The sequence below is a fragment of the Rhinatrema bivittatum genome, chromosome 4, assembly GCF_901001135.1.
Source record: "Rhinatrema bivittatum chromosome 4, aRhiBiv1.1, whole genome shotgun sequence".
Taxonomy (NCBI): Eukaryota; Metazoa; Chordata; class Amphibia; order Gymnophiona; family Rhinatrematidae; genus Rhinatrema; species Rhinatrema bivittatum.
Window position 1 is genome coordinate 67,491,944 of NC_042618.1, and position 72,089 is coordinate 67,564,032.

Here is a 72,089-nt window from a genome sequence, read left to right on the forward strand (position 1 = left end):
TAGTGATTAGGGGCAGGTTGGAGATAGGTCGGAAATTGGTGAGATCAGAGGGGTCGAGGGAGGGCTTTTTCAGTATGGGTTAAACAATGGCATGTTTAAGGTTTTTTGGAATAGTGCCAAGTTCAATGGACTTGTTTATGATGTTGATATGGGTTTTAGCGATGATCCCGGGGATGGAGAGGAGATGTTTTGTAGAATGGTGTCTGTAGGGTGTGTAGAGGGTCTGATTTTTTTTAGGATGGATTCGATTTCTAGGGATGAGGTGGTGTCAAATGATGAGAGATTAGAAGTAGATTGGGGTTGTGTTGTATCGTTGTATGTTGCTTGAGGGGGAAACGCGGCCATGATGTTGCTGATTTTATTATGGAAGAATAAGGCAAGTCTTCACATTTTTGTCTGGTTTGTCTATGTCTGGTATTGGATGGTGTGGCACGGTTTTAGTTAAGTTGTTAACTAGTTGGAATAGGGCTCTAGGGTTGAATTGTAGGTGGTGTATGCGTTGTGAGTGGAAGTCTCTTTTTGGTTTATATCGATAGCAAACTCGGTAGGAGTGCATGTAGGATTTGAATTTATTTAGTTGGGTGGTGGAGGGGTCTTTGAGCCATGCTCTTTCTAGCTTTTTTTAGATTTGATTTCATGTTTTTTAGTTCTGGCGTATACCAGGGTTGTTTGTGTCTTTGGGACATGTCAATTGTGCGTTCCTGTATGGGGCAGATCTTGTTGGCTATCGTGTTGGTGATGTTGGTTCCATGATGTGAGTGCCGAGTCAACATCTGTTAAGTCAAGCGAATTGATATCGTCAGACATGGCTGCTATTAATTTCTTCTTGTTTGCAGTTGCGTCTAAAGTGAATGACTTTTTTTACCTTGGGAGGGAAGATGTGTTTTAATTACAGAGCATGTTGCGTCGATGCGATAGTGGTCGGACCAGGGGATGGGTGTGCATGAGGGTGTGTTGGTATGGATTTGTGAGTTGGTGAAGAGGAGATCGAGGGTGTGGCCTGCTTTGTGAGTGGGATGGGTGATGGTTTGTGTGAAACCAAGTGCATCTAATGCAGTTAGTAGGGAGTCACAGGCGGGTGAGGTGGGGATGTTATCGACGTGGAGATTGAAGTCTCCAAGGATATAGCAGGAACTTGTATGTTAATGTTTTTGGATATGTGTTCGATCAGTGGGGAGGGAGTTAGTTTCGAGGAGACCTGGTGGGGCATACACTAGGCAAATTTGGAGGTTGTGAGAGTGAAAAAAAGCTGATTTCTAGTCTAGGGAGTGGCAGGAATAGGCTTTCTGGTTAGTTTGAAAACTCTTTTTGGCTGCTAGGAGGAGGCCGCCTCCTCGTTTCTTAAGCCGTGTATGGAGAATATGTCATATTTTGGAGAGGGAGTTGGTTCAGTAGTGTTGTGTCTGTATCTTTTAGCCATGTTTCTGTGATGGCTAGGATGTCGGGTTGTCGTCCAGTAGAATGTCATTGATGAGGTGGGTTTTTTTGATGATGATTGCGCATTGATTAGGAGTATGGTGAAGGGTGGTGAGGCCTAGTATTTGGGTGAGTGGTGTGGCCATGATGGGGATGAGGTTTCTATGGTGTGTTTCTTTGTGTTTTGGTGTGAGGGGGTCTTGGTGGGAGGGGGTAGTGTTTGATGGATGTAATAGGGTAGGGTGGGGGGGTGTGCATGGTAGGTGGTGTGTTGAGTGTGGATGGGGTGGTTGGACAATTATAGAGAGGTTGGAGTGTGCAATGGGTGGGGAAAGGGGAGGAGGAGTGGAGAGGAGCAGAGAGGAGTGGAGTAGTAGAGAGGGGGTAGAGAGGGGGCGTCTAGAAGGATAAGTGAACTTGTTGTCACTGGGTAGGCCTCGGGGTTCACATTGGTTCTCTAAGGCAGCGGTCCGTAGTGTAGATTGATGTATGCCTCCAGGTATCCAATGGGTCAGGCCGCTGATTGCGGTGGAGGTGGTGAGCATCAATTGTCTGGCTGTATGCAAGTGTGCCTGTTTAACAGAAGGAATTTCTAACAGGCCAGCATTAGGCAATCTTAAGGAATGTGAAGGAGTATATAAACATATATTTGTTCTGAGCCAAACCATTTCAGGGCTGGAAACACCCCTGGCATCTCTGCAGTTGACAGCAGAGTAGGTTTCCATGGGCTGTGTGCTGTCACTGATTGCTTGGCCCACGGTCTGGTAGTTCTGATCATCAAGAATTCAATATCAAACCAAAGACAATGCATGCAGAAAAAGATTCAGAAAGAAGGAATCTCAAACATATGTGGCCTCCTGTTCCAGTGGCTGGTTATGCTAGTTATATTAGTATGTGATGCAATATTATATGATTTGTAGCATACAGACTATTTTCTAGTAAGAACAAATCACTCTCTTCATACTATTCGTTTAAGTATAGTATTTCCTCCTTATGCAATGAATTTTCTAGTGTAAGACTAAACTTATGATAGTATTACATTTGTAATTTAACCATAGAACTAGATAATTTCTATTGTGATTCAGTTTTGATGTTATTTGATGAGCTAGTGAATGCTTGTGGGAGTATCATTCACATTAATTAGGAATCTAGAGGGACACACAACTATGCACTACACCTGATAAATACCAAGGTTAGTGGTTAGGACACACTTTTAAGTTCCTTTGTTAGGGCTCATCATCAAAGAACTGGTTGATGTGTCACCTTTCCCATTGAAGGTGCCACAGAGGGAAAATGATATAATTCAGAACTCTGGTTCAGAACTTTGGCTCATTTAGCCAGTCCCAGAATCCTCAGCTGACTGATTCACACTGACACTGTTGAAATACAGTGAATTTCTGACCCTCTCAGACTCAAGAATGTAGAAGATCTGGGAAACTTGTATGCTCTGCAAAGCCTATAATTAAAGGCCAGGTGGGCATCAATGGCAATGGCAATGGCAATGGCAATGGCAATGGCAATATTTAACTCATAATACAAGGAAGCTTGGTTCTCACGACAAGCTTGTGTCTCACAGATGCCTATCTCAACTGCCTGGAAGGTCGGGAGTTACACAGGGTCCCAGGGCCAACTCCATTCTCTCTCTCTCTCTGGTCCACTGCCCTGGGAGGTTTAGTTCTTACCGGGTGGGGGGGGGGGGGGGGGGGGAGTGGGAGGAATATTCCTCCAAGGCCCAAGGTTTGGGAGTGACTTCATTTCTATCCTGAGCAGGTCTTCCGACACTTTTAATGAGATGAATGTGAGTGACAAAATACTCTGGACACTGTTATGGGTTCCAAACATAATTTACAGTAGCAATTTTTTAAAAAGCAAGTTACGGCACATTACACACCAGTTTCTTGGCACAAAACAGTTCGAAATCACAGTTCTCCAGCTTTCCCTTAACTGTGAAAGTGTCTCTCAGTAGTTGAGCCCAGAGAAAGAAGTCACCTTCCAGGGCACGGAAAAGCCAGATTTCTTAGTTAATGGGGCAAAAAGGAAAAGAAAATTCCCCTTCCCAAAAAATACTAGCAGACAAAACACAGGGTTTCAGTCTCTGCTAAACTCCAACTTGCACCTCTTCTCCCCAGAGTGAAGACTTCGGACGGGGGCCTCCAAGTATAACAAAACATTTCTACTCCCAGTTCTCTTTCTCTGGATGACCACACAGGATCTTTCAGATGAAAGGTCCAGGCAGCAGGGAACATAACAGCTCTTCTGGTTTTCCCCAATTCAGCGCAGCAAAGGGACAGCAAAAAACTTTCTCCCCCCCACAAAAATCACAAAGCAAGTCTTGGCAAGAAGGCAAACACTGGAACTATCTTAGAGCAGGGAGTTGCTACAATCCATCTGCGCAATGGAGAGCGGCAAAATCTCCTTTATTCCTGGCTTTCCCAAGAAAAAAAGACTCCCTGAAAGTCCTCTAACCCAGGCCAAGTACCAGGGATCTCACAAAACAAAAACAAAAAAACCACCTCTCAAAACAAGTCCAAATATCCCTTAAATACCCTGGGACAACCTCACTGGACAGACTGTGTACCAGCCCTAGCAATTGCACCCCTTCCTACACAGTGCAGATTTCAAGCCGTAGGCCTACTGCACCAACATAGAGAGAAAATCAGATCAAGAAAACAACTCCTCCTCTGATTGCCAGCTCAAATGCCATATCTAGCTATGATGCAAGCTGCTTTGATACCAGCAGGTGAGCTACCATTCCAGCAATCTCAGTGGAGATACTGTCTCTTTGAAATGGTACAACCCTTCCAACTCCTACGTAATACCTACTCCTAGCTCAAGTTTAAGAACTAGGGCCATATAATAGGTTATCCCAAAGGGTCCTCCCACATGTATGATTTGCAGTGTTTCTCAATCACTGGTACTGGGTAGCATTTTTTGCTGGTCCGCAGTGTGACAAAGCCATTGAAGAGGAAACAGGCCTGCATTGCAGAGACTCATCTGCATGCCGCCACACGATACTGGCTCCCCATCCAGTCGCCTGCAACCATAAGTGGGACTTCTCTCCTGCCCCCAAACTACCAGGCCAAATATCATGGTACTGGCTTCACTCTGTGCCCTCGCAATGGTGCGCACTACTGCTGTTTTTAGGTGCGAAACAGAGTGCAAACACGCGAGCTTTTCACTACTGCCAGCATTGAACAGCTGATAGTGCTAACAGATTAAACATAAATATTGGCCTTAGCTGAACCCTAGACTGTCCCCGCTCCAGCTCTGTAAAGAAACAAAAGAAATCCAAACGGATTGTTGGCGGTGCAGCCAGAGACTGCTGCAAGCACCAGGCCACTAAAAGGAGTAGATCTACCCCCATTGCCAACAATGTAATTATCTTTACCCCTGACTATTCTGTCATCTGGAAATGAGAAGACTTGATTTGATTTTTTTTCCTCCCTAGCTCTAGGGAAGCACAGTTCTTTTGTCATAATTTTTTGTAATTAAAATGCTAAGGGGAGGCTGGGTTGAGAGTGGGGGACACTCCTGAAGGGGGATGTGTACTGCCCCTCCCCCACTTACTTTAACCATTGAGAAGACCTCCCCCCCCGTCCTCCCACCCCCATCCCGGTGCTCTTCAGCTACAAGAGGGAACTCCTCCCAACTCTTCCAACCAACTGGTCCACATATATTACCCTCCAAATGCTTTTTCCAGCTAATTAAGGTTAATGCATCCTTTCTTACAGTGTTGGAAGAAAAAAGGAACTGACAACGTGTTCTTTTTGACTTGGGTTTAGGACAACCACAATGGCTGACGTCCAGGTGAGTTCTCACAATTTTATAATAAGAGAAAGAATGGAGTTTGTGTCATCAAAGTTGTTGAAATTTAATAATAGCAATGTATGTAACTGGATGGGCAGGGGGATACCTGATAAAAAGCCTACCAGAGTTCAGATTGATCCAGGTTCCCTTTCAAACCACCATCTGTCACCTCCTCTTCCCTCTATCCTAGTGTAAACCCCACCAGCCCATTCCCCTCCCCGTCCTTGACTGCATTTAGCTCTTGACATCCTCTTGACACAGATCCTTTATTGCATACTATGTAAATATTCACTGTAAATGCGTTTTACTATGTAAATATTCCTGTCCCTTTTCTCTTTTTTCCTCCTATCCCAGTTGGTAATTTCCTTGTTCATTGTAACTATTATTTTCTGCACCAGTTCAATTACCCTAGTTCTATGTTTATTACACGACCTTGTTAAATGTAAACCGACTTGATGCAACCTTTGGTCGTGAAAGCCGGTATAGAAATTAATAAATAAAATAAAATAAATACCTTCTGTCTGGGTTCTAAGCAAAATCTCCTGTTTCTGGGGCAGATAGTTTAAGGTTTGTGGCAAAGATTAGCAAATTCTGCAGCAATTATGTGCTTAAAATTTCACGTCTCACGATGCAAAAATATATGTTTTTTATTGAAAACCTTTCACATTACTTTTAAACAATATTGAAACTAAATACAAAATGTACCAAATACAACTCAACTATTTATCAAGTGAAAGCATATAAATTACAAACTTTTAACTGTGAAATGTCTGTTTTGTTTTGAATTGAAATGCTGTGCAACCTTCTTTTTTATGTTTTTTTTTTTTTAGAAAGATCCTATCTTTCCGAGTATATGAAATTATTTATTCTGAAAATGCCCTCAGTAATAGCAGTTTGCCATGGTGCTAGTTACAAAGAAAAGTACATATGCATATGCTGGATACGTGGTAACAGACACAAAAAGGGGCTGAATTAGAACAAGTTTGAAACTTGTGAGCAGTAGTGCCAGTTGTAGACTTCCATAAAATATCCCTCTTCCTCCTGTTCCCTTCAGAACGGGGGCGTGGGTTGGATTAGGGAAAGGAGTGCCTTTTCTCTTTTTTTTGCTCTGTCTGCTCCAGCCTCAGCATCACCCCCTTCTCATCCAGTTCCCTGCAGGTTGCTTGTGAGGGGAGGGGTTGAGACTGAAGAAAGGACTCTGTAGCTTCCTTCAAATGGTTGAATTAGGAGGTGGGGGTACAGCTGCCAACTGCTTGGTTTTGGACTAGACAGCCTGGTTTTTACTTATGCTGTGCAGTGTCAGTTCAGAAGTGTTGACAGGACACTTAAAGTCCAGGAAGTGCAGGCAGTTCCTCCTCTCCCCCACAGTTCTTCCTGATCATAGGGCGGGAGATAGGGTCTGCACCAATCATAAAAGAGCTTTGCTGTGCCCCCAACCCCTACCTCCTTTCTCTGATTGGACCCATGGGGAGAGGAGGTGGGGCACAGTTCAGTCCTCAGCTCCCTCTGGCTTCCGGAGATCTCCACTATCAATTACTCTTTGGGTCCCGCCTCCTCCCTTACTATGTGCTGGACAGAGAGCCAAGAGAGCCGCTAAAATGAGGTACCCTGCAAGAGGAGAGAAGGGGGAAAGAGTCAGAAGTAGTAGGGTACAGGAGGAGAAAGGAAAAAAACAGTAAGGAGAGGGGAGAACTACTAAAGGGGAAAAGGAAAGAGAAGGGGATAGACACAGAGGACATGGAGTGAAGGAGGAGGCACAGGGAAGGAGGGAGAAACAGGGAAGGCAAAGAGAGATATACACATGGGGGCATGATGGGAGGAGACAGACACAGAGTGGGCATGGAGGGAAGAATGGGAAGGACAAGAGAAGGGGAGAGACACAGAGGAGGGAAGGGAGAGATACACTCAAGGGTGACATGGGAAGGGAGAGGCACAAAGGGACTATGAAGGGAAGGAAGGGAATGGGAACAGGGGAGGGAAGAAGAGGCACAGGGGAGGGAGAAGGAAAGAAAGAACAAGACATGGGAGGGAGAAGGAAGAGAGCTAGTAGGGCAGAAGGGGCACAGGGAAAAAGAAGGGCACAGGGAGGGAAAGAAAAAAGAGGGCATAAAGAGACAGGATGGGAGGATAGAGGAAGGAAGGAAGCACAGGACAGAGGGCACAGGGGAGGGAAGGAGGGGGCATATTGAGGGACAGCTGGCACAAGAGAGACAAATGAGAGGCTGGAAAGGGTTAAAGGAAAGGGGGAAGAGCTAGACTGTGGTAAAGGATAAAATGGAAAGATTGCTAGGTGAGAGAGACTGGAGAAGGAAAGCTGAGATAGGGTGACTGAAGAATAAGATAAGAGATACAGGGGTAAAAGGTAAAAAATAGAAGAGATGGAATAGAATGGGAAGAGCAAAGTTATGGATGGAGAGGAAGACAGGAAAGGAGAGAAGTGCCATGGAGGGGAAACAATCGGGTCTATCCTGTAAAGTGCGGCCGCGTTTACCCTGCTCCTAAGCCGCTTTTTACTCACTTTCCGGCCGCGTTAGCCCTTCCTGCGATCCCGAATCCCCTTTAACCTACTCCTACCGCGTCCTAAATTCCCCGGGCAACCCCTTCCGCACGCGGCATGTATATTGCATGCAAACGAGCGAATTAGCTATTCCCTAGCATCCCGTAACCCGCGCCCCGACTATCGCTAGTTTTCCCTGCCGTTTTGTCGCGCGTTTAACCTGCAAACTTACCGCCTACCCTGACCCCTGCGGTAGAGGCAGGGGTAAGGGTAGGTGGCAAGCTTTCCCCCAGCCCCCGCTCACCTGCCCCGGCCGCGATCATGGGTGCCGGTCTCCGTGGCAGCCCCAGTCCTCTCCCCTGCTCTCGAAGCCGAAAAAACGTTGCAGCCCCCCTCCGATGTCCGGACTGGGGCTGCCACGGAGACTGCAACGGCGAAGCAAAAAAAACGGCGAAGCAACGGCGAAGCAAAAAAAAAGCCAAAAGCAATTTTGGTTTTTTTTTTTCCAAAAGCGACAATTTTGGTTTTTTTCCAAAAGCGACTTACTTTTGGGATCTGTCAAGATCCCAAAAATAAGTCGCTTTTGGACGCCTGCACAACTTACTTTTGCAGCCGTCAGCAAGAACACGATCATAGCTCCTCCCGACGAAGACGAAGATGGCCGCCTGCACGGGGGAAAGCGTGCAATTGGCCGCTGAAGAAGTGACGTCACGACGTTTGGCCATATTCAAAGAATATAGCTGGTTAAATAGCAAAGCCCAATTAAAACAAAACCTAGCGGGCCTATGAGCCCAATTCCCCACCCAGATGAAATGCCCTCCCTCCTCAAGGCCCCTCCCCCCCAAAAAATATATAAAATACATAGTGGGCCTATAAGCCCAAAAAGCCTCCCCCCAAATTTGCAAATTATAATTTTAAGGAAGCCTCCTCCAGAAGCTCACCCTTCTTTCCACCCCACAAACCGAATCCAAAATCTCCCACTCCACTCTGAACCCCCCAAATTCCTTACCATTCCTTGAAACAAAGTACAATCGTAAGATACCAGCATTGTTGTCAGCATTGTTTGTGACAGTCAAACTACTGTCAAAGCATTGCTGGATGTGCAGGGAGCTGGATGATTATACCAAGCTCCCTGCAGTGGTAAGGGGTGGGAGGTTTTGGCTTGGGTTATGGGGGATGGGGAAAGGAGCAGAGTGGGCTTCTAGACATTTATTTTATGTATTTGTCAGCATAAATACGAAAACTCATATCATCTTCAAAAGCTGACCAATGGTCTTAGAAAGATGTTGAATAATGTGAGCAACAGCAAAGCTCCCTGGGGGATCCTAGATGTAGTGCAGAAGCAAAGGAGGAAAAATGACCCACTGGGTCGAGAAGGAGGTGAACCAGTGAAACATTCATATACGATGTGCAAACGGCTATCGGTATATAAAAACCTATAATAAATAAAAAAAAATAAAAATAAAAATCCCAAAGCTTTTCCAAAAGCAACTTTTAGGCAATAAGACTGAAAACTGCTGAGAACTCCATTAAAATCAGTGATGAGTACTTACTTTCCCCTACCTGGTTAAAATGTTGCTTTACCCAGGGAAATGGCCTGTTATAAAATTGCCCACCGCAAATGGTAGTTAATTTATATATGTCCTGCTTGCGCGTACATTTACCCAGATTGAGTAGCGGCACTCCCAGGGACAGGTTTCTAAAAGGGTTTGTACTTTCATGTAAATTGTTACATTTTCAAAAGTATATATGCAAATTTTCCCCAAAAGTTTCTATTACAAATTAACAGGTATGACTGTGTGTGGGTAGTTTGGTGGAGTAATCCTCAAACAGAACATATGTGCACAAGTTCACTTTGAAAACTGGAGTAATTTAGTACATAAGAATATATGAAATAGCATGCTAGGTCAGACCAAAGTCCATCAAACCAAGCATCCTGTAGTATTTCTTAACTTTTTTTAGGCATGCATTACAAAAATTACCCCTAAATGATTTTTAGAAGAATCGAAACTGAAAAATATGTGAGGGGACACCCACAAAAATTGTGCTTCTTTTTAATTTTAGTAGTCTAAGATATTCTGAGTGGGAGAGATCCCAGGTTTATTACTGGTTGAATTTAATCTACAGTGCTTTACATGTTTGAGTGTATTATACCACTGGATAACCACAGAATGTAATTGTTGTGAATAAGATTTGGTGTGTTGATCCCCTTGAGTGTGGGGTTAGGTAATTAGTGAAAGATCTGACCCAGGAAGATATAAATCTGTGAGGATTTGGCGGGAAGTTTTCCTTTCCTAGGTTGTAATCTAAATGAGAAGCACCTCCAGAATGTAGTGATCTAGAGTAGCCAGCCTGTGGGCTGCTGGGCCCAGGGATCACCCCAATATGGAGTGGGGCCCAGAAGAGGCTTTTTCCCTCAAAGGAAAAGGCCTGAGACTGAGAGTGTGGAGAAGAGGTATTTCCTTCTCTTGAGGGAATAGGCAGAAGGAAAGAGGAAGGCGTTGTCTCTGAAATGTGGAGAGCTGCACACAGGACAAGAGTGGAGGATAACATGGAGACCTGCATATTGCTGGGTGGAAAAGACGAAGAAAGTCAAGTGCAATACTGAGGGGCCAAGGAGTCTTGAGTAGATCCTGGATGTCTTCCATTGTTGTGAGTCTGAGTTTGAAGGGAAGAGGAATCAGAGGAGAGTATTGCACTTGACCCATGTGTTTGGGGTTGGATATGACCTCCTAGTGTTTCTGCTGGTCCTGCCTCTATGAGGAAAGGCTAAAGAGGTTAGGACTCTTCAGCTTGGAGAAGAGATATCTGAGAGGAGATATAGTGGAGGCCTATAAAATAATAAGAACATAAGAACATAAGAAATTGCCATGCTGGGTCAGACCAAGGGTCCATCAAGCCCAGCATCCCGGATCCAACAGAGGCCAAACCAGGCCACAAGAACCTGCCAATTATCCAAACACTAAGAAGATCCCATGCTACTGATGCAATTAATATTAGTGGCTATTCCCTAAGTAAACTTGATTAATAGCCATTAATCAGAGAAAGACCGATACTTCACGCATATCCAGCATAGCTCTCTGCTTCAACGGCAGGGGAGAAAGACCGATACTTCACGCATATCCAGCATAGCTCTCTGCTTCAACAGCAGGGGAGAAAGACCGATACTTCACGCATATCCAGCATAGCTCTCTACTTTGATGGCAGGGGGAATGAAGAAAAGTGGATTTATATACAGACAACCAACAAGGACTACCCCTAACTAATTAAGCTAGATATTTCACTTAGATGCAGTTCCAACACTGCTCTCTACATTAATGGTGGGGATGGAAGGGAAATAGAACCAAAAGGTTACTAAGAGCCAAGAGAAACAGATAAGTATGAGAAAAAAAAAACCCCAAATGTGCGAAGCTTGCTGGGCAGACAGGATGGGCCATCTGGTCTTCTTCTGCCATCATTTCTATGTTTCTATAATGGACTTCTCCTCCAAGAACCTCTCCTCCAAGAACTTATCCAAACCTTTTTTGAACCCAGCTTCACTAACTGCACTAACCACATCCTCTGGCAACAAATTACAGAGCTTTATTGTGAGTGGAGTGAAAAAGAATTTTCTCCGATTAGTCTTAAATGTGCTACTTGCTAACTTCATGGAATGACCCCTAGTCCTTCTATTATTCGAAAGTGTAAATAACCAATTCACATCTACTCATTCAAGACCTCTCATGATCTTAAAGACCTCTATCATATCCTCCTCAGCTGTCTCTTCTCCAAGCTGAACAGCCCTAACCTCATCAGCCTTTCCTCATAGGGGAGCTGTTCCATCCCCTTTATCATTTTGGTTGGAGTGGAGTGGAACAAGTAAACGTTAATCGGTTGTTTACTCTTTCAAAATGGTCAAAGTCTAGGGGTCACAAATTGAAGTTACTAGGTGATACACTTAAAACTAAGAGAAAATATTTTTTAACTCAACGCATAATTAAGCTATGGAATTTGTTGCCAGAAGATGTGATGAAAGCTATTAGTGTAGCTGCATTTAAAAAAGGTTTGGACAAGTTACTAGAGTAAAAGTCTATCAACTATATTAAGGTAAAGTTGCAGAAATCTACTTCTTATCCCTGGGATAAGCAGCATGGCATCTATCTACCTTCTTGGGATCCTGTCAGGTAGTTGTTGCGGTCCTGGGCCGTGCCCCTGTCCCTCCTGCTAACTCGGGGACGGTCCGGGTTGCTGCGGCATTCCTTCGGCCTGTGCAGGCCTGCACGGCTTCTCTCCATGGCTCTCCCTGCGCAAAGGAGATGCCGCCGATGCTCCGGAGCTGGCCCTGCCCCTTAGGCGCATGCGCATGCAGGGGCTCTTCTCTTAAAGGGGCCAGAGCCAGAAAAGCCAGCACTGCCCCAGGATGACTCAGATGTCTTCAGGGTATTTAAACCCTGCATCTGCATTCAGTCCTTGCCTTGCAACGAGGTTTACTAGCTTAGAGTCTCTAGTTGCAGTTCTGACTTCGGCTTGTTCCTGGCTTCTGACTTCGGCTTGTTCCTGGCTTCTGACCTCAGCTTCTTCCTGGCTTCTGACTCCAGCTTGATCCTTGGCTTCGGGCTCCGGTCCGACCCTCTGTGTCCTGCGCTTCCATCCAGGAGGCCTCACCTAAGTCTAAGCGGCTCGGGTCCTCATGGGCTCCTCCCGGGGGGATCTCGGGCTTCCAGTGGTGAAGATCCATCAGGTCTCCTGCCTCAGGCCGCCTACCGGTTGCAACCTCAACTGTGGGCCTTCCCACAGTGCATCACCATCTGTTACAGCTGGCTCAAGGGTCCACGAACACAATAGTTTGCAAGGCCATGAACCCGGCGGACCTTGCTAGCCTCCAGGCCATTCTTGGCATCGCCCAGTGACCACAACAACAACATTGTCTGGATGTCCTGACGGCCCCCTTGGAAATACTGGCAACCCGAATGGACGCCACACCTCTATTACCACAGCCGGTGCCTGCTCAGATGCCTAGCCTGGAACCGGTGACAACCACGCAGCTACCAACCCTGTCCCGGTATTCGGGGGACGCTAAACAGTGCCGTGGTTTTCTCAATCAATGCTTTGTTCATTTCACTCTGCTCCCCTTGCAATTTCCATCTGACTTAGTCAAGACCAGCTACATCATCTTCCTGTTGGAAGGCCGGCTCTTGTCTGGGCTTCGCCATTGTGGGAACGTAAAGACCCCATCTTGGGGGACCTGGAACAATTTGTGGCTACCTTTAGACAAATTTTTGATGAACCTGCTCGCAAGTCCACGGCAGCTACAGAACTACTATGCTTACATCAGGGTACTCGGTCGCTTGTCAAGTATGCGGTCGAATTCCGCACCCTGGCCACTGAGCTAGACTAGAGAAAGGACAGACTCCACGGGATTTTCTTGGAAGATCTGTCTCCTCATCTCCGGGACGAACTAGCGGCAAGAGAGCTTCCCGACGATTTGGATTCTATGATTGACCTGACAGGAAGGATAGACCGTCGACTACAGCTACATAGCCACGAGGGGAGACCTAATCGGAGATTGACTAATGTGACTCCTGCTTCTCCATGCCCGATGGCATCTTCCCTGAAACCCTCCGGCAGCCAAGTGCCAGAACCCATGCAGCTGGGACGAGGTCCTCTCTCCCAGGAGGAGAGAAGTCGCCGACGTTCCTTGGGCCTTTGTACTGCGGCAACAAAGGACATTTCCTGGCTCAATGTGGTGAATGGCCGGGAAACGCCAGGGCCTAGGGCTCATCGGGGAGCTGACCCTAGGAGAAGTGAATATGCTCCTCAATGCACCATACCAGTGACCCTAGAATATCCTGGTGGTTCATTCGCTATCCTGGCCTTGCTGGACTCTGGAGCCAGAGGGAACTTTATTCTCTACGACCTGGTCCAGCAGTTGCAGTTAGGCATTCAGCCACTTCACTTTGAGTTTCCTCCATCCACGGAACCCTTCTTCCGGGAAGCATTTCCACCAGCACCAAGCCATTAACGCTCCGCATGGGTCTCCTCCATACAGAGGAGATATCATTCCTTATTCTGGAGAGATCAATTCACCCGGTTGTTTTGGGCCTACCCTGACTTCAAAAGCATTCTCCGGTGATCAACTGGGAGACTCTTCAAATTGCATCCTGGAGCATCTCCTGTTTCAACTCCTGCCTAGCCACTGTCTCTTGATCCGGTGTTCCGCTTTTTACCACACCCCTCGCTATACCTGAACCTTACCAGGACTACTCGGTCATATTTTCCAAAGAAAAAGCTGAACTTCTCCAGGAACACCGACTCTTCGATTGCTCCATTGACCTGAAGCCTGGTACCACACCCCCGCGGGGGCGTGTGTACCCTTTGTCCCTCCCGGAGACCAAGGCTATGTCTAGCTACATACAAGAAAACCTGGATCGAGGCTTCATCCGACCTTCCAAATCCCCGGCCAGAGCCGGCATCTTTTTTGTGGATAAGAAAGATGGATCTCTCAGGCCTTGTATCAACTATTGTGGTCTGAACGCCATAACCAAATGTGTCAGGTACCCGTTACCGCTGATTCCAGAACTCCTAGACCGCCTGCAAGGAGCTCAAATCTTCTCCAAATTGAATCTCCGGGTGTTGCGATCCTGCCCGCGAGGAGCGCGGGCAGGCTCTTACCTTCTCACAGCCAGTCGGGCTGCTGACGCTGCTGCTTCTCTTTTCCTGAATCAGCTGGGGCCGTCCCCACAGCTGTTGCCATGCGGCCGGCTCCTCTGCTCCTGTTTCTGCCTTCCCCCGACGTGCTGCTGCGATCCCGGGACCTTCTGCCAGCAGGGAGGCTGTCCCTTCCAGTGCCTGCTTCAGCCCGGGTCCTCACCCGGCAGGGAACCGTCCCTGCCGGTGCCTGCAGCTTCTCCAGCTCCCTGCAGCCAGTACTTCTCTCTTCAGCCTTGCAGCCTGGAGCAGTGCCTGCAGCCTGCTACAGCCCCCTGCTTCCCTGCAACCAGCCTTACCTCTCTGCCTGCAGTCTGCTACAGCTACCGGCTTGTCCTGCAGTCAGCCTTCTCCAGCTCTCTTCCTGCTCTCCTGCTTTCATCTTCGTAGCTGGAAGCCGTTCCTGCAGCCTGCCACCTCTCCAGCTCCAGGGCAGGCCTGCTTCGCTGCTTGCCTGCTTCCATGGGTCCTCCACGTGGCTGAGGACGCCACCAGCTTCCAGCACTCATCTTTCCAGCTTCCTAGGGCACGAGCGCGCGCCTCTCATCTGTTCTTCAAGGGCCAGCCAGGTGTGGCCCCTGCTGGCTCCTCCCTGGGCGTTGTCCACCTCAGCTCTACAAAGGGATTCAACGTTCAGTCTGTCTTTGCCTTCGCAAGGAGTTGGTCACTCCTGAGACCCTCGTTCCAGGAGCTGCCTTGAGTTCCAGCCTTCTGCAAGGTCTAAGTTTTCTATGTTTCCTGTCGGAGCTTCTTGTCCAGATGTTTCCAGTTGTTCCAGTCCTGATGTTCGCTTGTTCCTGTTCCTGCCTTGAGGTCTGATTCCTATCCGGTATCCATGATCCAGTCCAGATATTACAAGCCTTGCACCTTGTTCCTGAAACTCGCCTGAAAGCTAAGTACCTTGCCTTTGAACCTCTTGAAAGCTAGCACCTTGATCCTGTGTCCTCCAATGTCCTGGTACCTCGCGGCAAGCCACGCCGTGGTCCGTGACCAGCCCTCAGGGCGGGCTGATTAGGGCCATCTGTGATGCAAGCCATGTACCTCGTTTCTAAGTCTCTGAGAAGTCCTTGTTCCTGACCCTGTTTCCTGCCTTGGCTGCCGGTGTGCAGCAAATCCTGCTTTGGATGCCGGTGTGCAGCAAACCTGCTTCTTCCCTGTTGCCTTGATGTCGGTGCCAGATCCAGTTCCTGATCCAGTCCCATATGTTCTGCCCTTCGTCTTCATCTGGCTCCTGAGCCTTCTGGCCTGTTGGGCCCTGGAGTGGCCAACAGGTGGGACTTGTCCCTGTTCTTTGGAGCTTCCCTTCCTGCCAGCCGACGGGGCTTCGGATGTCAGTATCCCAGCATCGGAGTTCGCTTCGCCTGGATCTCTCCTGCATTCTCCTGTTCTCAGCGTGGTCCGTGACCTGCCCTCCAAGGCAGTGTTGGGGACGCGTGGGACAGGGTGGCCCTTGACTCAGTCCCAGGAGTGGTCTGAGCGGGGTGCCCTGAGGGACAATGCCCAGGTCTTCCTTCAGCCCTTGTTCCTGAGTCTACATCTGCACCTTCAGTACCTTGCTTCTGAATCTACCTCTGCATCTTCACTACCTCGCTTCTGAATCTACCTCTGCACCTTCAGTACCTTGCTTCTGAGTCTACGACAGCATGCCCAGTATCTTGTCTCTGAGTCTTCGTCTGCACTTCCAGTATCTTGCTTCTGAGTCTACGTCAGCACGTCCAGTACCTTGCTTCTGAGTCTACGTCTGCACTCCCAGTACCTTGCTTCTGAGTCTACGTCTGCACTCCCAGTACACTGCTTCTGAGTCTACGTCTGCACTTCCAGTACCCTGTTCCTGAGTCTCGTCTGAATCTATGTTCCAGTCTTCGCTGTCCTGGCCTTTGTCCGGCCTGCCGCTTCGTGCCGTACCCTGCGGCAGGTCCGAAAGGGCTGGGAACGGTCGGAGGACTGTTCACAAGACCAACATTGCGTTGTTGGGTCTTCCGAAGCGTGCAGGTCCGGAGGAGGGCATGTCGCCTGGTCATCACTCCAGTCTTGCTTCCGTCCTACCCATGCTCGGGCATGCCACGCCTCCCGCGGCCCTCTTCGGAATCCTCTGGGGTCGAGCCGCGGCCCAAGGACACACCTCTCTCAGGAAGTGGGATCGCTCTTCGAGCGCTCCGCAACACCGGAGCCTACAACCTTGTAAGGATACGACCCGGCGATGAGTGGAAAACCGCCTTCAACACCAGAGATGGGCACTACGAATATCTGGTCATGCCTTTTGGTTTGTGTAATGCCCTGGTAATCTTTCAAAACCTCATGAATGAGGTACTGAGGGATATGTTGCATACCTCGGTAATCATATATTTAGATGATGTCCTGATCTATTCCAAGGATTTGGCCACACATGGTGTACACGTTTGACAGGTTTTACAGAAGCTAAGAGACAACTGCCTCTTTGCCAAACTAGAGAAGTGCCAGTTCAAGTGAAAATCCCTGCCATTTCTTGGGTACATCGTCTCCTCTACTGGTTTCTATATGGACCCAGATAACGTGGCAGCTATTAAGGATTGGCCTCGCCCTATGGGAGTGAAGGCTCTTCAACGTTTCCTTGGCTTCGCCAATTTCTATCGCCAATTCATAGCACACTACTCCCAGGTAGTGGCTTCGCTCACCACTCTTACCAGAAAAGGAGCTGACGTCAGAAATTGGCCTCAGGCGGCGCAAAAAGCCTTCCAGGAGCTAAAGAGAGCCTTTCTTCGAGATGTCTGTCTTCACCATCCCGACCCCCAACATCAGTTTATTGTCGAAGTTGATGAGTCAGACATCGCTTTAGGAGCGGTCCTAAGCCAACTATCCAAGACAGGGAAATCCTTGCCATGCTCGTACTTCTCCCGGAATTTCTCTCCTGCCGAGACGAACTACAGTATCGGCGACAAAGAGTTATTGGCCATTAAGCTGGCATTTGAAGAGTGGTGCCAGGGGCTTGAGGGGGCCCAATATCCCGTAATTGTCTATACTGACCACAAAAATTTAGAGTTTCTGTGTCGAGCCCAATGCCTTAACCCTCGGCAAGCTCACTGGTCTTTATTCTTTAGCCGCTTCAATTTCCTTCTTCACTACCGACCTGCATGTAAGAATGCTTGGGCTGATGCTCTCTCCCATACCACTGAGACTGTGGACACCCCCAAACCACCTCAATACAACTTAGACCCAGCCAAAGTCCTCCTGGCAGCTTCTACGACTGTGCTTTTGGGCAAGATGGTAGTGCCTACTCGTCTGCGCAAGAAAGTACTATCATGGGCTCACGACTCGCTAACTGCTGGTCATCCCGGCGTCGCCCGGACCTTGGAGTTATTGACCAGATACTACTGGTGGCCTCAAGTAAAGAAAGATGTACTTCTGTATGTAAGTCCTTGCCCTACCTGTGCTCGACAGAAACCCCTGCCCGGTCATCCCTGGGGCATCCTCCAACCATTACCCATTCCCACCGAGCCATGGACCCATCTCTCCATGGACTTTATAGTGGACCTGCCTCTGTCTGAGGGTAAGATGGTGATATGGGTCATGGTTGACAGATTTTCAAAGATGGCTCATTTTGTGCCCCTGGCCAAGCTACCAACCGTGCCTGAACTGGTGCAACTCTTTACCCGGCATATCTTTCGCCTTCACGGACTCCCTCTCCATGTTTCTTCGGACCAAGGATCACAGTTCACGGCAAAATATTGGAGAGCACGCTACAAAATGTTTGGGGTCCAATTAGACTTCACCATGGCCTTCCACCCACAAGGCAACGGTCAACTAGAACACACGAACAGAACCTTGAAAGCTTTCCTTCAAGCCTTTGTTGGGGACCAACAAAATGACTGGGTGGCTCTGCTGCCGTTGGCAGAATTTTCTTATAACTTTCATCGACATTCTGCCATCAATAAGCCCCCTTTTCATGTGGTCTATGGGAAACAACTCAGACCTCCATTACCTTTGCCTCTGACAGTATCGTCTCCTGCAGCACAAATCTCCGCTCGACAGCTACATATCCTGTGGAAGTCCACTCGGGAAAGGCTATGACAGACTGCTGCTAACTCAAATAAATATGCAGACCGACTGCGGCGCCCTGTGCCAGTATTTCACCCTGGGGATAAGGTATGGTTAAGCACCAAAAACATCCAACTGCGGATCCCCTCCATGCGTTTGGCTCCCCGGTACATCAGTCCATTTGCCGTTGTGGAGCGAGTGGGCGCAGTCTCCTACCGTCTACGCCTTCCGCCCACCTTAAGGATCCACAATGTTTTCCACGTGTCCTTACTCAAGCCTTTGATTCTGTCGGTCTTCCATGACAAACCTCTGGATCCTGCTAGACTCACTGCTGAACCAGACATTAACTATCAGGTAAAAGAGGTCTTGGATGTTCGGTTCTTTCATAGAAGATGGGAATATCTTCTCTCCTGGGAGGGGTATGGTCCTGAGGAGAATTCTTGGGAGCCAGCCTCCAATATCCTGGACAAGAACCTCCTTCACCAGTTCCACTTGGACCACCTTGCAAAGCCCAAGCCCCCGGGAAGGAGGCATAGGAGGGGGGTACTGTTTTGTCCCAGGCCAGGCCCCAGTCCCTCCTCCTACCTTGGGGACAGTCCGAGTCGCTGCGGCATTCCTCCGGCCTGTGCAGGCCTGCACGGCTTCTCTCCACGGCACTCCCCGCGCGAAGGAGACGCCGCCAATGCCCCGGGGCTGGCCCTGCCCCTTAGGCGCGCACGCAGGGGCTCTTCTCTTAAAGAGACCAGCTCAGGAAAAGCCAGCACCGCCCCAGGATGACTCAGATGTCTTCAGGGTATTTAAACCCTGCATCTACACTCAGTCCTTGCCTTGCAATGAGGTTCACTCGCTTAGAGTCTCTAGTTACAGTTCTGACTTTGGCTTGTTCCTGGCTTCTGACCTCGGCTTGTTCCTGGCTTCTGACTCCAGCTTGATCCTTGGCTTCGGGCTCCGCTCCAACCCTCTGTGTCCTGCGCTTCCATCCAGGAGTTCTCTCTTAAGTCCAAGCGGCTCGGGTCCTCACAAGCTCCTCCTGGGGGGATCTCGGGCTTCCAGTGGTGAAGATCCATCAGGTCTCCTGCCTCAGGCCGCCTACCAGTTGCAACCTCCACTGTGGACCTTCCCACAGTGCGTCACCATCTGTTACAGCCGGCTCAAGGGTCCACGAACACAACAGTTGTGACCTGGATTGGCTACTGTTGAAAACAGGATGCTGGGATTGATGGACCTTTGTCTGACTCAGTATGGCTTATCCTTTATTTTATGCCAGCACTGAGAGATAGTTGCTGGGCCAGAGTTTATAGAGGGAAGGAGGTTGGAGTTCTCCCTAACCAGTCAAGAGTTCCTGCACTACTCCTTCTCTATCTGAGTTCACCACCTGCATGACTGTATCTTGAAATGCACTACATAAATTTCGGAGGTAGACCTTTACTCCACTAGGGAAAACCCTCCCATCATTTTATGTGCCCAGAGGCGGAGGTTACAGGAGTTAAAAGTAATTTTTTATCATATGAACATGTTAGGTATTCCTGAGTAAAAAGGGTAATTGTTGATTAAATAATTACTGATTTGTCCATTATATTTGATTTTTGGAAATTAATGTGGATCTAGAAAACAGCTACACTTTAGGGTTAAGATGCTCTTAAACTAACATTTTATCCTCTTTTAAATATTTTATAAATTTTCCAAAGTAGACTTTTTAGTTTTGTGGGGAATGTTCATCAACACTTAATATCCCTAGGGTAAGAAGCTTATTAAATACAGCATATAGCAACAGGAACCCAGGTGCAAGAAATACAGTGCCAGGAAATATGGTCCATAGCTGGTCAAGTTGTTACATGTGGGGAGAGCATCTGAAATAAGATATCAAGCGAACAGTATAAAGGCAAAAGTTCTTGAATTGAAGGGAAGCTTTTTAGTTTTTGTTCTTATATCATATCACTAAATAAATATTGATGTTTGTCCTACAGAGATCAGAATATAGAAAACCGCTGAATTTATTTATGGATCATCGCATTAAAATAACAGTTGTTGGAGAACTTTTGGTAAACTCAAACAGGTACAGTTAAATAATCTGTAGTATTGCTTTTCTTTTCAGTACTTTTCACAGGGCTGATGGAAGAGGCGGGCAAGATGTGTGTCTAGCTGGGGGGACCATGGTTGGTTGGAAAGCCAGCATGTCATGCCACTATCACTAATACAGCAGTGGAAGTATGCTCCTGTGTCACTGGAAGAGGAATCCCTAAGATCATTTATCTTAGAGACAGTTCTGACTTTTCAACCAGGGCTGAAAGCACTATTGTAGTGATTCAATCCATCTGTCTGTCCATGTCTCTGTGGGCACCATATCTTGTTAGAAGATGACCATTTGCATCCAAACTTGGAAGGAAAGTGGATCATGAGTTTGGCACCTAGCCTTTTGAAAAATTCCTTGATCTGATGTAAGGGTGAATTAATTTTAATAGGGTCAAAGTTGAAAAGCACTAGAAAATCCAAACATAAACATATTTTCACTGGTTTCTGCCTTTAAAATTAAATTTTTTAAATAGAATCTGGCCAGTGTTATTCACGTCAGTGTTTGGACACCAGTAGCTTAAAACCACCAAGAGGTCACGTGATGTGGTGGATCCGGTAAATCGCGTTTTTGCCGAGCTCCAGGTACACCTCCCTAAATACAAACATCTACATCCATCTGCCTGTAATAATTGACATTTCAGATAGATATTCTCCATGAGAACTGTATGGACAGATTTGTGTTCAAGATGCAGGAAGAGATGGCAATGAAATCCATCCAAAAAGATAAAAAAAAAAAAGCCAAAGACTCCAGACAAGGATAGCAAGATGGAGGTCACTAAATCAGGTGCATCTGTAGGGGCTGTGGAGAAAACACTGACAGAGAGGGTGACAGCCACAGTGGTTGCTGTATTTGATGAATGACTAAACCACATCTCTGAGCAAATAAATGGGCTCCAATCTTTGGTAATTGAATTTGGAGACTGCCTAGAAATGGCAGAAGGGCGCATCCCAGTTGTGGAGGATGATGCGGCCCAACTCTCGCCGCAACAACCTTAGCTTTATTGGTTTTCCAGAGAACATTCCTGAGTATGAGTTGGCAAAAATATTGGAAAGATGGCCGCCAAAATAACCGGGCCTCCAAGACCACATGGAACGAGTCATGATCAAGCAAGCGCATTGTCTGGGCCCAAGTGGTCATAGCGAGGGTCTTAAATTATGTGCATAAGACATTTATATTGCAGTCCTATTGCAAGAAACAGGATGTTGTTGGTAAACCATTTTGAATATTGTATAAAATAAATGTAACCCTTACTGGGGGTTTTAATTCCAGGGGCACCCAAACTTTTTTATTCCTCTTCAGGGATGCTCAAACTCTTTAGCCCAGGGTGGACTCTTTCTATGGGGGGAAGCTCTCGCTTATGGCTTAGACCAAGGTGCCTTGCTTTCAGTGTGTTTAGAGTGTAGCTGTATCCCATAGGGTGGGATGCCGGGGAAAATCAACAGGACCAGGTTTAGAGTGTTAAATTATAGTTTACTGATTTGATAATAATTAGATAAAAGTCCATTTGGCCATAGTGAAGTTGCATCTGACTGTTAATATATGAATCATTTTCTCTGTAGGTAGGTGTCCTTTGTTTCAGGCCTCTGGGTAGAACTCCTATGGTGATTTTGCATGTGCAAAGCTCACCCAGTGGCTAACCAGGAATCCTATTGGAGGGATTCTCACTTCACAGCAAAAACTGTCCTACCTTAATCCATCTCCTTTCTGGACACCCAGCCTGTCCTGGTCCCAAGGGTGGAGAGCCGGTTGTGGTCTCCTGATCTTGTTCTTTCATCCTTAGTTGTTCTGGGGACTTCTCTTGGGGAAAAGTCAAATGGGATCAGGCTACACCAGCTTTGCATCCTAATGGGGAGGGGGCATCCAAAAACCTCCCCACACTATTCATGTCCAAAAAATACTTCTAAAGTTAAAGCTGGATACATCTTCAGCCATCACTGTCTCTTGCAGCAGGATCCATCACTGGTGCTAGCTCACCTGCATTTAGAGTGGACTCATAGGTCTTTGGTCCTCTGGGTGAGAGTCCTTTTGCCCCAAAAGGGAATCAGGCATAAAAATCTATCTCTCTGTAAATTAATAGGAGAAAGACCCTCTGGCAAGGAGTGTGCGATGAGGTATCACTTCCAACTGAAACTCCAGGGTGAAGCTGGAAGGCTTCACCAGAGTGTAAAATCAAACCATCTTTACTGTCACAAGGCTTCCTAAAACTAATCCCATAGAGTCCTAAAATGGCTGGGCTAAATAGGGTTGAGACATCTAATCCAGTCCCTCCAGGTAGGGAGGGGCTGTGAGGGATGGAAGGCTCATTGATAATGTGATCTATATAGGCACTTAGTGACATATAGTGGCCATCCCCTAGGGGTATCACATAAATATGGCTGAAAATAAGAGATCGAGCTGTGTTACACTTATAATTAATGTAATGGATGGATCTATCTTTTATTCATGATTTCCTTCCAAAGTTGATCACAAAATCAAAGCACTATACGTATATCAGGTCTGTTATTCCTTTTCTTTCTCCCTCTCTCTTTAATGTTCACAGCACATACTCTTCCTCCGCTCCTCCTTGTTATCACCCATGCAATTTCTCTCTCACCCCCAACTCCATATCCAATACGAGCCAATACAGTAAAAATGCAGGAGAGCGGGCGAGCGCCCGCTCTCCCAGTGCGTGCACAGGCCACTCTCCTGTGCATGTGATACAGTATTTAAATTTATTTTAATTAGGGCCGGCGATAAAAAGAGGTGCTAGGGACACTAGCGCGTCCCTAGCGCCTCTTTTTTGACAGGAGCGGCAGCTGTCAGCGGGTTTGACAGCCGACGTGCAATTTTGCCAGCATCGGTTCTCGAGTCCGCTGACAGCCATGGGTTCGGAAACCGGACGCCGGCAAAATTGAGCGTCCGGTTTTCGACCCATGAGCCGTGGGCCCATTTTTAATTTTCTTTTTTTAACTTTTTTCAACTTTCGGGACCTCCGACTTAATATCGCCATGATATTAACTCGGAGGGTGCCCAGAAAAGCAGTTTTTACTGCTTTTCTGTGCACTTCCCCGGCGCCGGCAGAAATTAATGCCTACCTTTGGGTAGGCGCTAATTTCTTAAAGTAAAATGTGCGGCTTGGCTGCACATTTTACTTACTGTATCGCGCGGGAATACATGTTGATGGCGCTATTAGGTTCGGGAAGGTTGGATGCGCGTTTTGGACGTGCTATTATCCCTTACTGAATAAGGGGTAAAGCTAGCTCATCCAAAACGTACATCCAAATGCCGGGTAACAGTGCGCTCCATCGGCATTTGGACGCTCCATCGGAGCACACTGTACTGTATCGGCCCGTTAGTTTCTTATACATCTCCCTCCCAATTGCTCATTCTTTTTCATGATGCTCCTCGCACTCTGTTTTGAAAATTCACAGCTCCATGCACTTTCATTCACTTTGACTCACATGGTTTTTTGAACGCTTATGCCTCTTAGCGATCAGCACAAGAACAGCAGAGAAGTATGGGTACTGCATGGCTCAAACTTTCTGGAAGCCACACAGAGCCATGCGTCAGCAGCAGAATGTTCCAGAATATGCAATGTTCATTGCAGGAGCAGAGATGGGAATGGGGCCAAGACCATACTAATTTGTGACCCCAAATTTGAAAACCACTGCTGCAGATGACCAATAAGATACTATCCTGAAATGCTTCTTATACACAGTACTAATAATCAGTAACTGTCCACCTCTTTCTTTTATAGGTTTTCCATAAACTTGGTAAAGGATGATAAAAATACTGCTTTGCATTTCAATCCACGCATTAGGGATAGTAGGACTATAGTTTGTAACACGAAGATTGATGGTGTTTGGGGACAAGAGGAAAAGCAGGAGGACAATGTTCCATTTACATCTGGACAAAAATTTAAGGTAAAACATAGTGGGCCGGATTTTAAAAGGGTTACGCGCTTAAGTTAAGTGGACGCGCGTAAGACCCGGGGCTTTGCTAGGGGTGCGTGTCGGGGGGCATGTCGGGGGGGGCGGCGCGACGTTCAGGGCAGTTCCGGGGGGGTGGTGCTGGCCCGGGGGTGTTCCAGGGGGCGTGACCGAGGCCTCTGGACCAGCCCCCGAGTTGGATGATGGTGCGGCAGCGGGTCATCGGCACGCGCGAGTTACGCCTGCTTCGAGCAGGTATGACTTGTGCGATAAAGGTGGGGGGGGGGGGGTTAGATAGGGCCGGGGGGGTGGGTTAGGTAGGGGAAGGGAGGAGAAGGTGCAGGGGGTGGAAGGAAAGTTCCCTCCGAGGCCGCTCCGATTTCGGAGTGGCCTCAGAGGGAACGGGCAGCACGCGCAAGTTGCACAAATGTGCATCCCCTTGTGCGCGCCGACCCCGGATTTTATAAGATATGCGTGGCTACGCGCGTATCTTATAAAATCTGGTGTACTTTTGTTCGTGCCTGCGTGTTTTTTTTTAAAATGTACCCAAGTATGTGAGAACTTTAAAATTACAAAAAATGGAAAACTTAGCACAGACCATTATATGAACTAAGAAAATGGAAAAACAAATGTAATTTTATGAATTATCCAAACTTATAGGTATTTCTAAGACTTCTATTAATCTTATGAATCAGCAATTAAATTCACTCAAATTATTTTTATTTATATACTGCCATTTGATCTGAGATATCACATTGGTTTACATTCAAGTATGGTAGGTATTTCCCTATCCCCAGAGGGTTTACAATCTAAGTTTTTTTGTACCTGAGGCAATGGAGGGTAAAGTGACTTGCCCAAGGTCACAAGAAGCAACAGCTGGACTTGGACCCTGGTTGCCTGGTTCGTAGCCCACTGCTCTAACCACTAGGCTATTCCTCCTCCCTTTTTGTTTGGAAGAGGGCAAATTGTGAAAGATATTCAGGTCTTGTCAAATATCAATAATCATAAAATTAGATACTCATGAAATGTAAAATATTCATACTTCAGATGAATAGGAATACTCAAAGACATCCATCATCAATGCCCTAAATTCTGCCCATGGACCTGCATCCTAATTCTGGTTTATCTAAGCACATATGTTTATCTAAGCACATACCTACTCCTCCACCCGCCCTAACTACCACATTTCCCCTCCTCTTTCCATTAAACTCCCCCTCCAGACCCAACCTCTTTTCTTCCCCTTAGCTCATCCCCCAACCCAGTACCCTTCCAATCAACACACTATCTGATCATCTTAACATTCTTAACACTTGATAATGTATCACTAACCTACTGTCAGTATTGTTCCCAAGATCTTTCACTCACCCTTGTTTATGTAGCCCCCCTAATCTTTTGTATATATTCGCTATAATTGTAAGTATGTTAAAGTATGTCTATGTTTTAACAGTATTGACATACTTAGACCTTTAACAGGTCTTTTGTATATATTCGTTATAATTTTAATTCTGTTAAAGTTGTTCCTCTGAATTCAATGTATAGCGTTGTTAAAAATGTAAACCGGAGTGAAGGCCCCCGCCAATACTTCAGTATATAAAAGCTTATAAATAAATAAAAATAAATAAATGTGTTATTTAGTCATGCCTCAGAGCAGTAGCTCTAGGTTAGACAACTACTGTCATCATGCAACTATTATATGTAGCAAGCTACTTAAACCAGGAGCCCTACAGTGTGGACTGAGCTGTGTCTGGATCTTTTGAAGATTGAAGACATTAACATTGAATTCTTGAAGTTTCAAATCATGCTCACTCACCTTTTGAGAGTGAGAAGCCATTTTCAGAGAAAGATCATTTTAAAAAAGTAGAACATTATCAATTTTAGCTGTTAAGGAATATTCCAGCCCTGTAATGGCTGATCATAATGTTTCAAGGGTAATTAAAGATGGTCTAGGAAGGGCGCTTGATGGGACTGTAGATAACCCCAGAGGGGTAGATATTGTAACGATCCCAAAACTTGTCAGTTCTGCAGATTTATTCCCACCATCAGATGGAGAAAACTGGACACTTTAGACTAACAGCTTCTCCTCTGACAATTCTGCAGAGACATCTCCTCCTGGTTGAATTATGTGTTGAGGCTCAGGACTCAAGAAGACTGGAGTCTCACTGTGGATGGAGGAAACACCTCCAAGTTCTTCTTGTCCTGCATTTTGACCATCTGTATGAAGAACAATCATAAAGTTGTCAACAGTGGGTTGTAAAGCATCTGGATTAGAGATAGGACTCTGTGGGATCGGTTGTACCACACCATTCCTGTTTTTTCCCATATCTGCCAACTTAGAGACTAAAGCTCATGAGTTACAGAGTTGGGCCTTTGTCATGCAGCTTTGGCTGTGTGCCAATGGTTGCGTGCCACAGGGCATCAGCTATTATAGATGATCCAGGCACTTGATGATGCCAGACACCCCCGACAGGACCACAGCTGAAGACTGCCTCTCAGCATTCGGATAAGACCAGGAAAAGGTCTCGATGTCTCTCTCACTGCTCACACTCCACAGGGCATCAGCTTTTAAAGATGATCTGAGCACTGTTTGATGTCAGATGCCCCTGTCAGGGTCGCAGATGAAGACTGCCTCTCAGCACTCGGGTAAAACCAGGAAATGGTCTCTCTGTCCCTCTCACCGCTCCACTACAGGGTGTCAGCTTTTATAGATGATCTGGACACTATTGATGATGTCAGACACCGCTAACAGGACCGCAACTGAAGACTGCCTCTCGGCACTCGGATAAGACCAGGAAATGATCGCTCTGCTCTCTCTCTCTTCCTTTTTTTGACATAATGGAATTTATTGAAGTGCACAGCCTATTGAAAGTTGAGATATTTCAAATGAATTTATTTATTGATACTGTAATTGTGTTTCCACTCACAGTACCACTCATTGTATGAAGAATTGTCTGTCACATACAAAGGCACATATATGGTGTATGTGTGCTGTGCTGTGTGTGAACTCAGTACTGATTCATTCCACACAGAAAGAAACTGTTAGAACCAAAAAGACTGGCAATCTGGTAAGATTCTTCTTCTCTCCAGTCTGTTAATGTCCAGAGACAAAAAAATCACCAGCACTGCAGTGTGGTGACAATCTCCACACTGTCTCCTACCCTGACCTTTCCCCAGTGATGAGAACAATCAAAATCAGCAGCAGTGAACTGAAACACTGCAACAGAGAAACCACTGCAACAGATAGAAGATCACAAGCATCCCTTTACCAGTGCAAAATCCAAAAGGTTCTAAGCTTTTTTGTTTTATAAATCTCTGAGAGCATCTACAGACACATATTTCTCTGCAACAACTAGAGAGAAAATACAGACTGTTTCTTGCACATGCTTAGACTTTACAGTGGGAGTGGGTGAGTGTCACTTGATCCAGAGAGCAGCTGTAGGCTGTTTACAAAGATGCTGCACCTCTGACTAATCTCCTCACCAAATGGTTCTGCATAGGCTCTGACAAGGCTGTGAGGTCACACAGCCTATACTTGGTATCTCCACCTGTTTATTTGTACAGGGCACAGCCCTATACTTGAATGTGCTATAGACTTGAATGGGAAACAAACAAATGAGATGAATATTTTTTGTTTCATTTGTGGGACCTCTCCATTTGTTAGGGGTCCACAAATGAAAAATATGGCCTTATTCATTGTGTTTTACCCATTTGTTTCAAACTAATGCACATTCCTACCACTTGGCATGCCACCGGAATGAGTGGGAAAGATGTCAAAAGGGGATAAAAGTGGACAAATAAAAAGAAAAAGTAAAAGCTCTAGTATTACTGAAATTTAACACCCTTCTATTAGATGGCAAATATGACAAATCTGGTACCCTATGAATAAGCATAATACAGTATTAAATTACAAATAAATGCTTGTTAGTACAATGGGAAAATATCTTTGTCTTTATATTACAGATTGATATTGAGTGCGAGGAGGACTATTTCAAAGTGTATGTGGACGGTAAACATGTGGTAACATACAAAGCTCGCTACAAGCCCATGAGTGATATCAACTTTCTGACAGTAACGGGGGATTTTACCGTCACTCAAGCTTCAATTTCTCGAAAGTATTAGAAACATAATTAGGAAACAGTAAACTCTGGTTGTTGGTGAAACAGTCTTTTCAGTTTTAAAATGCTGTCATTTTTAGATGATTTCAATATTACTGACATGTTTAAGAATGAGTATAAAATTCATCAGTTCATTTAATGAAATTTGTTATCACACTGTCCTTTTCATGATAAACATATGCAGAGTGTGAAAACTTTATTATTTGTTTTCTTACATTTTATTACATTTGCTCTAGAAAAATATGAGGTCCATATTCAGTAGGCTGGGTAATTGGATAAGATATTCAGCCAAAGTTAGCCAGATGTTATCTCACTGACTATACCATCCTAGATTTATTCAGCTACATATAGCCGGATAACTTAAAAGCTAACCAGCTGTGTTTGAATGTAACCCTGTAAGTTTTTTAGTTAACCAGCTTTGTGTGGCCTATTAATGTGCCACTTTACTGGATATCTTTTTTTTTTTTTTTTTATTTAAAGTTTATTAGAGTTTTTACAATTTTATAAAAAATGCAAAAAATCAAGAAATACAATTGCATATATCACAATTAAGTCAAAAACTAATTAACACAAATATTCACACCAATATTCACCTTCTATATGTCAAAATTATAGTCCACAATTTGAGAGGATACCACCAAAGAATACTGTAATTAAACAAAACATAAGAAATTGTAATCCAATTATTACATTAGCTGGATTTATATATTTATACAACTACTTAAATCTCAACCAGCTTCCTTATCTGCCAAAAATGTTTCCAGATGATTCGGTTCCTGAAAAATGAATCTATTCTTTTGGTAAACAATGAGGCATTTACAGGGGAAACGCAGAAAGTAAGTTGCCCCTAAGGACAATACTCTAGGTTTTAGTGAAAGAAATTGTTTCCTCCTGTATTGAGTGGACCTAGAGACGTCTGGAAACACTTGGACTTTATAACCACAAAATAAATGTTCCCTATTCCTGAAAAACTTCTGAAGAATATTTATTTTATCTTTCTCTCTGCAGAAAGTAACTAGTAACGTAGCCCTCTGCGGAATATCATCCACTGATGATTCTAGGAAGGAGGTTAGGTTAGGGGACGCTTGCTGGACACTGTCCATACCTTCCTCTCCTTCCTGTCTTTTTATTCTTGAACTCAAGACATAATAAATTTTTGATATAGATTGATCGTCAATATTCAATATAGACAAATTTTCCATTAAGTATTTTTTTAACAATTCAGTAGCAGAAAGGAGCCTAGTCATGGGGAAATTCAGAAACCTCAAATTTCTAGATCTATTCTCATTTTCTAGGCTCTCCAACTGTCTATGATTTACCAAACTGTCCTTAATAAAAGAGGCATTTACAGTCTGTAAAGATGATATCTGTACAGAGTTAACTTTTCCCACTTCTTCCACTTGTTTTAGACGATTCTCATATATCTGTAACGCATTTTTTATTTCCACATTTCCTTTATTCGTTTGTTCCATGAAACCAGTCATTGTTTTCTGCAGGTCATTGATAGCTTTCCACACATCAACTAGAGTCACTGTCTGGGGATCTATAATTGATGAGCTGGCACCCTGTAGGCCGGCCACATCAACAATTCTCCCCAAGTTCTCATCCCCCTCCATTGAGGGTGTTAAATTTACATTACTTGTATCTACTACCTCCTGTTGCGGTTCAATAGGTACATTCAGCTCCAAAAATGATTGAGATAGTAGTTGTTGGCTCGGGCTGTCAGAAGCACCCGATGAAAAAGAAATATCCGGAATTATATTGCGAGCAGTTTGACTTACCCGCCTTACATGCTGATCCATCGGGCCTTTCACCTCTGTTAACGCCGGGGACGATGACCAAGCTTTGGGCTTCCTCTTCCTGCCCATATGGTAGGAAAAAGTCACGAAACGATCACGAAGAAAATTTTCACCAGGGGCGCGCCCCTTTGGCGCGCGGCTTCGCGCCGCTGCACTCTCCCTTTTATCCCGGCGTTTGGGCCCTCCTCGATGTCGTCACTTCGGGGGCGTGGCTTCGGGGTAATCCGCGGGGTCAGCTCACCAGGTGGAAACGGCGCTCCTGACTCAGCCCTCCTCAGCCTGCCTCTCCAGCGAGAGGTCTCCAGCTGTAAGTCCTCCGTACTGGATATCTTTAAAAGATATCTGGCTAAATAGTGCTGACATCACCAACCAAAATAAAGAAATAAATAAGTGAGTCAGTCCACTCCCCCCCCCCCCCCCAAAGCATAACACAAAGGCCCTATCAGGCTGTGTATCCTAACCCCCCAACAAAACCTTTAAAAATCTAGTGAATCCAGACCCCTATCCCAATTTTAAGTTAAAAACAGGATCGGCCTGCCTTGTCCCCCTTCCCTCCCACCCACCCATAACAAATTGTTGCACCTGCCTCCCATTCCCCTGACCCTCCCCATCTCCATCGATACCTTTTTTATCCCAGCTGGAAGCAAGGGACCCCCCTCTGTCAGAGCAGCACTGGAGACATTAGGAGTGGGGCAGAGGGTCCGCATTTGGAGTGAGCTTCCAGAACAGCATTCACTTGGAACAGAAAGAGAATTAGCAATAACATTAGCCATACCTGGAATATGATGTGCCCAATCATCAATAATATTTAGCACCATATAGTGCAATACAAACTCCCGCAGCAACTCAGACACAATACACACTTTGCAGATCGCTTATTAATAATTTCAACTACCCCCAAATTATCGCACCAAAACACCACCCTCTTATCTCACAACTGAGAACCCCACAAATGCAATGCCACCAATAATTCCAAGAATGTGATATTACTAGTGATACAAGGAGAGCGGAGTAAAGAGCACACACATGAAGAAATATAGCAACAAGGTATTAATGTGCGGCAAATAACTTAGACTGAACAATACCACTTGAAACAAAATGTTAAATATTTAATGTGTGCACGTAACAACAGTGCACCAAATTTAAATCAAACTATTAGGATGAGTAATCATAGAAAGCCCCGACACGGCCGTGTTTCGCGTCAGGCTGCGTCAGGGGGATCAATTCCAAAAGTCTTCAAGTCGGGAGCATTCTGAACGAACCCTTTTATGATGTTAACGAAGCGTGAAAAGGATGAATCTGTGTCCTGGGACCGCCGCGTAAGTAAATAAATGAATTTAGAAACCGGACCCAAGGGTATGTAACCCTTAAATCATACGTCAAATGAATTGTGCAACTAAACCCGGCATCTTCAGAAACTAAGGTTTTAATGAAAACCTTAAAAACTCAGACAGCTGTTATGGCGGTGTCCCGGAGGGAGCTACCGACGAAAAATGAGCCTTTAAAGGAGGCGGCTTCAAAGCGGTCCTTGAAATAGTACCGCGTACTTATGCGGTTAGCAAAAACCGTCAATTGAATTGTGCAATGAAACCCAGCATCTTCAAAAACAAAGGTTGTAATAGAAACCTTAAAAACGTAGACAGCTGTTATGGCGGTATCCCAGCACAAGCTTCGTTAACATCATAAAAGGGTTCATTCGGGATGCTCCCGACTTGAAGACTTTTGGAATTGATCCCCCTGACGCAGCCTGACATGAAACACGGCCATGTCGGGGCTTTCTGTGATTACTCATCCTAATAGTTTGATTTAAATTTGGTGCACTATTGTTGCGTACACACATTAAATATTTAACATTTTGTTTCAAGTGGTATTGTTCAGTCTAAGTTATTTGCCGCACATTAATACCTTGTTGCTATATTACTAGTGATACCTGTCTGCTTTCATTCCTCCTGCCAAGGGGACGTGCATCATGAACTCTGAAAATAAACTCCAAAAACCACTGCACTAGCTGCATCTGAAGACAACTCCAAATTATGACTAGACATGGGGTTGGCCTGCCTCCCATAAAATTCAGCCAAGAATTTCAACCAAAATCCAGTTCCTAACATATCCCCCTGAGAAATGCAAATGTAATGATTCTTGCCTTTTACACTGGACAACCTCTTCAAAAAGACCCTTCCCATAAGAATGACCCTGCAAGCAAAGTTCAAACTGACAACTAAAGACTGAATTTGCTGCAAGGTCAATTTCTTGTTTTGATGAACACTAACAATCAACTCCTTTAACTTGACCACCTTATCCACTGGTAACTGAGAAACCATTTCCACAGATTCCAACTCTATACCCAGAAATACCAAGCGAGTACATGGACCCTCAGTCTTGTCTCACACAATAGATATGCCAAACGCTGAAGCCACCCTGAAGAAACATTGCATGATTTCACCATATGCCATGGCCTCCCATTGACCTACAAACAAAATGTCATCAAAATAATGTACAATACTAGGCAACCCAGCAGTAAACCAGTGCATGAAGGTGTTAAACATCTCAAAATAAGCTCTAAAATGAAATCCTAATAAGGAAAGCTATCAGGATGAACTTATTACTCATATTGATGTGATAACTCTGACTTTTCTTCCAATGGTAAACAGAAACTTAAAGAACTGTTGTACCGATATATAGATTTGTGGCAATCCAAGGAAAATCAGGTAGGACATTGAAATATTGAACCGATCCATATTGCCACAGGATCAGAGCTACCTAAGAAACAAAAGCAATTTAAAGCTAATCACTTGGCCATACTTGTTATACAGAAGTTTATTGATGATTTGATCAAACAGGGGGTCTTGAATCAAAAATTCAGTCCTATGAATACTATTTTTTTTCCAGTCCCTAAACCAAATGGGGACTGAAGAATGACTTTAGATTATAGAGAGGTAAACTGCCGGGTACAGAACTGTCATTCTAGCAGCATTTTGTTACAACTTCCCAGGTATACCTATAAAACTATGTTGGACTTGTCTAAAGGGTTTTGTGCTATACCAATTTCAGTTGAGAGTCAGTGGTTAGCAGCCTTTACTTGGAGAAGGCCATAATTTGTTTGGACACACCTGCCGCAAGGGTTTTTAAACTCTCCAGCCATTTTCTCAGCAGATGTGGCCAACTTATTGAAACATCTCCTTAATGTTGCGGTTTATGTAGAAAATATCTATATTACTGAAAGTGGGCATTTTAATACTTTAATACAGGTTTGGCTAATTTTGAGCGACGCTGGATATGTTGTCTCCCTCAAAATATCCTTTATTGGGAAATTTGTTATGGATTTTTGGGGTTTTACAATTTCAAGAGAAGGTAGGGGTCTGACTACTAACTTCAAAGAAAAGTTGCTTCAGCTTCAGCCTCTGGCTACACTGAAGCAGTTACAATTTATTTTAGGGTTTCTACATTTTGGAGAAGTTTTCTACAGGATTTTTCAGTAATGATAGTACCTCTCTATAAAATCTTGACAGATGCTAAGGGAGGACCACTAATTAATTGAACACATGAAACATTAGGTAAAGTATTAGGTAAATTCACTCCAGTTTTTCAAATTAAGAAACAATGGAAATTGTCTCTAGATGATCACATAGAACAGTATGCAGAAATTGCAGCATTAGAGTTTGCTTTTAAACAAGCTCAGAAAGAAGTGGAATTTATATTAGACATGACAGATTGTATGTATCTGACGAGATCACTCAACAATGTCCTGCCTACTTGGATATCTAATGGTTTTGTGACGGCCAAAAAGAAACCCCCTGCAACATGTAGTGAAGTGGAAAAATATGCACGAGATTTCCTTATAGTGTCCAGATATACACGTTACCTATGAGCCAGGACACAGAGAGCCCGGGACCTCTCCACATACAGTAGGAAACTCCCTTGCAGACAGCTTAGCGCAAGCTGCTGCCAATGCTATCCAAGTTATGGTTCTTACCTATGTTTTGGGCCTCAGTGAGAAACTTGATCAAGTCTTGGATACAGAATGGGAGAACCGTCCAGGCTACCCCAAAGATTTTACCTACGAGGTCAAGGATGGGGTGTATCATGTGACACCATCTGAGAGCTTATATGTTGTACCTCTCATAAAAGCATGGCTGGGATTGGTTAAGATGACACATTTTTCTTTAGGTCACCTTCATTGAGGTAAAAATGTAACCTTATCTCAATTAAGGGTACGATATTGGTGGCCTAGTATGGCTAAGATGATTCAAGCAGTGATAGCCAAATGTAAACCTTGTCTTTTGGTAAAGCCAAATACATGACCAAAAGTGTCTTACCTCTCCCCACCATGTGTCACTAATCCTTATGATTGAATTTACAACAATCATGTAAAACCATTACCATCATCTCATAGTAAACATCATGTATGGGTATGTGTTGACCATTGCAGTGGGTTTTGTTGGTTATACCCTGTTAAGTCTACCTCTGCTAAACACACCTGTGAGGCTCTCAATTCATTGGTTGCAATTGCTATTCTGAGAATCCCACACTCTGACCAGGGACCTGCTTTTACTTCACAAATATTTCGGTCCTGGGTGGAAGTGTTAGGTATCATTTTGGAATACAGTGTTCCATATCATCCCCAAAGTAGTGGCAAGATGGAACGGAAAAATTCTGATGTGAAATGAACTCTCACTAAATTATTATGTGGATGTGACTTGCAGTGGTTTCCATTAATTTCTGTGGTGTAATTTGGTCTTAACAACTTACCTGACTCGGAGGATTTTACACCATATAAGAAAATGTTTGATGTAGATGCAAATACCTCTTTGGATTATTGCCCTCTCCTACCCACCCTGAGGACCATCTGTTTCTCTTACAGGATTTGCATACTTCCTTCACTGAGGGTGATGTTTCACCATCTCTCTGTTCATTTGTTCCTGGCCTTCTTGTCCAGGAGAGGTTATCTACTCTCAGACCTCTACGCCCATGTTGGCACAAACCCATTCCTATTTTTAAAGTTATAAATCCTAGGAAGGTTGTGATTTTGGATAAGAAAGAACAGGAACAGATAATATCAACTGACAATTTTAAAAATATTCCTTTCCAACAGCAGGGCGGTCAGGATGGGAATGACAATCCAGGAGTGGATGTGGTGGCAAAAATTAAAGGAACAAGATGAAATGAAGCCAGTATATTCTGAAACATCTTTGACAGAATCCGGCTACATATCTGTTAAGATTTCTATGCCTCCAGAAGTCTCAATAGTAAAACCTACTGTAATTCATTGGGTGAAATGTAAACTTTATTTTTCATGCACTACTGTCCCAAGACTCACATTATTATTTTTTATTTTGGATTTGGCTCTGATCACAATCTGCAGCACAATCTTGGGGGTGATTTTTAGATTACAGTAGAGATCTGTGATTGAACAGTGGGACAGATAATTGATTGGTCACATGAACATCAGATTAACACATTAACACCCCCCACATAGACAAAAAAGGGAAGTACACATGGAACAGTTGCTTTTCAAGCCTTCCCCACCACTGAAAAAATCCGGCAACCCGTTGTGGATGAAGACACCTCCATTGCAACTCCACGACTTGAATTTGCTCCTGCCCCCCCACCTCTTCTCCTGGTGTCAGTACCATGTGAATTGCTGGTAAATGCCCCTTCCCCTGAACACTAGGATCTGATTCCACCTGTGGCCTATTGCTTGTCCAAACAGACCTGCCTGCACTGATGTCACAGCACTGTATCCCCTTGCTCTGTGATCATGTGCTCTGGGGAATATCAAGCAGTGAAAATGTCACATGCACATCAGTGCCTTCCAGGCCTGGAGCAGGAGGAACTGCACCTGAAGCCCCTGTTTCAACTGTGATATGAATTGAGGTCAAAATGCAGCAGTTCAACTTGCTCATCTGAAACAGCTGCACTCCCCACTGCCAGTAACTGTCCTGAACTTCCCTCTTCCTCAGAATCACTGTAACTCACTGACACTGTAATCTCAGAGTCCATTCCTGCCTCTTCGTCAGCCCTTGGTCGAACTGCTGTGCTGCTGCCCTTGTAGATCTGTAGACCATGCTGAACTGAGACACTAAAGAATAACCCACAAACACTCTGAAGGCCCCTTGCCTTTGCTAAAGTTAACTCTTCCCTTATTCCCTTAGGTTCCTGTGACCCCCCAGCCTATTAGGTAAAGGAATCAGTATGCCTTATTCAAAATCCCCACCAATGACCTATACCCCAATGTTCCCTTGCAGGAGCTTCACCAATGTTTGCTTCCTTCCCCTCCCAATCTGCTCAGAGCAGCATGAGGCTGAGCCTGGCACCCATGTTATCCTGTGCAGCCAGGTACTCTGCCCAGCCTGCCCTGCACATGATATATATGCACATATGCAGGGAAACTGGAACTTACATGGGTTCCTAATAGGTCTTCTTCTCTCTCAGAAACTTGATCAGAACAAGGAAAATCCTCTTTCACTGCTATCACAACACCTGGAAGAGACTTGCTATCTCTGGGACCTAGAAATATTAACCATCCTGAACCTGAGAGCAGTAGGATCAATCCTGGAATACTCTCTTATCTTTACATTCTACAAATGAGAGAGCAAATACAAACTCCTAGGGGAAATAAAAGGCAATCTGTCCCTTCCTCTCCCAGAACAAGGTGAGCATAGCTCTTGCTACCTCCCTCTTGCTACTACTACTATTCACCTTTTCTAAAGTGCTACTAGACATACCCGACACTGCAAAGATGTACATAAGGATGATGCTTGCTCAATGGAGCGTATATTCTAGCCCAGAAAACTGTGTGTCTTGGGGTCATACTCTGTTAGGTAAAACTAGGTGAGGGAATCTTTAATAAGGAGTTCTCCTATAAGTTACTTCCGCTCCGTAGAACCCCATGTCATATAAGTATAACACATCATTGTTCCTTAGAGATAATGTATTAGTGTGAGAGCAATAATTATTTTATAAAAACAGAGCAACTCAGAAATCAGACAAAAAGATATTTCTTCTATTTCGGTTCTCTAAATCCTCTAATTTGGAGGACAGATCTTCAGTTGTTTGCTTTAGAAGTTGTACTTCTTTTGATTGCTGCATCATCACGGAGGCCTGATCATCGGTGGCTTGCTCCAGTTCCTGAACTTGATCTCCCAGTTCTTCTACTTCCTTGCGCAGGTCCCCAATCGCTTCCTGAATCTCTGTTTTAATAGCTGCTATTATGTCTGTTTTTATGTTCTTAAACCAGGCTTGGAATTTTACTCACATTGGGCCTGCCTCCCCACCAGCCTCCAATGCAGCCCTGGTGTGCTCCCCTCATCTTCTTCTGGGGTGGCTGTTTTGGTATGCGCGGTGCTACCGGGATAGGAGAAGTCAGCCAGGTCCATAGTTCGCCAACATGTCGCCATTATCTGCCCAGATATTTTAAGTCTTAAATAATCGCCCAGAGGGTCCTCTGCTATTTATTAAACCACTTTATATCGCTGCCATGCAGAGCTGAAGATTCAGGCGGCCATCTGCAAGGGCTGATGTCACTTCCTCCAGACAAAAAGATATTTATTAAAAGAATTTGCTTATTTATTATATGAGGAAAAAATCTTTTAGGTCAAGTTTTAACTTAGACACAGAAAGATAAAAGATGGTTATCTTACCAATATGAGTTAATTACAATCTGGTCCTGGACTGCTATCCACTTGGAGTGGTAGAGTTGAAAATAGCAGTCCTGAATCCTGAATTTGCATTATATTTATACTCTTTATTTGTTGACAATTTATAGTATTATTACTTTGAAATTTAGGCATCCAATAATCTGTAATTCAGAAAGTCATTTTTCAGAAATCTAGGTACTGAATTTCCAGTAATGAGAATGTCCTTTTCCAAGAAATATGTATCCCCAATACCCATATAATTCATAATAGTCATTATCCAGAAGTTTATAAACTAGGTACGAAGGAATCTAAACACAATAAGTCTTCTATCAGACATTTATAGTTAGCTGGCTGGATGCCTAGCTTTGCCTTTCTATCCAGATATATGACTAAAGTTATTAAAGAAGCACTTATTTCTATATTGCAAGTATGATACTTATATTGTATTATGTTAACAAAAAAGCTTTTATTAGTTAATTATTGTAGTATTAGCCTAGCATGTAAGCTAATTCAATTTTAAAAGAAAAGCCATTGTTTCACTATTTTTTTTCTCTTCAACATTTCAATTGTTGACAATGTATCTTATTTGGACTTGAAGTCTGGGATGTATGCAAAATCTAGGCTGCTTGCTAGCTCTTCTCCCTGAGTTGAGATAATCTCTTGGGAAATAGACAAATGGGTCAGCCAGCAGATTGTCTGTAAGGAATGTTTTTATTTCATCACTACTCATTTGTGCATATTTAGGATTTAAATGATAGCCTAGATCAGAGGTTAATGTTTGCATCACCCTATGCTGTACCAGAGGTAAGAGGCTTCTGGACACTGTTAGAGACCGTAGGAGCACATCCCATGTCACATGCATGACAAACATCTATGGGAAATATATTTATTGTAAACAGATGTTAAGATTATGAGCCCTCTGAGGACAGGAAAATACCTATAATATCTGAATGTATTCCATTTTGAAGTGGCTGAAAGGTGGAATATAAATTGAATAAAACAAATAAAGATTTTAAAGCAGCCTCAAAAAGGTGAGTTTTTAGACTGGATTTGAATAAAGCTACAGAGGGAGCATGACACACTGAAGTAGGAAATCTATTCCAGGTCTGTGGTGTAGCAAGGTGGAAAGTGCAGATTCAGGAGTTGGTAGTGGAGGAGAAGTGCACAGAAAAGAGTAATTTGCTCTTTCTATCAACATCTCCTCTCCTAGTGTTCACTGAACCCTTATAACTTCTGGGCATAGTTACTCCAAAAACTTGAAGTTTACACATTATCTCTTATAGTGAAGACCTAATAAGCCTTACATGAGGAAATCCAATGTGCTCACCTCTTTAGAAGAGATCTGCATGGTCTCAGAATCCTCTCCTACAACATCTCTGAATATTTTTCATGTTCATCCAATAAAATGTATCTTATTAGGCAATTTATCCAGTTTTCTCCAGAATCCATGAGAATACTAGAACTCTGAATCCCAATCTACAAATAAAGCATGATGTGATGAGTGGTGTGGAAGTGAGCCCTTGGTGCTGTGGTATAGTTGACGCTGCCCCATAGGTGAACCAATGAGGCTTATGTCGACAGCATGCAAATGTGCCCTGTAGCAGGACAGACTGGAGCTTCACGTATACCAGCTGCTTCCCCTGCAGGTTGAAACCTTGGGTTCTGGTGGCCAGCAGAGCTTAGGTTGGTCCCTAGGGTGGTCAGGAGAGTATGAGGGCATGCCAGAGTCAGAGCAGGCATAACAATACTAAGGGCAATTTAAAGTACAACTCCCTATATCACTGTATCAACATATAACAAAAATAGAGAGACATTTAACATCAATATATTTTATTAATATAGAAAAAAACCCCTTTCTATAACCCTACATAGACAAATTAAAACTAAGCTAGCACATTCATCCACATACAACACAATAAAAACATTGCATGAAGTTTGAAAAATTAATGCATAAATGTTTCTTTCATATTAGTATAATTATACATTCAATTCTATAAGTACAAATATGCAGAAATTACACATATGATAATTCAACAATTTTAGAATCCATCTGTAATAGGTCCGACAAAAGATATCTTCGTTTCGCCTCTATCTTGAGGCTTCCTCAGGGACTATTTTAATAGCGTTATACTTGCAGTCATGCAATTGCCATGTTCTATTCACTGCAGCCAAATTCGGACACCCGAATGTTACAACATATCTATAAGAAGGTATTATCAAAGGCTGGATAATTCAAAATGCCGTTCCTGTGGCGTACATTCTTCAATTTATAATACAGTTGCACTTTCTCTTGACAACAAAGCAAAGTTTTTGCCACATCAGCCGGCCCACATGTTCAAACTATCATGACGGTTTCCTCGGAAGTGACGTAGATTAACGTCACCCACAGCAATACAGAGTCAGAGCAGGCAGCAGACTGGAGAAGCCAGGGACAGACCAAGGTCATGACAGGTGGCAGACAAGCATGGTCAGATCTAAGCAAGAGGTCAGGTCCAGGCAGCAAGCAAGCGTGATCAGGTCCATTGTGAGAGGTCAGATCCAGGCAGCAGGCAAACATGGTCAGGTCCAAGGCAAGAAGTCAATACTAGAAGATCAGTGCAAGGAAGGAAGAAGACATCAGAACAAGGAGATGAGGCTGGACAAGATAAGGCTGGATGAGACGAGGCTGGACAAGATAAAGCTGGATGAGACAAGGCTGGATGAGGAAACAAGGCAGGAACAATCAGGAACTAGGAATGCAGGAGCAACATGCACTGAAGAAATGCAGAAGATTTGTTGCTGAAGTGACTTCCACTCCTTGGAAGGAGACTTTAATAGAGGGGAGCCAGTGATGTCATACAAGGGTGTTGCAAATGAGTTTTCACCACTGTCCCTTTAAGAGACAAGTCATCAGGCATGCACACCTAAGGGTAGTGGCGGCTGGTGGTGTCTAGGGCCGTGTTGGACAGCATATGAGCGTATGAGGAGGGAGGTTGCATGTCGGCCACAAGACAGGTCCAGCGGCATCGGGGGTTAGTGAGATGGCTTGTGAGGCTGTCCCACAAGCCACTGAATATAATATCAACCCCCTCCAAAACCTCCCCAATCTTCTGGGAAATCTTCTGTTGAACTCACATCTGGGGGGCTTGGAGGCTAGCTCCCAGGACTTTTCTTTGGGCTCATAGATATTTCAGGAGATTAGATATTGAATTTGATTCTGGACCTTCCAGGAATTCAAGATTTCCTGGACTTCATACAGGGTATCTTCTTCCGCAGAGACTTCAGTGTGCTGGAGGAATGGTCTGCCTGTCCATGAGAGGATTGTGGGTTTCAGCAGGGATGCATGAAAGACATTGTGGATCCAAAGAGACAAAGGTAACTTTAGCTTGTTGGACACCATCTCCAGCTGTTGTATGATAGGGAATAGACCCATAAATCTGAGTGCAAACTTCAGTGAGGGCATCCTTAAGCATAGGTTTTTTTTGTGCTGAGTCCTACTAAGTCCCTTGTCTGGACGACATTTCTTGTCTGCCTGTTTCTTTAAATGCTTTGTCACTTGTTCCAGGAGGCAGTGCATCTTCTGCCAGAGATCCTGAATTCAGGTCCCATTAAGTTGGCTGCAAGGCAAGTGATGACAATCGAAACAGGCTTAGATATGCAAGGATGATGTCCGAACACTACAATGAAGGACGATGACCCACTGGAGCTGCACACATGATTATTGTGGCAGAACTCACTCCATGGGAATAGGGTTGTCCAGTTATCCTACTGCTGGTCCACATACACTTGTAGGAAGGCCTTGAAACTCTGATTTTTCTGCTTCATTTGCCCATTGCTCTCAGAGTGATAAGCCGAAGTTAAATTTAAGGTAATTCCAAGCTTCTTGCATAAGCTTTTCCAGAAGCGAGCCATGAACTGTCCTTCCCAGTCTGAGAGGATGTGAAGGGGGAGCTCATGCAGATGGAAGATATGTTGGACATATCTAGTAATAAAGATCTTGGAGAGGGTTATAAGAACTCTTTTGCATTTAGTTCGGACTTTTACAAATTGGATGAAGGCTTAAGAACTTGCTTGCATTTCTTTGAGACTGTCTTTCTAAATTGCATCAAAAAAACTCCATAAAATATTAAAAACGGTATATAGCTCAAGTTAAGACATAGCCTAATATGTGGCATATGTCTATCCATATCCAGTCAAATACTGGACAAACTATATGGCAAAAAAGTCATTTGCACCCTTTTTGTTGGTTTTGTGTTTATATAGTATTATTAGGATGTCTTCAGATTAGAGGCATTTGATGTTTTTCAGATAAAAAGTTTAGCCAGTTCAGGTGCCAAAGGGAGGCCTGGGAAGGGAATGAAAAGTGCCATCTTTGAAAATCAATCCACCATCACCTATATTGTGATATTGTTACTTGAGAGGGGAAGATCAGTAACAAAGTCAGTGGCTAAGTAGGTCCAGGGTTCCTTGGAGCTGGCAGCAGCTGTAACAACTCTCAAGGTCAAAGTCAAGCACTCTTATTCATAGCACATGTGAGGCAGGACTCTACATATTGCTTCATGTTGGTCTTCATCTGAGGCCACCAGTAATGATGGAAAATTAACTCCAGGGTTAAGGTGGAGCCAGGATGCTCTGCCAAATGGAAGTCATGGGCCCATTGAACAACCTCTGATGTAGCCATTGAGGCATGACAGTTTTCCCTGGTGGGACAGTCACTAGAGCCATAACTATGATCCTTGCAGAGTTGATGATATGTTGTGGGGGCTCCAGAGAGCCATCAGGATCAAAGGAATGTGAGAGAGCATTGGCCCTTTGGTTCTTTTCTGCAGGGCTGTACTGCAGTTCAATGTTAAATTGGTTGAAAATCAACAGCCAGCAGGTTTGCCACAGGTTCAGCTGTTGTGCCTGTGCCAAATGCTTCAGATTCTTGTGGTCCATGTAGACCATTACAGGGTGTTTGGCCCCTTCCAACAGATGTCTAGGATTTTAACTGGGTCAAAAAAAAGAGTGATCACATCACACCTATATTGCAAAAACTTCACTGGTTACCCATAAGATATCACATACAGTATAAAGTACTCTGTATTTTACATAAAATAATCTATGGAGAACAAACTGATTGGTTAAATTCAGCTATTAGATTATATAAACCCCATAGAAACTTGAGATCAGCCAATACAGGACTGCTAACAATACCATCGGTAAAATCTGCCCATCTTAATCAGGTAAGAGAAAGAAGTATCTCCCTGGCTGGCCCAAAACTGCGGAATGAGATGCCTGTTGAGTTAAGGACCCAAGCAGAGAGAAAACCATTTAAAAAGAATTTGAAAATCTGGCTTTTTGGAACTGCATTTGGAGGGAATGACTAAGAGCTATTTTAATACTATTTTAAGTATTTATTTATATAACATGAGGCACTTAATTTTTAACAACTGAGAGGGAGAAATTTTATAGCATATACATCAGGGATTTTAATGTATTTTAAATTGTTTTAGCAGGAATATATTTTACTGTGTTTAATTTGTCTATCATATTTGATTTTGTTTTATCTACAATATTTTAGGAGCAATTGTTCTTTATCTCACCTGCCCGCCACATCCCCACCCTCCCAATCCCCTCCCACCCCTCTTCACTTCATGTCAGAGATCTTGGGGTCACCCTAGATAACCACCTCAATCTCCAAAAACACATATCTAACATAGCAAGAGACTGCTTCTTTAAACTTCACATACTGAAGAAACTAAGACCCCTCCTTCACTTCAGTGACTTCCGAACAGTCCTCCAAGCCACCATATTCACAAAGTTAGACTATTGCAATGCCTTACTCCTGGGTCTACCCTCAACCACAATCAAACTGCTGGAGATGCTACAAAATGCAGCAGCTAGAATCCTCTCAAACTCACGCAGATCGGACCACATAACCCCAATTCTCAAAGAACTTCACTGGCTTCCAATCCCAGCCAGAATCCAACATAAATGCCTAACAATTATCCATAAAACCCTACACAATAAAGAGATGCTTTGGCTAAATGGTTCACTCCAATATCACTCCCCCAACAGACCAACCAGATCTGCCTATCTAGGAACTTTGTCAACCCCTTCTTACAAACTCTCACAGCTCGCCTCCACCCGAGAAAGAGCCTTTTCCATAGCAGGACCATCTCTATGGAATTCGATGCCTCCCGACCTACGCCTAGAGCATTGCACAACAACCTTCAAAAAATAGTTGAAAACCTGGCTGTTCAAACAGACATTTACTTAATCTTAGCATTCCCCGGACCACTTAGCTCTGTAATAAAGACTGTAATTGTAATGTAATATAATGTAATATACCTACGGATAATGTTATACAATACACTGCTACTGTACCGCATTATAATGTTGCTGTAATGTAATATAGTTGCGTTCTCTTAACATTAATTTTTTAATCTTCCCTAATCTCTGTATCTATCTTCGTCGTTCTAGGTCCCTCTGACCACTCCGCTCTCTATCCCGTTCCTTTTGAATTCCCCTGATAGATGTAATTATTATTTCTCCTTCCAACTGTTGTTAATTGTTACCCCTGTTATTATGTAAACCGATGTGATATCCATTTGAACGTCGGTATATAAAAATTCTAAATAAATAAATAAATCTAATTTATTGTTATTTATGTTTTATACATGGAAACCGTTGTGATGGCCAGTCTGAATGACGGTATATAAGAGCTTAATAAACAAATAAATAAATAAACAAATAAGTAGATGTCGCCATTCTTCTAAGGCTAGCTTTACAGCTCACAGCTTGTGATCTCCAATAGTGTAATTTCTTTCTATTGGAATGACTTTTCTAAAGAAGAAGGAGCAGGTCACAAGAGTTCCATGGTTGTTATGCTGTAAAAAAACAGCCCCTACTCAAAGGATAGAAACATCTATCTCCAGTATAAATAGCATAGAAGGATCTGGGTGGTGCAGGCATGAATCATGGGTGACTTCCTCCTTGAGACGCAGAAATGCCTGAATAGCACTGTTGTACCAGTTCTTAGAATCTGAGCCCTTTTTGGTAAGGGCGGTGAGTGATATGGTCAATGCAGAGTCGCCGTGAATGAATTGCCTGTAGTAATTTGCAAACCTGAGGAAGCACTGAAGGGCTTTGAGGCCCACAGGTTGAGGCTTTCAGTTTTTCTGGGTCTATACATAGGCCTTACCAGGAAATGATATAGTCAAGGAACTTTTAATGTACTTTTAAACAGGAATTCTTCCTGTTTAAAAGTACATTTTTCTAATTTTGCATATGGGTGGTGTTCTCGAAGCCTCAGTACAACTTGTTTCATATGATCTTGATGTTCTTTCAATGATTTTGAAAGACTAGGATATTATTATCCAGATATCCCACTATGTGGGAGTAGAGAAGGTCCCGAAATATCTCATTTACCATAAACTGAAAGACTGTGAGGGCATTGTTTATCCCACAGGGCATTACCAGATATGTTCATCCTTAGAATTAAAAGTGGTTTTCCATTCATTACCCTCTCAGCTCCTAAGCAGGTTTATGGCCCCCATAGGTTCAGCTTGGTAAATATCTGTGCTCCTCGGAGGCAGTTGAAGAGCTTGGTGATCAAGGGAAAAGGATAATGGTTCTTCATGTAATAGAGATGAGACAACGGTAGTCAATAGAGGGATGAAGCAAGCCATCCTTTTTCCTTATGAAAAAGAAGCTGGTCCCAGCAGGAGACAAAAAACGGGTGAATAAAGCCTCCGTCCAGATTTTCACTGATATATTTAGACATAGCCTCTGTCTCTAGGCGGAGAGTAGGCCTCATGCTGATGGGATATGGCTACCCCTCCCCCCCCCAATATCTTGTTACTCTAGGCAACTGCCTAGAGCGCTTAATGGAAGCACCGCCCCTGAGGTTAAGTTTAACTCACACTTCTAACCATTGAATTTTTTAAAAAATTTGGACATTCTCTGGTTCATTCCTGAGTCAAGGGTCACCAGGCCACTGAAACACTGCCGTAGGACCCCTAACTCTGCCCTGGGACCATGGAGATTGTGCAAACAACCAGAATGTCTCTGCATGAACTTTATGCCTAACGAAAAGAAACTAGTTGAGTCTGACTCCCAGGAGCTGATGTCATAGAGCATGGATTAATGGGATGCCAAAGGAGGCAATATTGGACTGTGAGTTTGGCACTGAAGAAACAGTCCAGGGCAGCCTGGATCCATTGCAGCCTGTGCAATGGATCCAGAGTGGTAGAGTAGTCCCCAAAAGCAAGGCACCTCGATTAGAAGCAATGTGTGAGACCCCATGTGAGACTGGTGTGAAGGAAGGATCTGGGTTATCATAAAAACATAAGTCAATATTTAGCCACTGTGTGGCTCAGCAAATTAGCTGAGCCAAATTAGCCTATATATTTAGCAGCACTGCTAAACCACTGATAGTGACTATATCAAGCTATCTTAACATTATCTGGATAAGTTTTTCTGGCTAACTTTAGAATAGTTGTATGGATGAACCAGAGTTAGTTGATAAGTTATCCGGTTAACTTTGCATATCGGAGATAGCTGGATAACTTATATGGCTATCTCAACTCCTTCCCATTTTGCCCATTCTCCTCCCACCACTTAGCCAGATAAATACTTAGAGGTCAATATTCAAAAGCTATTTAGATGAATAACTTAAAGTTATCCTTTTAAATGGCAAGTTTTTGTATATTCAGACCTGTATACAGCTAGATTTTAGCCGGATAATTCATTATCCGGCTAAAATCTAGCCAGCTAAAAAAAGATGCCTTCCCGGGGCATAACTGGGAGGAGATACTTATCCGGCCAACTTAGGCCTGGATTCCTCAAGCCACAATGATTTTTTCATGGGAGGGGCTCTATTATCGTGGGGGATGTAGTTGCAATACTGGGCCCCTCCCCTGAAAATGTTCAAGGCTGGATCTCTGCATTATGTCTTGCAGTACAGCTCAGCTTTGCCTTTTACTGTGCGATGGTGGCCCCCAACTAACAAGGCCGCCATCATCTTTAAGGGCCAACCTAAAAAAAAACCTGCAGCCAGAAAAGGAAAAGGTATGCAGGGTTCAAACCTGACCCCTGTCCTCCCCTGGAGCCGCGACACCCAAGGTATAAAAATAGTATCAGCTGATTGTGCGATGATGGCCCCTCAACTCCCCCAGTCTTGTCAACATAGAATAATTGATATCCCCCACTGCCCCTTTCAATAAAACAAAGTCCTGGCATGTTTCCCCCCATACCTAACCCCGCCCCCAAATGAAAAATGTTTGTTGGTGTATAGGGAAACCTTTCCCCCCCCCCCACCCAGACCCCCCCAAGCCCAATAACTCATCGTAGGGATCTAGTGGAGGCCTCCCCCAAACCCCTCTCCCATACTCCATTACCTCCAAAAGATGATCAGTCTTTAGTCATTAGTCACATGACTGGGGCAAGGTTTGGACATGCTAAGGGAGAGTTTTTCTGATTTGTGCCAGCAGAGCTTTGTTTTTTTCAGGCATACAAAGGGAGATTGCCAAGTCAGCCTCCCATGTCATTGCCATTAGAAAGAGAGTGGGGGTTTTGCATAGACCTTTGCACACTGATATTTATGCTGTTACGTATTCTCAATAAGTATTGTTTGGTTGACCTTATGAATATTTTACTTATATTCTGCTGTGCTTTTATTTTTCCATTTGTTTAACGTTGAATAATAAGTTTTCTTGCATTTCTAGGGTGGTGTTTTCCCTACTTTGGGATCCAGTGTTTTTGGGTCTGGGAGGGATACTCTAGGGCTGGAAAGAGTAGGCATGAAGATTCATCCATCTAGAAACCTGCAATCTCCATCAAGTCCTCCCTTCCAACTGGGTTCAGTTGGGTTTTTTTTCTGTTACAGCTTCCCTCCTCCCTTGGCGACAGTTCATCTGTTTTACCTGAAGGAGATGCTACACTTGCTTTCACTTGAGCTGCAATTGCTTTTGGCCTTAGCTCTGTTTTAAGCTTAAAAGTCTTCTGGTGTGATCTCTTTTTATTTATTCTACAAAAGTCCAACTTGAGGAATAATAACACAGAGGTGAGGGGCACAGCTTACCCACCATTTGAGCCCTTTTGACTGTTAGCTGCTATGTGGATGTCTGCCCACCGATCCATCATGATAGATTTGAAGAAAAAAGAGCAACACAGGGAGGATTTAGGCAATTTTACTGTTGAAATGGGGACGATATGTAGGGCCCCACTGGGACCCCTGCTAAGGAGTGTGGCAATATAGAGGACTGTACGATCTCTGCCACAACATCCCCGCTGGAAGCTGCTGTAATGGTTTATTCCTACTTGTAAATTAGCAAATTACACCTTGTGTAAAAAAAAAAAAAAGATCCTAGTGGATATTTTAGTTTGAATTTGAGAGAGTCGGAGCTGATTTTTTTAAGCTTATAGAGTACAGGCCCAAAGCATTGACTGTACAGTTGTCTGTTTATTTCAACTCACATTCAGCGACTGATAGGGGTGTGAATCGTGTGATCGATCGTCTTAACGATCGATTTTGGCTGGGGGGGAGGGAAATCTTATCGTCGTGTTTTGTTTTTTTTAAAAATCGTTAAAAATCGTAAATCGGGGGAGGGCAGGAAAACCGGCACACCAAAAAAACCTAAAACCCACCCCGAACCTTTAAAACAAATCCCCCACCCTCCCGAACCCCCCCAAAATGTTTTAAATTACCTGGGGTCCAGTGGGGGGGTCCCGGCGTGATCTCCCTCTCTCTGGCCACGACTGCGTTGAGAGAAATGGCGCTGGTGACATAGTGACACTATGACATAGTGAGGGCAAAGGTAGCGCCGGCGCCATTTTGAAGATTGGCAATACGGCCCGCGTGCAGGAGGTCGCTCCCAGACCCCCGCCGGACTTTTGGCAAGTCTTGTGGGGGTCAGGAGGCCCCCCCAAGCTGGCCAAAAGTCCCTGGGGGTCCAGCAGGGGTCCGGGGGTGATCTGCACGCGTGATGTCGGGAACCAGGAACCAAAATGGCACCGGCACTACCTTTGCCCTGTCACATGATAAGGGCAAAGGGCCACCGGCGCCATTTCTCTCAACGCAGCCGTGGCCAGAGAGCTGGAGATCGCGTCGGGACCCCCCCACTGGACCCCAGGTAATTTAAAACATTTTGGGGGGGTTCGGGAGGGTGGGGGATTTGTTTTAAAGGTTCGGGGTGGGTTTTAGGGTTTTTTTTGGTGTGCCGGTTTTCCTGCGCCCTATTTAACGATACAATACAAATGCCTCTGACGATAAATCGGGGGCATTTGTATTGTATCGTGCACTCTAACGATTTTGGACGATTTTAAAATTATCTGACGATAATTTTAATCGTTCAAAAACGATTCATATCCCTAGCGACTGATCATTTATCGCTTTTTGAGTTGTTTAGTTTTTGGCAGATGTTTTTACTCACTCTTCCTGCCCAAGGCAAAGAGATAGAAATGAGGATTTCAAGGGGGGGGGGGGGGGTGTTTTCAAGTCCTTCATGTGTCTCTCTGTTCAAGGGTTTCCTTTGTTGAAAGACAAAATCTGTTGGGAAGGGAATGGTAGTGGCTAGATGCACTGTGAGTTTCCAGGTTATAGAAGACTTTCAGAATTAGGCCTTGCTAAAACCTCACAATTTTGAAAAAAAAAGTTTGCACTTTATAATGTGACCATGGAGCTGATCCATAAAATTGTGTTCTTAATTATTTTCAGAAAAAATTGCATTGCATGTTGTAATTAGTGTGATGTGCAGATCCTGATCTGTACGCTTCCTAGCAAGTGGTGTACAATTTTTTTTATGTACCACCCTGTGCTTCTCAAATTATGATTTACTTGTAGAATGGGATTCAGATTTCTAGCATCCTCATTGATTCTGGAGGAAACTGAATTCATTCCCTAATAAGATACATTTTAATGGCCAAACTCAAAAAATATTCAGTGATATTGTATGAGAGGAATCTGAGCCCATGCAGATCCCTTTTCCAGAAGTGGGCATATTGGATCTCCTCATGTAAGGCTTATTACGCCTTCACTGTAGGAGACAACATGCAAACTTCCAGTTTTTGGAGTAACCATAACCAGAAATTGTAAGTGTACAATGAACACTAGGAGAGGAGATATTGATAGAAAGGAACAAAAGCAAATTGCTCATGCCTGGGCTTGTATTCCTCCATTACTAACTCCTAACTGTATGTATACCTGGTATAGATTTCCTAAGTCAATGTGTCATGCTCCCTCGCTGGCTTTATTCAAATCCAGTTTAAAAACTTACCTTGTTCAGGTTGCTTTTAAATCTTAACCACTTCTCTACAATAAAAAATATTTCCCATAGTCTCTTGTTTGTCATGCACTAGAATGTAAGCTCCGTGGACCAGGGACTGTCTCTTATGTGCATCTGTTCAGTGCTGTGTATATCTAGTAGCATTTCAGAAAGGGTGAATAGTAGCAGCAGCAACAGGAAGGCAGCAAGAGCTGGAGAGGAAAGGGCAGACTGCTTTTTCTTCCCCTTGGGAGATTGTGTTTGTTCTTTCATTTGTGGAATATAAAAATTAGAAAGGATTCCAGAAGTGACCCTATTACTCTCAGAGGGTTATTATTCCTAGGTCTCAGAGACTGCAAGGTTCTTCAGGAAACTGTGTTCACCAGCCAGGTATTGTGATAGCAATAAAAGAGAACATAACCCCGGCATTTACAACTGGTATAGCTGATACGGAGTTGTGTGTGCGATGTCATTTGGAAGCTGATACTTTGACTCATTTATTCTGGACATGCCTGAAATCTCAACAATTCTGGTCTAAAGTGGTGTGATATCTCTCAAGAATTATGGCTTACGAACTCTCGATCTCTCCGGAAGTTATACTCTTCAAACAATTTCCTCCGTTGTCCTTTAAAAATAAAGGAGATATCCTGTTTTTCAGGAAAGCGTGTTTGATGGGTGTAGGATAAACATGTTCTTGTTAAACAGGTTGTGCAGCTCAGCTTTCTGGCTCCCTGTCAGGAATAAGGCGGTCTGATCAACCCCTACATGCCAAGGACAGGATGAGTCCGAGTGGGCAGTGGCAACTGTTGACACATAACATGGGGGGATAGTGATCAATCAGTTCTCTCTCACACGCACACTTGTTTATGGCATGGTATAAAAGAGCTGGACTTTCCAGTGTCCAGCGGGAGTAGGAGATATTGCCTCTATAGACGTATAGAGTGCTGGACACTGAAAACCCCCTTCTCGCCTTTGCTGACCTGACGACTCCTTGATACAAGGCTGATGACACGAAGGGTGCTGGATGGCATATCCAATCATGTGGTATGTAAATAACATTCTGTAAATAACGTATATTACCATGATGTCACATTAATAAATTATGTCAAGGATATTGTGTCAGAATACCTTACTCTCTCATTCCCAACATTTGGCATCATGAACAGGATGTCTCTATTTAAAAAGAAAAACGGAAAAGAGACATTCGAACCACAAACCCGGTGGATCTAAAAATTCCTGGATGGGAAAAAACCCCGTATAAAATGTTGGCTCAGGAATGGGCTACGAAAACAGGGCTTGCGGAGGCTTGGGATATAGGAGGAGAACCTTTAGATATTGTAAATCAGCTCCAACAGGTCCCCGTAATAAAAGGAAAAGAATTGGGGACAGTGGGATGGAGAGGATGGGTAGTATTAACAGGATATAGGAAATGTCATGAACAAAAAAGCATGTTGGAAGAGAAATTAGTTGAACTAGAGCGAGAGATAGACAACCTCCTCAAAGATAATGTTATGTTTAGGTGTCACTTAGAGACGTTTAAACAGAAGGCAGAACATTATCAGATGGTGGCCGAATGAGCCGCTGTGCGGGTAGCACAACACAAATATAGAAAACGAAGAGGAAGAGTAAATCATTCTAAAATACGAGCATGTATTATGAAAGATGGCTGGGATCTTTGGGATATGGGATGGGGATATATGGGACTCCACGGACAGTGAGGAGGAGGCAGTAATACCCCTCCCCCCGTAGAGCAAGCCTGTCCCATAGTCAGGTGTAAATTAAAGCAGACCAGCGATGGTAGAGCTATAGAACAGGAGGGTACACAAGTAATGGAGGACTTCACCCAACAAGAAGTAAGTGAGATATTGGATTGCATGGGGCAAAAACCAGGAGAACCTATTGACCGCTGGCTAGTGAGATTATATGAATCAGGGGCGGGAGACATTATGATTGATCAAAAAGATGTTAAAAGATTCACTATGATTTCTACCGATCTCGAGATAAGGGCAGCTATCAGAACAGTAGTTTGGTAAGGGGATATGACGGACTTGTTTCGAGTAGTTGCCGCTGCCACTAAAACAAGGTATAGCACTGTATTAGATTGGCCCGACAGTAACAAACCATTATATAATATGCATGATATCATACAGCGTATCAAAGAAATTACCATGCAAACATGGTGTCTGAGGAGTTTGCAGGGAGATTTCCTGGACCTATCCCTGCCCAGTACGGCTCGGGCAGAGATTATGCGTACCGTAGTCCCGGCACACAGGTCCATTATGTTGACCTTGCTATTAAATACGGCTGGGAAGAAAATTGGAAATTTGATTTGGGCAATCAGAGAGGTCCTAGATTTAGGGATACAAGAGCGCAATGATAAGACTTTCACATTTAAAGGCGAAGTATGTGACAGGGGAGAAGGTATTCGAAAGGGATACAGGGCTCTCCGAAACCTAGATACGGATGCACGGGTGTCAAGGAGAGATATGTTTGCAGCATTGATAGCTGCTGGAGTGGCTAAAGAGAAAATAGATGGTATTCCAACCAAAGACATGTATAAATTGTATCTGCAAAAATGCAAGGGTAAACAAAAGAAAGTTTACGCGGAAAGGGAGGAAGACTGGGGAAAAGTGTTACTAATAAAGATGAACCAATTGTTGCAAGAGAAAAAAGAGCAAGAGGTAAATGCTACAAACCCCTTCATAAAAGAGTCTGAGTCCGTACAACCCAGCGCCCCACCTCAGGAGGCCAATAGTACCAGACTGTATCCGGACTTATCCTGGGCACAATAGGAAAAAGGCCATACCCCCCAAATCGCTGCCATCACCGTGGATAATCGCCCCCATATTGGGGTAGAAATACATTGGTGAAATGGGGCACAGCAGGTGATGGCTTTAGTAGATACGGGGGTGGAGGCCACTTTAATATTTGGAAATCCCAAGAAACATGGGGGGCAAAAGGTAGAATTAGCGGGTCTCGGAGGAAAAAACTGTGATAGGGAAACAAACCATAATTTCTTTAGTCGTGGGAGGATACAAAATTCCTCAAGCTAAGGTAGTAATTGTACCCATTAAGGAATATATAATTGAGATGGATCTGTTACAGGGACTTAAGTTGAATACAACATGTGGGCAAATGGTGTTTGGAAAGGCGCCAAGTAAGCAAGTAGCATTTGAAAACAATAGACCAGTATATCTATCCAGAACAATAATAGTGGGTAGAACTGTGGGACCAGAAATAGCTTTGCCTAAAACAAGGGGTCCGGTATGTCAAAAGCAATACCGGATACCTGGAGGACATAAAGAGATAACAGAAACAATTAAGGATTTACAGGAAGTGGGGGTGCTAATCCCAACCACTAGCGGTTGGAATAATCCCATCTGGCCAGTGAAGAAATCAGATGGTTCGTAGAGAATGACAGTAGATTACAGGGCTTTGAACAAAAATACGGACCCTCTGACTGCCGCGGTCCCCGATATTGTAACATTGGTAGAGCAGATACAGCAACATTCGGGGAAGTGGTACGCCATAATTGATTTAGCAAATGCTTTCTTCACAATTCCTATCTGTAAAGAAAACCAAGAACAATTTGCCTTCACGTGGGAAGGACGACAGTATACCTTCACTAGACTACCTCAGGGATACTTACATAGCCCTACCATATTCACCGGAGGGTGGCAGAAGATTTAGAAAGGTATGATTGTCCAAAAAACATACAATTAACTCATTACACTGATGATATATTAGTACAAAGGGATACAGAAGAGCAAGTAGCAATAGCTCTAGCACAAGTAGTAGAAAATATGGAGAATAGAAGTTGGAAAATTAACAAGAATAAAATACAAGGACCTAGCAACACTGTGAAATTTTTGGGGATACAGTGGTCGAATGGTAAAAGAGAAATCTTACCAAAGGCAAAGGATAAGATATTGTTGTTTTCCCCGCCGCGGAATCAAAAAGAAGCCCAGAAGTTTATAGGACTATTTGGATTCTGGCGACAGCACATTCCACATTTGGGGCAAATATTGTCCCCATTGTATAAAGTCACTCGAAAAAAGGAAAAATTTGAATGGGGACGATTACAACAAGATGCTTTTGATCAGGCTAAGGTCGCTATCCAAACAGCATTAGACTTATGGCCTATCAGGGAGGGGCCAGTAGAATTACAAGTTTCATTTTCATCTTGTTATGCAGACTGGAGTCTGTGGCAGAAACAAGACGGTAAGCGAGTACCATTAGGGTTTTGGAGCAGGAAATTACCTGATGCTGCATGGCAGTATTCAGCCTTTGAGAAGCAGTTACTAGCATGTTACTAGGCTTTGCTAGACACGGACCAATTAACACAGAACCATGAAATCCTTATGTGCCCTTTAATCCCAATTATGCAGTGGGTACACAGCACCCCGCATACCCATCGGATAGGGTATGCGCAAGAAGCTTCCATTGTAAAATGGAAATGGTATATCCAGGACAGGGCGAAATCAGGCTTGGCTGGGCATTCCATGCTCCATGAACAGGTAACGGAAATTCCTATTAATCAAGAAAAAGAACAGATAGAAACATTGGATATTCCTCCTTCTCCGGTTACTACCGGGGTACCATTCGACCAATTACCCAAAGAACAGCAGTTACATGCTTGGTTTACAGATGGTTCGGCTAGAATGAAGGAAACTGAACGATTATGGAAGGCTGTAGTGTATAATCCCCATACAAACGAAATAAGTCAGGAGGAAGGGAAAGGCAAATCTAGCCAGTTTGCGGAACTTTATGCCATATGGATGGCTTTACAAAAAGGGGAAACGGATTGCCACATTTATACTGACAGTTGGGCAGTCATGAAAGGAATGACTCAGTGGATGCCAAAATGGCATAAAGATCAATGGAAGATACATCACCACCCGATATGGGGCGCTGACATTTGGCAAAAAATCTGGGCTGAGTGTCACAACAAGCATGTTACAGTGTTCCATGTAGACGCACATGTGAAAGATGTTTCTTTATCTAATCTGTACAATTCCATTGCAGATAAACACGCAAAAATCCAAGCCAGTGTCACGACCACAAACGAGCAGGGGCTATGGAAATGGGCACACGAAAAAAGTGGCCACTTGGGGGTGGAAGCTACTCACAGGTGGGCCCAAGCCAGAGGGATACCAGGATCCCTCCCTGATTTTCAAAACACACTCACACAATGTGAATATTGTCAGTTGACACATCCAAGGTCACCACAAGCTATTGAGCAGGGGCATATCCATCGTGGTTTAAATCCTGCCACTATTTGGCAAATAGATTTTATAGGCCCTTTACGAAAATGTGGAGGAGATGTATATTTATGTACGGCAGTAGATACATTTAGTGGAATCATGATGGCTGTGCCTGCACCAGAGGCTAATCAGAAAGCTACGTTAAAACTTTTAAATGAAATGAGTCGGTACTATGGAATACCAAAACAAGTTCAGAGCGATAGAGGGACTCACTTTACTGGTAATTTAGTGCAGCAATATGCTAGAGACAACTACATTGAATGGATCTTTCACATTCCATATTATCCGCAAGCTGCCGGCCTTATTGAGCGTATGAATGGGTTATTAAAAAATATGTTACGCTCTCTTACAAAATCTGCCACCATGAAGGGGTGGAAATCTGTATTGTCCACAGCTCTATAGCTGCTAAATAGTAGACCTTTAAAAAAGGACGGAAAGACTCCTTTCCAGAAGTTATATAATCAGGAACCCGCTTCTACTCAGATCCGAAATATCATTTGCTGGGCTACGGCTTCGGGAAACGTTGAATTGCCCCACCAAAATAGTTATGAAGCTGCGGGATATGATGTAACCAATCCCACCGCTATAGTGATACCTCCCCATGAATCTTTATTGTATGATTTACAGATTGGGTGCAGCATCCCTAAGCAACATTTCGGATGGCTGTGTATTCGATCTAGTTGGGCAAAACAAGGCATAACTGTATTGGGGGGAATCATTGATTCTGACTACCGTGGTCCCATATATGTACTGTATCACAACTTGACGAATAAAGAAATTTACGTTCCTGCCCAAACCAAAATGGTACAATTGATTATTATTCCCTATGTAACAGACCAAATGGTATGGGGAATTCCCAATTCCACTCCCCGAGGACAAGGTGCCTTTGGAAGCACCTCCAATCCAAGTAAACCACATCCAGGAGCTAAAATATGGATTTTCACACCTCATAGAGAACCTAGGAAAGGTGAAATTTTAGCTGTTGGCAAAGATGCAGTACTGACTGTACTACCAGAAGGAAATGAACATTGGATACAGGTACCCAGTATCCGATGTAAACTAAGGGAATAACTAACGATGTGTTCTCTCGCTACAGGTTGGCTTGCACCTCCCGTTTATAGCGATCAACCTCTTTGCCATCATTGGTATGGTGCACACCCTATATCAGCCTGTAGAAGTAACCTCCGGACGGGGGACTATCAAGTGGAAGAACAGCACCTCCCCTCGGACGTAGGATAATTTCACATGTAAGCATACGATGCTTGTGTGGTTTGGAACATCACCACAACTGCAAAAGTAGTGAAAGCAAAGACAACACAGGACAAAATCACTAGATTACCCGTCAAGTATCACATCGGGGATCAGTTTTCTATAGCCAGTCACACTGCCATACAGTGTCGTAACTATTCGGCTCCTTGTCTACAATATACCCGAGCTATTTATTTATTTTATTTATTTAATTTCTTTTCCTATACCGATGCTCAAGACTAGGTCTTATCGTACCGGTTTACAATGTAACTGAGGGGAAACCAATTAACATCAAGGTAGAAAGTAAAGTTACATTAAACAGGGAGCATAAAACCTGGGCAATGGAAGACAGTGCAGAGTTTAAAACTGAGAAACAATTAGAGAGAGATAAATATATAAATCAACAAAAACTGTAAGAAACAAAAACATAGGTTGGTCCTAGGCAGTTATTAGCCTGGTATGTCCAGGGGGAGAAGGAAAGGGTGAGGTTGGGTGGGGGGAAGGGATTGGGGAGGGTGGGGAGTGAGAGTCAGTGATGGTTGAGGAGATCCTTCAGCGGTAGGCTTCTGCGAAAAGCCAGGTTTTCAATTTCTTTCTGAAAGTTGAATGGCATTGTTCTTGGCGTAAGTCTTGTGGAAGTGAATTCCAATGTAGTGGACCTGCTGTTGAAAGAGCTCGCTTGTGAATAGTGTTGTGGACCGATGATTTGTTGGGGGGGGCCTTGAGCGAACCTTTGTAGGCAGTTCTGATCGGTCTTGCGGAAGTATGTAATTCAAGTGGGAAGGTGAGTTGGAGAGTGGATTGCTGGTAGACTGATTTGTGGATGATGGTGAGAGCCTTGAAAAGTATTCTATATTGGATGGGCAGCCAGTGTAGAATTTTTAGTATTGGTGTGATATGGTCCTTGCGACGAGTGTTTGTAAGGATCCTAGCCGCTGCGTTTTGCAGCATCTGAAGTGGTTTGGTGGACGAAGCAGGCAGACCAAGTAATAGAGCATTACAATAGTCGATCTTTGAAAACAGTATGGCTTGAAGCACCGAACGGAAATCCTTGAAGTGTAAGAGCGGTCTAAGTTGCTTCAGGACCTGTAGCTTGAAGAAGCATTCTTTGGTTGTGGCGTTAATGAATTTTTTGAAATTCATTCTAGAGTCAAGGGTGGCCCCAAGATCTCTGACCTGGTTTGCTAATGGGATGCTAGCATTATTTGCGAGGGGGTTGTTGTCACAAGGGGAGATAACCAGTAGTTCCGTTTTGGAAGTATTTAGGACCAAATTGAGACTCGAGAGCAGAAGGTTGATGGCGTGTAAGCAGTTGTTCCAGAAATTTAGAGTAGAGATGGGGTCTGTAATAGGGATTATGATTTGTACATCGTCCGCGTATATAAAGTGGGTGAGATTGAGACTATTGAGTAGCTGGCATAAAGGGAGTAGATATATATTGAACAGGGTAGGGGAAAGAGACGAACCCTGAGGTACACCTTGGTTTGATGGAATGGAGTGAGATTCTTTGTCATTTATTTTGACTTTGTAGTGTCTGTGGAAGGAGAAGATATGCAATTCCACCCCAATCCAATCACTCAATATGACACTTACTAGTATTAATGACTGGGTGCTAGTATGTGAAAATGCTACTGTAATTACAAATCGGGCCCGCTTTGGGTACTTTTGGATGATGCTACCTATAAAAGAAGTTACTAGTCATTCCCAGCTGGTGGTCCGATTCCCCGAGACATGCATTCCTTTTATAACATATGTTACAAAACATGTGTTGAAATTTAACATAACATTTCCCCATTGACCCAAACTTACACGATATAAACGAGCATGATATGATACACTATTGGGAGGATTGGGTATAGGAATGGGAGCATTAAATACTATGGACATAGAGGTATTAGCGAACAGAATTGCCACGGCCGGAGGGGATACAGGTCTCATCACTAACATTATTGCAAATTGGATTCCTGACCCCGCACACATGCAACAGTATGTGCAGAAGTATTTGCATTTAAATAATGATTTGGTTATAGAAGGGTGGAATGCCACTTGGGAAATGGGACATAATCTGACTGCATTTGTTAATTGGACACAATCCCGTATGCAAGCTTTGTATCTACAACAACAGATAGAGATGATACAAACCAAACTATACATGAGTATTTCTCCTATTTGGAAGGATTTGTTCCAATCATATGTACCATACCAATATCCTGTAGTCTGGCTGCCACAGCCACAGTATACGATATGCGACACAAATTGGAGTACAGGCCAAATCACGTTTTATAATGCCTCCAATACATTAACAGATACTGTATGTAAATTTACATCACTTCCTTTCCCAGTCTATCTTCCTGAAAGAGGAAGTGTGCTAATACAAATTTTGCATACTAACAATTGGATACGGACCACCAATAATCACACTATTGACAGTACAATATGTACCTCTACACTAATGGTATTGGCTTGCCCTTTAATGTATTCCACATTACCCGATGATTGCTCGTTGCAGCAACCTTTGGCACACTGTAGTCTTCTAATATTACCTGATAATGTGACTGGTTTCATAATTCCATTCCCTGAAACTGTATGTGTATATAATTTGACTTTTACAGGAATCCTGTATAATGTTACTTGGTTTACTTTTGGTTCTTGACAATATTATTTACCACCAATGGACATCGCTGATGGGCAATTGGGGGTAAAGTTGGACTTATCATTCTTTAAGACACCATTGTTGGATTTGACTAAACTACAAAAGGTATTGAATACCTCAGATTCGTTGAAACAGACCTTGAGACATGTGGACATTGCTGTGACTGGTGCTCTGCTTCGAGCGGACTTTGCCAAGGAACGCCTACTACATTTACAACAACAATTGATAAAAGACACCTCTCATTCTTGGTGGGATGTGTTTTTCGGACGTTCCTCTACTGCTACAATGACTCTGAATTGGATTTTTCATCCTATCCTTATTGTAATGTGTGTATGACTCCTGTGCCTAGTGTGTACTTGTTATCTTACCTATCGAGTGCATAAAATAGCACGTCAAAGTAAATATACCACTACTTAGGTGGGGGGTAGGGTTCAGGGTGGAGAGGGAAAGGGTAGGAAGGTTAGGCAGGGAAGTTCCCTCCTAGTCTGCTCCTTAATTGGAGGGGCCTGGGAGGGAACTGGGGGAGGCCCAATTGTGTTACGGTGACTAATTTGGTAAAATTCCCCCCCCCCCCCCGCATGCACCTCCCATAAATGCATGTGTGGATTATAAAATCCGCCCTGCATGTGCGTGCACACACCTTTTAAAATATACCCCTTAATCTCCCTCCATTACCCTCCCCTCTTCTCCCCTCCCTTTTTTAAAAAGTCAAAGGTAACAATATAGGCACAGATGACTCTAGGCATTGTAAATGGAGGTTCAGTTGATATTATTCACCACTAAGCTTCTTGCACCAGGTGATAGTGTCTGTAGATAATGTTCCCAAATTGCAAGAACAACCTTTGATGTATGAAAGAAGACTCTGAAGCTCTATTATCCATTTGCAAAAGATCATGTTCAAAATTTCACCATTGCCAATAAGACGGATCCTTATTATCTCTCCAGGTTACCAAAATAGCTTTCTTCCCCATTGTTGGGAATGAGAGAGTAAGATATTCTGACACAATATCTATGACATCATTTATTAATGTGACATTTATTTATTTATTTATTTATTAACTTTTATTTACCGACATTCGTGAAACACATCATCATGGTAATATACGTTATTTACAGAAAGTTGTTACATACCACATGATTGCATATGCCATCCAGCACCCTTCGTGTCATCAGCCTTGTATCGAGGAGTCGTCAGGTCAGCAAAGGCGAGAAGGGGGTTTTCAGTGTCCAGCACTCTATACGTCTATAGAGGCAATATCTCCTACTCCCGCTGGACACTGGAAAGTCCAGCTCTTTTATACCATGCCGTAAACAAGTGTGCGTGTGAGAGAGAACTGATTGATCACTATCCCCCCATGTTATGTGTCAACAGTTGCCACTGCCCACTCGGACTCATCCTGTCCTTGGCATGTAGGGGTTGATCAGACCGCCTTATTCCTGACAGGGAGCCAAAAAGCTGAGCTGCACAACCTGTTTAACAAGAACATGTTTATCCTACACGCCACCCTTGATCAATCATTCTCCAATGCAGGCACCACTGCATACAAAGCTTTTCTACCACTCCCCTCCACCTTCCCCTCCCTTCCCCTATCTAACCCACCCCTCAGCCCTAACTAGATCCCCCCACCTTTGTTTCAGAAGTTACGCCTGCCCGAGGCAGGCGTAACTTCTGGTTTATCATCGCCATCCCCCAGCACAGGCACTGTGCCAGAAGACTCGGGACCGCCCCCGGACCGCCGCCACTCATTATCCTTTCTCCAGATCATTTATGAATATGCTAAATAGCACAGGTCTCAGTACAGACCCTAGGGGCACTCCACTAACTACCTTTCTCCATTTGGAAAACTGACCATTTAGTCCTACCCCCTATTTTCTTTTATCTAGTTACCAATCGACAATAGGATACTGCCTCTGATCCCATGATCTCCCAATTTCCCGAGGCAGAAGAGGGTTTTCTATGTTCTGATCAGGTTTCTCAGGGAGAAGGAAACTTATTAGGAATCTGTGTAAGTTCCAGTTGCCCTGTATATATGTGTACATGTCATAAGGAACTGTATTTTGGTCTATTCTGGTCTACTGAATGCCAAAGAAATGTTTTCCTGCTCTACATCACAGAAGTTTATAAATTCTTCTTTTCAGCAAATTTGTAATTTTCATTTTGGAAAGGCAAATCGTCACGTGGAAGTTTTCTTTCGGTGACAGTGTTCCATCCCCTTGGGTCTAGAAGCAGTGCTCACTGCTTTCCCCAGCTGGAGGCCCTTGTCCCGGGACTGCAGTGTGTTTGCCAGTACTCTGCAGCCCTTGAAGGTAGCCCCTTTGCCTGTTACAGGGGGGCTACACTCAGACCGACTCATACTCCTCCCTGTGAACAGGGAACGGTTTATTAGAAGTGGATGCTCTCTTTGCTTTGAGACAAACACTCTGAAAACTGGAGTCATGGGTCCTGGTGAACTTTAATGTTTGAAAAAATCTTTGCATTTACATTTGGAATTATTGCCATATTTTTAAAAGTTAAATTAACATTAAGACCGCAGGCTTTTAAAGAACAAAAAATCATTTTGGAAATCCATTGTTTTCAATATGTTTTTTGTGGAGGATTTTACACATTTTTTGAAAGTAAGCTGTTGAACAAATATCTTTCCAAAGCTTATGCAATAAAATGTAAAAAAACAAAACAATAAAGCCTTCACACTCCGCAAATGTTTATTTCATGAAAAGGGCAGAGTGATCACAAGGTTCATTAAATGAACTGATAAATTGTAAACTCACTCGTAAACATGTTTGTAATGATTGAAATAGTCTAAAAACTACAGCATTTTATGACTGAAAAAAATGCTTCACCAACACCCAGAGTGTACTGTTTCCTCGTTATTTTCATAATATAATTCGACTAACCGAAACATTAGTGAGGACAATATCCCCAAATATGTTCAGACTTTTGATGCCAGAAATGGGCTTGTCATGAGCTGGATATGTTAGCTGGTATTTATCATTCACGTAAACCTTGAAACGGTCCTCCCCGCACTCGATATCAACCTGTAACAAACAAAAAAACAAAGCTATTGTTCCATTGTATTAGCCAGCATTTATTTGTAATTTAATACTGTACTGTGCTTCTACATCTGGTACGAGCTGTAATATCTGCCGTCTGGTAGAATTTCAGTAATACTAGAGCTTTCACGTTTTTGCTTTTTTCATTTGTCCACTTTTATCCCCCTTTGACATCCTTCCCAGTCCACCCCAATGGCATGCCAGGTGGTACTGGGAATCCTTTCCAGCCCCATGGACTAGTGGGACATCTCCAGGATTATCCTCAGTGCTGCTTTCTAAGTCTGTCAGGGATTGTCACAGTAGTGGCAAATATTTTCCCTTCCTCCTTGAGATCAAGTATTTCACCTCCACCCATGTACCTGACCTGAACCAGCCTGACCAGCTCAAATTCAAATCTCCTTCCACCCAGGCACAGTGCTATGGACTTGACCCTACAGTCTGATTTTTAATTGAAGTTCACAGTATCAATGGAGAAAAGAACATTTATGGACTGAGCCAAATTCCTTGTGTACCTGGAACATTACTTGTTTTGTGTATGCACAGGCAATTACATTTAATCTGTTTGACAGTTTTCATGGAGTCAGATAGCATTTCACTTCAAATAGTTGTGTAGCTTGCATTGAAAATTTATTATATTTTGTATCATGTTTAAAAAAAATATGGTGAAAGAGCCGTAGTACATGCATACATGTGTATGTTCTACATGCATGCACATCTGCCAATTTTTCGCACACATCTGCTTTAAAATTCACTTTTTAATATGGACAAGTGCACAGTGATGCACTTAGAGAAAAGCAATTTAAATTATAGCTACACAATGCAAGATTCCATATTAGGAATCATCGTGTTGAAATCCTCTGCTCAATGTGTGGTGGCAGCCAAGAAAGTGATTAGAATGATAGAAATTATTAGGATACGCATGGAGAATAAAACAGACAATATCATAATGCCTCTGAAAAGCTCCATAGTGTGACCATATCTTGAGCATTGTGTGCAGTTCTGGTAACTGTATCTTGAAAAATATATAGCAGAATTAGAAAAGGTACAGAGAAGGGTGATCAAAATGATAAAAGAGATGGAATGATTCCTCTATGAGGAAAGGCAAAAGAGGTTAGGGCTCTTCAGCTCGGAGAAGAGATGGCTGAGGGGAGATGTGATAGATATATACAAAATAATGAATGGAGTGAAACGGATAAATGCAAATCAGTTGTTTACTGTTTCAAAAAGTACAAAGAATAGGGGACATGCAATGAAGTTACTAAGTAGTACATTTAAAACAAAAAGAAAATATTTTTTTACTCAATGCATAATTGAGCTCTGAAATTTGTTGCCAAACCCAACCGGGGTTTAAAAAAGGTTTGGACAAGTTCCTGGAATAAAAGTCCATAAACCATTACTAAGGTAGAGTTGCAGATATCCACTGCTTATTCTTGGGATAAGCAGCTTGGAATCTCTCTACCCCCTTGGGATCCTACCAGGTACTTGTGATCTGGTTTGGCCACTGTTGAAAGCATGATACTGGGCTTGATGTATTTTGGTCTGACCCAGTATAGCAAATCTTATGTTCTTAACATTTGATTATCCTGATCATTAAGGAACCCTATAGCCATCCAGTATTCACCCATGAAAATCCAGTTACACCTACATGCAATAAGCATGCTGTATAAGTTTCATGTGTCAATACACATATGGATTTCTCTATGGGAGAGCTTCCTCTGCAAGCATTGTTTTTGAACCAGTAGTTTCCCTCCTGCTCCTTTAGCCTTTCAGCTCATTTGGAACCATCTGGTGCCATAAAGCCTTAATTACAACTAAGCAGGAACAATTTCCCTATTTTAGATTCCCTCCTACCTACTTTACTCCAGTAATTGCAGTGACTGGTTTGGGGGCTGTACACCAAGGCTCTTTCCCAGATACTGCAGTCATGGGTCCTAGGTGTCGCCATTGCACAATGACTACGTCTCAGCCTCGCCCCACACCCCCAGGGGCTACGATCACTGCGTCTACAGCACTGTCAGCCCCAGCTAATCCTGAAGTGGAAATCAAAACCAGGTCTTTCTCACTGAGCCATCAAGCCAGCTCTTCACAATGAATTTCAAACCAGGTTGTAATATATTGCATAATATTTAATGATATTTTCAGTTTTAATACTTCTTTGCTGAAATGCAAAACTGGAGAACAAGTTCATGGCCTAATCCAACTTATTTTTCTTTAATGTTTGGGAGGGTGGGGGTTTGGAGGGATGACAGGCGGGGTTCAGCAATTTCCTCCTGTTCCAATGGTTAAGCTTAATTCAAAGGATGACAGGCTATAATTATGGAAAGTGTTTGCAAATGTGCCTGAAACATAATTGGGATAAATATTTATTTTTTTATTTTTATTTATTTAGATTTATATTCCGCTTTTTGCACTTTTTCAGCGCTTCAAAGTGGATTACATTCAGGTACTGTAGATATTTCCCTTTCCCCAGAGGGATTACAGTCTAAGTACATACATAATATTTATTTATTTGATTGATTGATTGATTTTATATAAGAAATAAATAGTAGTTGATTGGTAGTAATAGTCATCTAACCCAGAGCCACTGCTCTGAAGGCTCTGGGGGAGTGGGGGGAGGTTAAATAAATGGCACGTATGTGCTTGAATGAACCAGACCTGGGGTACAGGTCCATGGGCAGAGTTTTGGGGACTGATGAATGTCTATGAGTGCTCCTTTTCATTTGAAGAATGATTATTTCATGAATATTTTACATATCTTGAGTATCTAATTTTATGGTGATTGATATTTGACAAGATCTGACTATCTTCTACAATTTGCCCTCTTCCAGACAAAAATAATTTGGGTGATTGTAATCTCTAATTTGTATGTTTAATAGAATTCTTATTTATTTATTTATTTATTTATTTATTTATTTATTTTAAACATTTATATTCCACCCAAGCCAAGCCCATTGTTCTAGGGGATTACATAATAACATTAAAATCATTTTCACACAAAACAATTAACAAAACAAAAATATGGAAAAAGCTAAAAAAAAACAAAACCCACTAAAATACAATGCAGTACAACAATCAACAATAAAGAAATTCAAAATATTCACCTAAGTACTTAGAAGTTCAGGTAATTCAAAACTGACAAATCTCATGAAAATCAAATTCATTTTCACATTTTCCTAGTTCATATCATATAATGCTCCGTGCTAAGTTTTGCATTTTTGTAAATTTGACTGGTTTTCCCATCTATATTTACCTTAAATTTATGTCCAGGTACAAATAAAACATTTTCATCCTTTCTTGTCTCTGTTCCCCAAGTACCATTAATCTTTGTGTTACAAACTATATATGTACCATCTTTAAAGCGTGGATTATAATGAAAAGCAGTATTTTTATCGTCGAGAACAAAGTTTATGACAAATCTGTAAAAGAAAGAGATAGACAGTTATTGTTTATTAGTATCGTATTTAGCAAGCATGTCAGGGTAGTATCTTCTTAGTCATCTACATCTGTGGCTTGCAAACTTGGGGTCACAACCCGGTACTGCATCTAGAGCCCATTCCCGTCTCTGCTCCTGCTGTAAATCTGTTCCTCCTGGGGGTGCGATGCTGGAGCATTCTGCTGCTGTAATTCATCCCAATCGCTTTGATTTTCAACCAGGCCTGTTTGTGGCTCCTGAGAACCGAAGTTAGCCACCTCTGGACTAAGTGATGTGGGCTAGGGCAGGGCTTCCCAAACATGTCCTGGGGACCCCACAGCCAGTCACGTTGTCAGGATATCCACAATGAATATGCATGAGATAAATTTGCACATACGGACTATTCATTGTGGAATGGCTGTAGGACCCCAGGACAGGTTTGGAAAGCCCTGGGCTAAGGAGATGAGAAAATGAGCACCGGGGGTAAGAGTAAGAGAGTGAAGTGTGTATGGCAGTGGGGGTGAGGGAGAGAGTACATGGGTGATAGTCAGCAAGGAGGAGGGGAGTAAAGAATAGGCACTGTGAACAAGAAATAAAGAGAAAGAGAACAACATTCCTGATGTACATAAAGCACTTCATCTTGTGATCAGCTTTGGAAGAAGATATTGAACAAGAGGTAGATCCATCCACTACATTAATTGTCAGTGTAATTCATCCCAATCACTTTGATTTTCAACTATACTTATTTTATACTGTATTTAAAATGGTTTACAAGTCCAATTTTAGTTATTATTTTAAGTAATTTAAGCCAGCAATTATTACATAAGAACATAAGAAATTGCCATGCTGGGTCAGACCAAGGGTCCATCAAGCCTAGCATTCTGTTTCCAACAGAGGCCAAACCAGGCCACAAGAACCTGGCAAGAACCCAAACACCAAGAAGATCCCATGCTACCGATGCCAGTAATAGCAGACGCCATTCCCTAAGTCAACTTGATTAATAGCAGTTAATGGACTTCTCCAAGAACTTATCCAAACCTTTTTTAAACCCAGCTACACTAACTGAACTAACCACATCCTCTGGCAACAAATTCCAGAGCTTTATTGTGCATTGAGTGAAAAAGAATTTTCTCCGATTAGTCTTAAATGTGCTACTTGCTAACTTCATGGAGTGCCCCCTAGTCCTTCTATTATCCGAAAATGTAAATAACTGATTCATATCTACTCACTCAAGACCTCTCATGATTTTAAAGACCTCTATCATATCCTCTATCATTACCTTTTATCTTATTTTATACATACTCAAATTAGAAGATGTTATTTTGTTTGCTAATGTTCAATGCTATAATATCTCTTGGCTATGATTAGGACTGCTATAGGTCTACAAACTTTTCATTGATGTGGTACTTTTCTATATTTTTTATTTTGCAGATAAATCTTTGTAAAATTAAAAAGAAGCACTTGTCAACCTTACTTAAATATATACCAAAATGTTTTATGCTTAATTGTGCATTTGTTCATTAATAAAAGAAGCAACAGCAAATTTAGACAACCGAGCTCTCAACTTTCTGTGTGCTAAATGTCATGAGGTCCAAATATAAGGGACCAAGTGGTACATGCAGCTTTAAAAGAATCTAATGATCGCATAAACAGTTCAAGAGCAGAGCATAAAGCATGGATACATTGTGACTTTTGACCATTGACTACTACCAGGTATGAATGGCAACCACTGGAGACACAAGTTAAAATAGCACGGCACACTTTTACAGATTGTACTTCCTGTCAAGTTGTATACACAATTATTTACCCTTATTTAAAAATTTACCACCAGACACACTTCAGGATCTGTCCCTATCAGGCTAATTGAACATCGCAGCTGTTTAAATACAGAAAAAACAAATGCCTTCACCCCCAGTCTAGCATTGTTTGGATAAACAACATTCTTATTCACAAATAAAATGGACCATCATTGAACAAATAAACATCTGTTGAGAGGAAAAGACATAGCAACTAAATTAAATTTTAGAGAACAATATTAGATTTATCAATTACAGAGAGAAGCACTGGCAGGACTTAATGAAGAACAGAACTGGCTTCCATTGATTTAATGTCATCACTTTATTATACACTTTTCAAGAGTCCTATATAGTTTACATAAAACTTAATTCATAACAATAAGATTGGTTTCAACAAGAGTGTAATTTAATTGTATTAATCACGTTCGCTTCTATTTTGAATGCCAATGGAAAGCTACAGCAATCTGATTAATGAAAGCAGCAACTATGCCTGTCCCCCTAAAGAAGAAAATGATCAAAATGTGGCCAGCATTGGAGCAATCTCATATTCTACTCTTTGATAAGATACGTTTCTCTGTTTATTAAAAATCATGAGTATTAAAAACAAATACATGGTGACATTCAACACAGAAGAAAGTTAAGAGCTCGGTGACATTCAGCACACAAGAAACTTAAGAGCTCAGTAGTCTAAATTTGCCACTGCTGCTTTTATTAAAATCTTTTTGGTACATATATTTAAGTAAGATTGACAAGTGTTTCCTATTAATTGGAAAAAAATATTTTACAAAGTTTTATTTGCAAAATAAAAAATATTTAAAGAGTACCACAACAAAGAAAAGTTTAGTAGACCTACAGCAGTCCTAATCATAGCCAAATGATAATATAACACTGGGCATTTTCACATTGGCAAGTGGTCTTGGTACAGTTATTTTGTTTGGGTCATGTGTGGATTAATGGGTACATTTTCAGTAGCACACCTAGCTCAAAAGTTACACAGCTACTTTTATACCTAAATAAATACACCTGATATTCAGTCACAAAGAACCTGTATAATTTGTGATTGAATATTGGGTTGTTATGCAGATAAAAATTGTATGCATACCTTGCACTGGTTTCAGTGAAGTTGCAAAGTATGCATGTTAGTGGCTTGCTGGTTATACGCTTACAATTCTGACACTTAAATGTAGACTTATAGTTTCCAAATATGACCTTGAAGCACTCCTAAAAGGGAAAACTTTGATAAGATGAGGAAAATAGTTAGAAAAAAACTGAAAGGTGCAGCTGCAAAGGTTAAAAGTGTTCAACAGGCTTGGACATTGTTTAAAAATACAATCCTAGAGGCGCAGTCCATATGTATTCCGCGTATTAAGAAAGGTAGAAGGAAGGCAAAACGATTACCGTCATGGTTAAAAGGTGAGGTGAAAGAGGCTATTTTAGCCAAAAAAACATCCTTCAAAAATTGGAAGAAGGATCCATCTGAAGAAAATAGGATAAAACATAAGCATTGTCAAGGTAAGTGTAAAACATTGATAAGACAGGCGAAGAGAGAATTTGAAATGAAGTTGGCCATAGAAGCAAAAACTCAAAATAAAAACTTTTTAAAATATATCCAAAGCAAGAAACTTGTGAGGGAGTCGGTTGGACCATAAGATGACAGAGGGGATAAAGGGGCTCTTAGGGAAGATAAGGCCATTGCAGAAAGACTAAATTAATTCTTTGCCTCCGTGTTTACTAATGAGGATGTTGGGGAGATACCAGTTCCGGAGATGGTTTTCAGGGGTGATGAGTCAGACGAACTGAACAAAATCACTGTGAACCTGGAAGATGTAGTAGATTGACAAACTAAAGAATAGCAAATCACCTGGACTGGATGGTATGCATCCTAGGGTTCTGAAGGAACTAAAAAATGAAATTTCTGATCTATTAGATAAAATTTGTAACCTATCATTAAAATCATTCATTATACCTGAAGACTGGAGGGTGGCCAATGTAACCCCAATATTTAAAAAAGGCTCCAGGGGCGATCCGGGTAACTATAGACCAGTGAGCCTGACTTCAGTGCTGGGAAAAATAGTGGAAACTATTCTCAAGATAAAAATCATAGAGCATATAGAAAGACATGATTTAATGGGACACAGTCAACATGGATTTACCCAAGGGAAGTCTTGCTTAACAAATCGGCTTCATTTTTTTGAAGGGGTTAATAAACATGTGGATAAAGATGAACCGGTAGATGTAGTGTATTTGGATTTTCAGAAGGCGTTTGACAAAGTCCCTCATGAGAGGCTTCTACGAAAACTAAAAAGTCATGGGATAGGAGGCGATGTCCTTTCATGGATTGCAAACTGGTTAAAAGACAGGAAATAGAGACTAGGATTAAATGGTCAATTTTCTCAGTGGAAAAGGGTAAATAGTGGAGTGCCTCAGGGATCTGTACTTGGACCGGTGCTTTTCAATATATATATAAATGATCTGGAAAGGAATACGACGAGTGAGGTTATCAAATTTGCGGATGATACAAAACTATTCAGAGTAGTTAAATCACAAGCAGACTGTGATACATTACAGGAGATCCTTGCAAGACTGGAAGATTGGGCATCCAAATGGCAGATGAAATTTAATGTGGACAAGTACAAGGTGTAGCATATAAGGAAAAATAACCCTTGCTGTAGTTACACAATGTTAGGTTCCATATTAGGAGCTACCATCCAGGAAAAAGATCTAGGCATCATAGTGGATAATACTTTAAAATTGTCAGCTCAGTGTGCTGCAGCAGTCAAAAAAGCAAATAGAATGTTAGGAATTATTAGGAAGGGAATGGTTAATAGAACAGAAAATGTCATAATGCCTCTGTATCGCTCCATGGTGAGACCGCACCTTGAATACTGTGTACAATTCTGGTCGCCGCATCTCAAAAAAGATATAGTTGCGATGGAGAAGGTACAGAAAAGGGCAACCAAAATGATAAAGGGGATGGAACAGCTCCCCTATGAGGAAAGGCTGAAGAGGTTAGGGCTGTTCAGCTTGGAGAAGAGACAGCTGAGGGGGGATATGATAGAGGTTTTTAAGATCATGAGAGGTTTTGAACAAGTAGATGTGACTTGGTTATTTACACTTTCGAATAATAGAAGGACTAGGGGGCATTCCATGAAGTTAGCAAGTAGCACATTTAAGACTAATCGGAGAAAATTCTTTTTCACTCAACGCACAATAAAGCTCTGGAATTTGTTGCCAGAGGATGTGGTTAGTGCAGTTAGTGTAACTGGGTTCAAAAAAGGTTTGAATAAGTTCTTGGAGGAGAAGTCCATTAATGGCTATTAATCAATTACACTTAGGGAATAGCCACTGCTATTAATTGCATCAGTAGCATGGGATCTTCTTAGTGTTTGGGTAATTGCCAGGTTCTTGTGGCCTGTTTTTGGCCTCTGTTGGAAACAGGATGCTGGGCTTGATGGACCCTTGGTCTGACCCAGCATGGCAATTTCTTATGTTCTTATGTTCTTATATTAATGCTCCTTTCTAGCACGGTTAAGAGTTTGCATATATAGAAGGTACGCATGAACTTTCAGGTGACTGAAAATTGATTTATGGCAATTCAGCCAACCTATGCACATTTATCCTTATTTTACACATATAGATCAAGAATAGGCCTTAGAAAATTTGGGGTAGATTTTTTTAACGTGCATGCTGCGTCATTGTGCACGCGGTACCTGGCGCGCGCACATGGACGTGCCGATTTTATAACCTGCCTTAAGGGCCTTAAAGAGACTCTGCTTTTCCCTTCTGTGCAGGAACCTAGAGAGGCCTTGCATGGTCCATGGCCCATGCCCTGTGCCCCCCGTGCCCAGGACCAGAATGGGATAGAGGTTACAGCTATGACAGAGAGGGGAAGGAGCAAGTCCAAACAGCCAGCAGTGGTTTCCAGACTAGGCTGAAATAACTTTAGATCTAACCCATTTCTCTGTAAAAACAGTATCTGCACAATAAAAAAAACCCCAAAAACCTCCAAATGTTATATTTTTTTTAATTAGACAGCACAAGGGTTTCAGGAACAGATGGTCTTCCTATTGTAAAGCCTCCCTTGAACTGGAGCATCCTTACTGAAAAGCTTGGGAGTTTCTCATGTTTGTTCCGTTTCAAGAGAGTTTGGGGTAACAAATTTGTGGAAGGAAAACGTTTGAAATAAAAAGTCTGTAGTTTCTGTAGTTTCAAAAAAAAAAAAATACACATAATGCAAGGGGCAGCTGGCTTACCATCATACCCCAGAGCAGGCATCCATCCTGCCCACCCCTTCCATCAGCCCTGTGAAAAGGACTAAAAATAAAAGCAGCGCTATGGATTATTTCACTGTACCTGTCCGGGTTTTCCAAAAGTTCTCCCTCAACTGTTAGTTTAGCATGATTAGAAATGCTTAAGTCCAGTGGTTTCTTCAACTGCGTAGCCTGTAGGACAATCATTAATATTTATTTAGTGATACTGTATTATAA

The 72,089-nt window shown here is 43.0% G+C and overlaps 1 protein-coding gene across 2 annotated transcripts; it reads left to right on the top strand.

Moving 5' to 3' along the window:
• Positions 1–5,147: 5,147 nt before the first annotated feature.
• On the top strand, positions 5,148–28,640 carry LOC115089313 (galectin-3-like). 2 transcript variants are annotated; one of them, XM_029597414.1, is made up of 4 exons: positions 5,148–5,223; positions 20,389–20,477; positions 24,232–24,397; positions 28,361–28,640. In XM_029597414.1, exons 1-4 carry the CDS (start codon positions 5,209–5,211, stop codon positions 28,517–28,519), a joined length of 429 nt encoding a protein of 142 aa, XP_029453274.1. In that variant the 5' UTR covers positions 5,148–5,208; the 3' UTR covers positions 28,520–28,640. The 2 variants fall into 2 exon arrangements, with proteins under 2 accessions (XP_029453274.1, XP_029453275.1); XM_029597415.1 differs by lacking the exon at positions 5,148–5,223 and adding an exon at positions 6,711–6,826.
• The last annotated feature ends 43,449 nt before the right edge of the window (positions 28,641–72,089 follow it).

What these genes read in the sequence shown, in the direction of transcription:
- LOC115089313 (XM_029597414.1), top strand. An exon ending in CTTTTGGTAAACTCAAACAG is followed by an intron (nt 20,478 to 24,231) that starts GTACAGTTAAAT and finishes TTTCTTTTATAG; the next exon opens with GTTTTCCATAAACTTGGTAA. An exon ending in CATCTGGACAAAAATTTAAG is followed by an intron (nt 24,398 to 28,360) that starts GTAAAACATAGT and finishes TTTATATTACAG; the next exon opens with ATTGATATTGAGTGCGAGGA.